This window comes from Myxocyprinus asiaticus, chromosome 5 (assembly GCF_019703515.2).
Source record: "Myxocyprinus asiaticus isolate MX2 ecotype Aquarium Trade chromosome 5, UBuf_Myxa_2, whole genome shotgun sequence".
Taxonomy (NCBI): Eukaryota; Metazoa; Chordata; class Actinopteri; order Cypriniformes; family Catostomidae; genus Myxocyprinus; species Myxocyprinus asiaticus.
Genome location: NC_059348.1, coordinates 29130681 through 29201554, shown reverse-complemented (window position 1 = coordinate 29201554; position 70874 = coordinate 29130681). Strand labels below are relative to the sequence as shown.

The 70874-nt window shown below is 41.6% G+C and overlaps 2 protein-coding genes across 3 annotated transcripts; one reads left to right on the top strand and one right to left on the bottom strand.

The window, feature by feature from the left end:
• Positions 1-10201: 10201 nt before the first annotated feature.
• LOC127441527 (claudin-11-like) lies at positions 10202-12444 on the top strand. The gene is made up of 3 exons (XM_051699061.1): positions 10202-10607; positions 11024-11188; positions 11543-12444. The coding sequence occupies exons 1-3, from the start codon at positions 10382-10384 to the stop codon at positions 11806-11808; spliced, it is 657 nt and encodes a 218-aa protein (XP_051555021.1). The 5' UTR covers positions 10202-10381; the 3' UTR covers positions 11809-12444.
• A 2120-nt stretch (positions 12445-14564) lies between these two features.
• On the bottom strand, positions 14565-65985 carry LOC127441518 (probable cationic amino acid transporter). Of its 2 annotated transcripts, XM_051699044.1 has the most exons (9): positions 65708-65985; positions 44464-44508; positions 36267-36785; positions 28172-28408; positions 25550-25767; positions 23982-24128; positions 21484-21692; positions 19883-20760; positions 14565-19003 (listed from the first exon to the last, which is right to left on the bottom strand). In XM_051699044.1, exons 3-9 carry the CDS (start codon positions 36568-36570, stop codon positions 18627-18629), a joined length of 2370 nt encoding a protein of 789 aa, XP_051555004.1. In that variant the 5' UTR covers positions 36571-36785; positions 44464-44508; positions 65708-65985; the 3' UTR covers positions 14565-18626. The 2 variants fall into 2 exon arrangements, with proteins under 2 accessions (XP_051555004.1, XP_051555003.1); XM_051699043.1 differs by lacking the exon at positions 44464-44508.
• Between the last annotated feature and the right edge of the window lie 4889 nt (positions 65986-70874).

The following is a 70874-nucleotide window of genomic DNA, read 5'->3' as shown; positions in this document are numbered from 1 at the left end:
TTTTTTTTTTTTTTTTTTGCAGCTCTGCTTTAATATTTACTTTATAATACTTTATTTTACGTAAAATATTATCAGAATTTCTCATGTTATATATTTAACATTCATCAACTGAGGTACTTCAGCTTGGGAATTAACATTACTTGCATTTGAACATCATATTTTCTGGTAAATCTGCATCATTTTTTCAGAGAAATTATGTACATTTCCAATGAAGCAGAGAATTGTGGGTTGTGAGTGCCAACGAAGGATACACCACTTGCATCCTCCGAATTTCCGTGAAAGAAGGTCGCATTTGAAGGATGCATTTGGTCCTAATTGCTTTTCTGAAATAAGACTGCCTCTGTGACGTATGTGGCCAACAAATGGCCCATTGTACAAAGGTGCCTCTGTTTGTTCCTGGCAGGCAGCAGATACCCTAACCACACTCCCACCCTAATCCTAACCATATGGAGCCTGTAAGGCTGTGTACTCCACGAGACAACACAAAGGAACAACCTGAGGCACCTTTCTTCCATCGCACGACAAATGTGACCTCCGGAGCACGCAGCCTTTGAACCGAGACACAGTCATGTACTCTTTTCACATTTCCTGGTTTTTAAATGCATAAGTAAAGTATGGCAGGGTAGCCCTGTCCCTTTTCAATGCTCTGCTCTTCCAGCTTTTGTCATCTAACTTCTTGTTTGTATTAAAGCTACTGAGAATTAATTCAATTGGATTATGTATGGGAGCACAGAGTATTTTTCACCAAGAGGTGATAGTGTGAGTCTACACCACCCCTCTGCTACGTGAAAATGCTTGTGATGTGTTTGCTGTCACTGTAAATGTTAATTTCCAAACACCCATGGAGGTATATTGAACCTTGCAGATCACATTCAGAGAGCTATGACATTTTTAAGCATTAAATTGTTATACATGTAATTCTGCTTTATTTTTACATTCCAACTTGTTAATAATTTGTGTTAAAATATGTAGCTGACATGTAATTTCAAACAGTGACAGTTTGTTTTATTTCTAATGTAAGTTTATGACATTAATGGAAATTACATTTGTTTTTATTTAATTACATACTTTTAAAAATTACTGTAATTTGTCACCCCACATTTTTAAAAGGCTTAAATGTGATTAAATTGTTGAAAAAGGAATATAAAATTAAATGTACACTTTATGTGTGGTAACACTTTATAATAATGGTTCATCATTAATAGGTAACTATGCAGGAATTAATGCAGAATTAATGAGTAGTACTACATTAACACTTTAGTTACTACTATTAACTAATATGGAAACATGATTAACCGATCAGCAAGTAATAGTGAACTGATGACTGAGGTAGTTCACTGTTAGGTAATCAACAATGATTTTCCTCATTGAGAACTATCAACTAACTATGGCTAATTTAAAATAACTACTAATTAATTACTAATCAAAACATTAACATGTGTCTAAAATGTGAATGATTATGTTTTTATTGTAAACATAATCATGAAATGCACCTTCAGAGAAACATGTGTGTTCTTTGCTGAAATTAATTTATGAACATAACAGCTCTCTAAATCATGGCTACAGTGTCTGGTAGAGTATCATAGTCAGCTTACAGACGTATGTGCTCAACCTGTGTATTCCTTGGGATATCTCTTCTGTTCATTACAAATTATTAACTTCGGCAGGTTTGATATTGCTGGAGGTCTTTTTAAAATAATTTTGGTAACCCATATGTAATGAGTCAAGTGTTACCACATAAACATGAAGACACTGAGGGGAACATGTTCGCTATTACTTATATTTAGAGAGAGAGATACTTTTGGTTTGTAACTTGTAGTGAAGCTAATTACTAAGGAATTAGCTATAGTTTCAAAGTAGCTTCCCACTATTTCACATTTAATCTGATCTGGACACATAAACAGAAAAAAGGCTTTTGGATTAGCTCAAAAAGTAATGTAGAAATTTCTACATTCTATTTCTAATTATTTTATGATTATTTTTTTATTTTTAGAGAGCATTTGCCCAAGTTTGAAAATTGTGCAGTTTATTAATAACCATGCAGTAAACCATGCATCTCAACACAGTTAATTAATTCTCTATTTATGACAGAATGTACCATTTCAAGAAGAAAATCTATATCTTGTTTAATTTTAACATAAGAGAAAAGGTGTAAACATCTTTGTAGATCAAGAAAAAGCATTTGACAGAGTCAACAGAGACAAACTATGGCAAGTATTAGAGAAATATGGAGTGAAAGGACAACTACTAGACAACATCAGAGCTTTCTACACCAACATCATGAGCAGTGTCCGTACCCCCAACAGCCTCACAGACTGGTTCCCAGTAACATCCGGGGTGAGACAGGGGTGGTCATTATCACCTCTGCTCCTCATTGTGTATATGGACAAGATCACAAAAGAAGCGAATCCCAGACCAGAAGCCCTAAATGAGATAATATACGCAGACATTCAGAGCATTATCAAGGAAGAAGAGAAGTTGCAAGAACACGAATGCGAGCCTAAATACAACATGTGCAGAGTATGATATGAAGATTAACACCAGCAAGACCGAGACGATGAAAGTGAGCAGAACACCTGGTGCTCTCAATATCAACATCAATGGCAGACAGCTTCAAATGGCCGAGTTCAAGTATCTTGGAAGCGTCTTCACTGAAGATGGAAAATTTAACACAGGGACAAGGATGCAAAAGGCAAACAATGTCAGCTACCAGCTTGCACAACTCATGAAGCACCCACACATCCCATTCTAAGATCATTAAATCCATCTTCATACCAACCTAGACATATCAATGTCAGACATGCATTCTTTAGTATGAGATCATAACATGAAAATGCGATGCCTAAGACGAACCGTCAACAAGACCAGATGTGACATGATTAGAAATGAGAAGATAAGGGAAATGGTAGGAACTCCACCAGTCCACCACAATATACTGCAACAACAGATCAGATGGTTTGGACACCTCAGCTGTATGGGCACGGATCAACTGGCCCACCAAAGTATATACTGTAACAGCAGAAAGGCTCGATACAAGGCCAGAGGATGACCAAGAAAAACCTGGATAGAGGGTATCAAAAAACAATGAGAACACATGGCATTCCACCCATCATAGCCTTCCGACTGGCTGCTGATTGTCAACTTCTTCTCCCCGTGACACCATATGAAATAAGTGGAATGATAAAGTAAATTTATTAATTTTGTTTTGTGCTTTTACTGTACTTGTATTTGTTAAAGTATACACTTGCATTGCAACTGAAACAACTGTTGGTCATGTTTTCAGGCAACTAAAGCAAAACAAGTTAGTTAATAATACAAAGCAGTACAATACAAAGCAATGTGTGAAGATAGCACTGAAAATTATTCTTACCTCAGTGTTTCCGTCCGCCTTATACAGCAAGCTCAGGAATACTGATATTAAGTCCTGTTTTCAAAACAACTTTGCACTGCGTTATTAATAGTAAACATTGATGGATCATATTTTTACATATCTAAACAACTCAAATTAGCCAAGTAGAATTTCTCCTAAGAGTAACAACGATATCAGAGCAGTGTGAAACATTTTCCAGACTGTTTGATATTCTTAAGGGAAGATGTAACTTTATTTCTTTGATCCGAGAATAACTTTAGTGTTGACAAGCGGGTAATGGTTTTAGGTTTGACTATGACAAAATGAAGTCACATCATGCTTTCATTATGTGCCAGAGGCTTTGGTATTACCCTCAGCTTCATACAAGTTACCAAAACAAGGATTACTGTCTCAGTTGTTGACAGCAAAATATTTCACCCACTATGGATACAAACCTGATACTAAAAAGATGTCACTGCAAACCTGATGCAATTGTTCGGTGAACAGAGAATCCAACCGCGATGTAACTGCTTTGTAGGATCTTCTCAGATTAGTAATTGGACAATGTCACAGCAGAGTAAGACATGAGGAAAATGAATTGCAAATAAAACCCTGGATCTAATTGTTTTTTTTTTTTACAAATGAAATTTGCTTATCCACACAGTTACTAACACCCCACTGGGACAGCAGTACAATCAGACCTGTGAAAGTAATGCAGAGCAGGATATACAGAAGGCCCCATGCAGAAGAATAACTGTTTAGTTATCCATTACAGATCCACAGCGGTTTGTTGTCTCGTGTGCTGAGCGAGACAAATCACTGCATAATATGCACTGGAGGCTCAGCCGCAGTAAATCTGAGGCTCAGTGAGAATGATGAACACACAGATGAGTACACACATAGACTCAACAGAGGAAGCTACAGAGTGTGTCCTGGGGGGCTGTCCCTAAACGCCTACTATGCCCCCCTATAGCAATGAATTGTAGTTACTGTTCATTAGGGCACAGATGCCTCACCGCAGGCTGGTGGGAGGCACTAGTCTTTTGAATTGATCATGATGTGTTTGGGAACTGCTCCCTCCAGTTCTGCCCCCTGCCTACAGTGTGTTGTGAATGTGACTGTGGGAAAATCAGCAACTCTCCAAATTATTTCTAGAATAATCCCGTGTAGGTTTTGAAAGTAAACGAAAAACTAAAGGTAAAGTGAGAATGGTGGAAGGCGGCATTTGAAGATAGTATTGTGGTCTTCTGTTTTGATTAGGGCTGGGATACAGATTTCCTTATTCAATTTCGATTCACAAGCTCTCGATTTAATTTGATTACAAATCACATGAGTGTATTTCAGTAATAATGTCCATTTTGTTCACATATGAAAGAAATTATCTCTCGGCTTATGCTGTAAATTATAAAGGGGACCTTTTTTTGGTACATTACTATTATTTTATCATTAGTTTTTCATAATTTTGGTCACATTTAGCTTTTTAAAAATGTACAAATCCATGTATTCCATCAGTAAATATTATGTCTTGAAATTGCATATATTAAATGGCACATATATATTTTTGTTACATGTTTATTGTTTATATGCAGAATTTGTACTATTTACAAGTATTTACATTCATTTTTGGAACAGGCACTGAAAAGGTCGAATGGCTTCTTTACCACACCCATGCTATGTGTGATTAGAATTAAATGTTTCTTTTTAGTTGTTTTTGATCAACATCTGACTGTAAAGAAAAGAAAGGATATTAAAAGAGACATTATTCAATGAGAAATGGATTGTGTGGATCTTGTCTTTAGACATACATTACTCGTATTGTAAAGGGTTGCCTATATCGATGTCGATTCTTGGGATTGAACAATCAATATTGAGATCACGTGGCATCAGAAACTCAATATTTTTACCCAGCCCTAGTTTTGACATAGACTAGACTGTAAAGTAAAGCAGTCAACATTTGGAAGAAAGTTGTGACATGCAGTACAGTGTGCAAGAGCAATGAGCAATCTTTGGAACCATGGGCATTCTGAAAATGTCTCTTTATGGCAGGTTCATTTGGTGGCCATTTTGGTTACACGCCCAAGCAGCTGTTTAGTAGAACACTGAATAAAGTATTAACCTGCATTTGTTACCTTAAGCAGCTATTTTTACCAGATATAACCCTTAAAATGTGTTAAAATTTTGTTTGTGTAACCTAATGTTCAGGTTGGTTCAGACATGTTGAATAAAATTTTGACTTGAATCAAACCAGTTATTTTTAGATGTTACCACATACATGGGAAAAGACCAAAATGTCGAAACCTGTTGGTCAAAATGTTTCAATAATGTATACGTAAAATCTAACAACATTGATATCAAATATTTTCTTCTTTAGCTCAAATCACGCAAAATAAATAAATAAATAAACTTGAATACATTCGATTATACAAACAAAACTAATTTAAAGGGTTTGATCAAGTAGAAATACAGTAGTTTCTTAAAGGGATAGTTCACCCCAAAATTAAAATTCTCTCATGATTTATTCACCCTCCTGGTATCCCAGATATGTGTGACTTTCTCTCTTCTGCAGAACACAAAAAAGAATTTTCAGCTCTGTAGGACCTCACAATGCAAGTGAATGGGCGACAATTCTTTGAAGCCCCAAAATCCACATAAAGGAATCATAAAAGTAATCCATATGACTCCAGTTGTTAAATCCATGTTTTCAGAAGTGGTATGATAGGTGTGGGTGAGAAATAGATCAATATGTAAGACCTTTTTTTATATATAAATTCTCCTCCCTTCTCAGTCAATCTCCACTTCACTTTCACATTGACATTCTCCTTCTTCTATCATCCCCTACTGGGCAGGGAGGAGAGTTTATGATAAAACAAATTAGTTACATTTTGATTAACAATTACAGGTTACCACTTTTTGCAGTGTAATGTGAATGCACATTCTAGAGTACACAAAGATGCAAAGTATTTTTCAAAAAGGCAGTTTGCTCTTTTAACTGACATATATTCTTACACCCATAATGACTATTACAGTCTTACCCATTCAGTTTCCTACCAGTGGTCCTTCTCCTCCCCCTTATACAGTCTCTGTTGTAGCCAACCAAAAGTCAGATAATGCAGAATAAGGAAGTCTCGCTGGGCTGAAAGACTTCACTAGTGATGAACAGTACAAAGAGGAGTCCATATACTGTAGCTATGTGTGTGTGCCAAACACAGATTTTAAGTAAGAGAGCTAAATAACCTTCAGCTGGGAGGAAAGAGGTCAGACACAATAAACAAATGCTATTGCACCATCAGTCACATGAGAGAATATCATTGGATCTAATGAGAGGCAGAGCATGAAATTACACATTTATTTATAGAGGCACTCTAAGTGTCTGAACGCCATTTCGTTTGAATAGAGCCTAAACTAATGTGTTCTGCCTGTAATATACAATGAATTACTGGTAGCATACAGTAGATCCAAGCTATGAGTGATGCTGATTATCAAATAAATCTATTCAATGACTGGTGATGTTGCTTTGGATATTGACACTTTATGGTTGACGTTTTCAAGTGCATTGAAAATCACACTTGCATACTCTTGATGAAGATGGTAAGCTCTGTCATTGAGATTTGCATCAGGTAACATTAAGAGATAAAACCCACCTTCAGTGTCTAGTCAATAACAAAAGCGTTCATGGTACAAAACTGCAAGTGAAGAAGGGTCCTAATACCTGTCAGAAGAATATTCACAACCTGCTGTTACTGACATCTCTCAGCTGCTCACAGCCTTGCTGTCCATGTATAAGACCTGATATGAGAGATGTAATTGAATGATAGAAGTAAAAGCCTCAATGATTTTATCACTTGCCTCTTCCTCAGGTGATTTAAAGATATTCACTCCTCCCAGCAATTTGCTTACACACCATGGCTCAGTTCTGTGATACATTTTGATCATCTTGCACTGTCGGACCAATGTCATGACCCATTTCATTAGCTTAATTCTCACATTCCAATGCTGCCATGCTCCTGGAGCAAATGATGAATTGCCCGAGATCTTTGTGTGGTGATTTCTAGCCCCTAGAGTATCTGCTGAATGATAGACATAGAAGAACAAGGCTGTTCTGATAGCTTATTACATTCACAAGCAGGGGTCTAATAAGAGGTAAACAAAAGAGGACCTGCATATTTATTGAACTCAGCCATGAATGTAGTATATACTAGGTGTTATCCACTTAATTCAGTCCTGATTAGAAGGAGAGTGGAAAGCTTTTTAAAAAGAATGTTAAACTCCTGTTGTTATTCAGGTTACATGGTATGTTTCTGCAACAATGAGGTTGAACTGAGAGGAATGAAGCATACACTGAAGATCAGATTAAAACATGCTCAGAATAGGAATTAGTGTCCAACATAAACAATTGTGTTGGAAGTCAAAGGAGTCCCCCTAGTGGATAAATGTAGTTTCTCACTTTATGTAGTGATACCTTGACTGAAGATATGATAATGCATTTACTAATGTTGGATGATAATTATGTGGAATGTTTGGTTATTGATCATCATGTCATGTCATGTCACATCCTTTTCAAAGAAGAGCCCCAAGAGGATGTTCTGTTCGGCTCCAAATGTCACATTAAAGAAACAATTTGTCCTACAACCCCAATGTGTAATTATATTTAGTGTTAGGAAAAGACCAAACAGACACTTCAAAGACCTGCATCATGTCTCTTGTCTTAAAATAATAATAATAATAATAATAATAATAATAATAATAATAATAATAATAATAATAATAAAATAAAGCTCTTAGACCTCAAACTTAAGGTGCATTCAGTAATTTTTAAAGTAATTAAAAAAGGTGTGCTCCTTAAGAAATGAACTGTAATTTTGAAACATATGTAAAAAAATAAAATAATAATAAATAAAAAATCATAAGCACTCACATGAGATGAAGACTCTGTCATTTCACTAACCTTATTGAAGTTAGTTTATTCTACATGGAGAGGGTCTCCTCATGGGTACACGGTGCTTCTCAATCGGAAGACTGTAGACTAGTAAGGCTGGATATCTCGTCTGCCACATCATCAAGCACCATCAAAGGCCGTCTCAATTGTGAGGACACTTAGGCAGCCTCGTTTCTTAGCCTTCGTTCAACATATTTTGGAGGATGCATCAAGTGCATCCTTCAATCACCCACAATCCTGTTTACATGTCCCAATTTATAAATTTTTGGGGGGGAAAATGAGTCCTTATGCATGCTGTTGTATGACTGTGCACTGTGCTGGTTTCTTACATTTACATTTATGCATTTGGCATGGAAAGCACCCACAATTCCACTTTCACATTCTTCTTTTGTTTTTGGCGATTCGCATTCTTCGTGCATTTTACCACCTATTGGGCAGGGAGGAGAATTTATAGTAAAAATAGACCTAAATGTTGATCTGTTCCTCACCCACACCTCTCATATATATTCTGAAGACATGGATTAAACCACTGGAGTCGTATGGATTACTTTTATGCTGCCTTTATGTCAGTTTTGGAGCTTAAAATTTCTGCCTACCATTCACTTGCATTGAATGGACCAACAGAGCTGAGATATTCTTCTAAAAATCTTTGTTTGTGTTCTGCCGAAGACAGAAAGTCATATACAGTACTGTGCAAAAGTTTTAGGCACTTGTGAAAAATGTTGCATAGTGAGGATATCTTCAAAAAATAATCACATAAATAGTTTTCATTTATCAGTTAATGTCATACAAAGTCCAGTAAACATAAAAAAGCTAAAACAATATTCGGTGTGACCACCTTTGCATTTAAAACAGCACCAATTCTCCTAGGTACACCTGGACAAGTTTTTCTTGGTTGTTGGCAGATAGGATGTTCCAAGCTTCTTGGAGAATTCGCCACAGTTCTTTTATCTATTTAGGCTGTCTCAATTGCTTCTGTCTCTTCATGTAATCTCAGACAGACCCGATGTTCAGTGGGGGGCTTTGTGGGGGCCATGACATCTGTTGCAGGGCTCCCTGTTCTTCTATTCTAATCATTTCTATTTGCAAAAGTAGTGTTTGGGAGTCTAACATTTATATTTCCTATTGACACACTAAAGCTGAAGATATAAAGAACCATCTTAAGGCAAATGCTTTTGTGAAACATCTGATGTGCCTAAGACTTTTGCACAGTACTGTACATCTGGAATGGCATGAGGGTGAGTAAATGATGATGAGAGAATTTTAATTTTGGGGTGAACTATCCCTTTGAGAATGACTAATTTCTTAGTATGCGTTGGGTATTATCAAGTACCTATTCTAGCTATTTGAAATGATTTGTGAACATTATTTATCGAGAGTCTCTTTGAAAATAAAATGTCTGCTTATACATGTTATATATATGTATATATATATATATATATATATATATATATATATATATATATATATATATATATATATACAGTACACTGTCTACACTGTATCCATTTAACAAAGAAACCGGCAGAGGGCAGCCATACATTACAAATCTAGCAATATGGCCGTTTAGAGACGCTGCACCGTTATCAAGCTACTTCACTAAGTATAATCTAACTCTTAAATTAGTTGTTCGGTTAGTTTTCGCAAAGGCTTGAAGATTTTTTTTTATTTTTTATTTCTTTTTTATTTATTTTTTTACAGATTATATACTTAAAGGCCTACTTTACTATTATATTATAGACTGTGCACAAGAGGAAAACGAGGAGAGCGAGGAATAAGAGATTAGGAGTAACCTTGGGATGCATCCCTTCTCATGTGATTGGCTGAAAGTTCTTTTTTTTTTTTTTTTTTTTTTTTGTATGTTCCCCTATAAAAGCACTGCTAACAGTTCACACATATTCGCTGAATGTGGAACGCTGTACACCGTAAGGATTTACAACTCACCATGATTTTTGCGCAATGGATTAACATATTTGGAAACTACCACACATAAATCCAAGTAACCCGTCAGGTTTCAGATTATCTGTTCATCTCAAACGAGTATTATTTTTTTCTTTTGGATATCTTTTTGGACAATTTTGCAACCATTGTACATCATGGCAAATACTTGCATGCAGTTCATGGGGTTTGTGATGAGTTTCCTTGGTTGGATCGGGCTTATTATCGCCACTGCCACTAATGACTGGGTAGTGACTTGTAAATATAACATGAACACCTGTAAGAAGATGGATGAACTTGAGGCCAAAGGTCTGTGGGCAGACTGTGTGATATCAACTGCGCTGTATCACTGCATCACACTGACTCAAATTCTCGATTTACCAGGTGGGTAAACTGATAAGCTTGCAATAGTTATTATTAAAAATAAAAAGGATAAAAAGAAAAAGAAAAAGTAATTTATTATTATTGCAATTATTGTTAATTTTAACATTTTGTGAGCCTACAGTTTCGTAAATTATCACACTTGGTTGTGGTCTTCATCTTTTTTCAGCTTTGTTGCTAGTCCATTGCTCACTGGTGAACACCTTAACATCATGAATACAAAGAAGTGTATTTATATGTGATTAACAGATATTCGATGTGAACCTCAGAGTAGACGTCTGACTGAGAAAAATATAAAATGCAATTAAAAGTGTAAATGTATATTATAAATGTAATTAATTAAATAAAAACATATGCACTGAATTATCGTGAAACCCGAGTTCAAATCATACTGTTCCCCCTTTCCTCATTCTTTCCAGCTTACATCCAGACATCTCGAGCGCTAATGGTCACCGCATCGATTTTAGGATTGCCTGCTGTCTCTCTCGTGCTCATGTCCATGTCCTGTATTAACCTCGGCAGTGAACCGGAAAGTGCCAAGAACAAACGATCCGTGCTCGGAGGAATCCTAATACTGCTGACTGGTACGCATGGAATGTGTTAAAGAAAGGTCTTATTATAGAAAATAGGAAACATTTTATTGCTCGTTGAATATGAATAACCATGTAACCTCTATAATGTGATTGTTTCTCTTAGAGCGATTATGTTTTTACCATTTTACCCTTGAATTTGTTCATATCTAATACTCAGTTCCTTTGGCCTCGATATGATGAACTGTAATTGACAATAAGAGCCAGTAAATGCATCGCTCTGTATTGCTGTTTAAACTTTTGAAATGTATTGCTATTTATATCGCCAGCACTTATATTAGAGTTTTAATGCAACATATATTTAAAAAAAAAGCATTTCATATTAATTGTGTGTCCTTGCTTCATCAGCTTTTTGTGGCATCATCTCCACTGTGTGGTTTCCCATTGGGGCCCATCATGAGAGAGGCCTGATGTCCTTTGGTTTCTCCCTGTATTCTGGCTGGGTGGGCACTGCGCTCTGTTTGCTGGGAGGCTGTATGATCACCTGCTGTTCAGTTGACACCCCTGAATCATACACTGACAACAGTCGATTCTACTACTCCAAACAGGGCCCCACCCATCCTGGCACTGCCTCAACTGCCTCCACTAACCATGCCAAAAGTGCTCACGTGTGAGCTTGGGGATTACTCTTGTGTACTACAGCTCAGCAGACCATTAGCAACTTAACCCAGCCCATCAGATTTCTGCTCTCTCTCCATCTGTTTTTTATCACTGAACTGTATCCCTTTAACTCGACAGCAGGGTTAGCTGACCCAGATGTTACATAACAAGGGACAGTCGCTGGTGAAGTGCCTGCTGTTATCAAGGGACCTGTACTGAAGGATTTATTTTCTATGTGGTCACTGATTCTGCGCAGTACAATGTGCCTTTTTTAAGTATTGTTTTTGTAGTGAGAAATCATGTTTTAAAATCATGTATTTCATATTTTTATATGAATACTAACAGTATTTGCCAATGTTGTTTCTATTCTGAATCTTTCCTGTTTTTTTTAATCTATTTGAAAAGGTATGTAAGAAGTACAAATGTCTTTTCATTTTGATTAATTTTAGAACAGTTTATGTCAAGCAGACACAGTGAAGATAATGTCTTGCTCATTGTTTTTACTCCAACTGCCCAAATGATATTCAACCAAAATTGGATCAAAACAGTAATTGACTGTTATTTATTGTAATACTTGTATGCAGTTTGTATGTTTGTTGTAATAAACAGTGTTGTCCATGTGAAAGTGCCTCCTCTTCAGCTGTAATACTGAAAGTGTTTATGATGGTAGTTTTGAAGTAATGTCTCATTTTTATATATAAAAGCCTATGCACTGGGAGACTGAACTCTAAAATTCTGTCACTAAAGGAGAGTTGCACTCCAAAGGATTGTATGCTGTATAACACATTGTGACTCAGTGAGTCTCAGCAGCTGCACAGTACACTGCATCATCATTCAATTTCATTCATTCTCGCTTTAAACCCTCGAGAGCACATGCGAATCAGGCACGATTTCGATTTTTCTTACTTCAATGAGAAGCTGGTCCCATTACGACTGTTGGGCAACTCAATGACTAGCAGACAGGACTGATTGAAGGTTAACAGTTGTAATTGGTCATAAAAGATGATTTATGCTCCAGTTGTAGCTGGTCTCCTTTGTTCTCTTGATAGGATCCATTCAGTGAATGCTTCCTCTCACTTAAGGCATAATTTAGGGACATACTGTATAGTAAAACATCTGAAGATAAAAGCAACATGTGATTTTTTTGTTTTGTTTTTGTGGCTCAACAAGGTTGAAACAAAACAGTACAAACAACAGCAATATGACATTATCCTGAGAAGGGTTCTTTAGAAAAACACCATATGGCCAAAAGTATAGACACCCAAATACCACACCCAACTCTGCTTATTGAATAATTAATATCAAAACCATTGGCATTTATTGGGAGATAAGAAAGCTTTTCACTGGATGTTTAAACAGGGCTGCTGGGGTTTACATCCATTCAGACACAAGCATCAGAGACTTCAGTCACTGATGTTGGGCATTCAGATCTGGACTTTGCAGGCCAGTCATGTCTTTCTGTCTAAGAAGATTGCATGGCTATGTGTTTATTTTTATGCTCCTGTTCACGCAAAACTGAAAATTCGGTCATCATTTACTCACCCTCATGCCATCCCAGATGTGTATGACTTTCTTTCTTCTGCAGAACACAAACGAAGATTTTTTGAAGAATTTCTCAGCTTACAAAGGGTGTGTCCACATACTTTTGGCCATGTAGCGTAATGATTAAATCTTAAACATTGCTTTTTAATGTTGTTTAGAGGTAGTTAGGAAAACAGTAAGTAAAATGAAAAATAGCTTACAGTATCTACATTACAGTAATTTTCTTTCCCAAATATGGCTTAAATTATGTCATAAATGGAGAGGGAGAGACAGACAGAGCAGAACTGACCTGAACAAGCAGGAAATAGGAGACTGGAAGGAGAAGTGCTGTTAATTCAGCCCTCTAAATGTTCACTGGAGAGTTCTTTGGAATGTTCTTTAGGATAGTGCAAGTCAGCATTTTGAAGAAACACATGACAACCTTGATCACTATTCAAAGTGCTGCTTAAGAGAATAATCATACTATGTGGAAATACAGGAACCATGACTCACTAGTTGTAGCCTGGCTGCTGGCTGTGTTTTACTTGGAAAACTGGTACTACTGTGCATAAAAATAAAAAAAAATTAAAAAAACAGAATTTTGTGTATGGTACCTAATATTCTAGTACAAAATATTCTGATAAAAATCTCACAGTATGAGACCGACCTTGATACGAACAGAAAAATCTGTTTCCAGAGAGTTTCTAGAAAATTTTTGTGAATTCTTTGTGTTGGTACCCAGTGACAGTGTTACAGTAATAACACCTTTTGCATTTCTGTAAGCGAAATCCATTAAAGGGATAGTTCATGAAAATGAAAATTCACTAAAATGAAAATTTACTAAAAACAAAAAAACAAAACAAAAACAAAAACATAAAAAATCATTCACTCACCCTCATTCCAAATGCAAATTACTTTCTTACTTCCAAGGAACAACGAAGGAGATGGGAAGAATACTTCAGTCACCGATGGACTGAATAGCTTCAGTCACCATTCACTTTCATTGCATTTTTTTTTTCATGACAATGAATGGTGTCTGAGACTAACATTCTGCCTAACATCTCCTTTTGTGTTCCACAGAAGACATACAGGTTTGAAACAACATGAGGCTGAGTAAATGATGACAGAATTTTTGTTTTTGGGTGAACTATCCCTTTAACATAAGTATTAAGTGTAGGAGTTTTTAAGAAACTGATAGAAGCAAGTAACAACGAACAAGAATTTGGTTATGTTTGTTCGATATGTTTGCATAAGCATAAAAGTGCATAATTTTTTTTTATGTATTTCTATATAAAGGTATCTTTAAGCATCTATGCAAAATATAATCATCTGCCACACACTACCAATGCATAAACTGTCTTCCTCACATCCAGGATGTCTGTTTATAATAGCACCAGGGTATTTTGCATCAGAAGAATTATGTACATTAAGGACATCACATTTGAATTTGATTTAGGTTGATGACAAATGAACACAAATGATGTCCTATGAGTGCCTCATAGGAAAAACATTTTGAAGACCCTCCCACAGATGGAGCGTGCTTCAGGAGAGCTTGTGTCGATGTCTACAACATACAGACAGACAGGTCTGAACTGTATGTATTTATCATAACAACATGCTTTGATATCTCAAAACCATATTGTACTACACCGACACAGACCACCACTATAGCAATGACAATGGAACATCGATCTGTTGTGTGTTTATCTCATTCCTTTGCATAGCTAGTGGCGCCCCTCCCAGTATGACCAGTATGTTTCCCTTGCGCTCAAGTGCTACACTCAGATCTGTGTTATTCTAGGCTCACCACTCCACCCCACAGGAAACAGAGCGAGCCTGTTTACGCAAGCCACCTATGTGAGGATATTTTTGACCTTCTGATTTTGGGTCATTTGATACTGCCTTTAAGCGAAAGGTAAATCAAGAGTCATGCTTATCTGATATGCAATAAATGATTTTCATTGTTGCATTAAAGCAATACATCTCATTACACAGTGCAACAGGAGAGCAAAACCACAAGTAGAAGAAACAATAAATAGATTCTTAAAAAAAAATAAAAAATAAAAAATAAAAACCAGAATACATCCACTTCATACCTAAATATACAGCAGAAACACGTTTCAGATTTGCAAGGGAAGCCAATCTCCAAATTTCCTGAACAAATAACGAACAAGCTATGATAGCAGGGTAGAAAGCTCACAAAGTACAAACACTGTACCTTTTCTCAGAGACAAATAAATAACAAATAGTAGCTGACTTTAACAGCAATAGTGGAAACATTTTAGATTGGGTTTTTTTTCTGACAGGTTTATAATCAAATATCTCTGTAGTTTTCAGCCTAAGCATTAGATCTAGGCATGTTCTAACATTCATTTAAAGGGATAGTTCACCCAAGAATGAAAATTCTGTCATAATTTATTCACACTCATGTGACTGTATTTCTTCAATGCCGTCTCAGTCTCTATTTACTTTCATGGCATAATTTTTCCATGCAATGAAAGTGAATGGTGACTAAGGCTAACATTTGGCCTAACATCTCCATTTGTGATGCAAGGAGGAAAAAAGGTCAACAGGGTTTTTGAAAGACATTAAAGTGAATAAGTGATGACAGAATTTTTATTTTGGGTATACTATCCCTTTAAATCAAAACTACCGCATCAAAATCCCAAAGTCTCCAGTTTTATCTGTCTAAAAAGAGGTCATTAAAAATATAAACATTCACCACTTTTCTTTAGAAGTTTCGCTGAACCCCCCCCCCCGTAAAAAAATACTTCTCTTTGATTTCTTTGTCATATATCTCCACACTGTTACATGGTGCTCTACTCTACGGAAGTAAAATGCTGTCTTTTGTCATATACAGTAAACAAAGGTTGCAGACTTTGGCTTGCTTTGTAAACAGAGGCCACTCGGAAAGAGGAGGGGTTGGAGGGAGGATACAGGCAGGCTGCTACCCTAATTTCTCAGAATGCTACATTTGAGAGTTACATCAAGCCTTTCAAAGATCACCACACATGCAAATACTCAAAAACATAGTTTGACTCTGGGCCCTGTATGTCTGAACATGCTACACTTTCAGCAAAATGCCACAGCAACAAAGTTAAAACCAATCCAGGCCCCAAATAAAGCTCTATATACTGTGCTGGTTGGAAAATATATGCAAAGATCTTGTAGAACTCAGCTTGCACGTAATTTATGGCAACTCTATCCTCTTTTTTCTTTCTTTTTTTTTCTTTTTTTTTCAGAGTTTCAAAATCATTTTCACACATATTAGAGAGGAGAAAAGTTAAAAGCATCATGGCATGATGTACTCTCACTGCATTTTTAACACATAGGGTCTCCCATGATGTAGAACTGGGTTGTGTAAATAAGGAAGTATGGATTTGAGGCCTGGCTTGGTTTTCTTTTTCTTGTTTCTTTTTTCCCCCTTTTTTGGCAGGCAGAGCTATAGCACAGAGTTGGACTGGACAAATCGGTTGAACGGCACGCAAATTATCTTGGAGAGAATAGCAGAAGAGCACAGCCACATAGAAAGTCACAACACACTTCCCTCTACATGCAAATTGCACTCCTTACTGTCTTTTCTTTTTTCTGTTTTTAAGGGACACTGGCCGGACAAGAGACAAAAATCGTATTGTGGTCACACCGTTGTTATTTACACAGAGCTGCCTGCTTGCAAGGATGAATCTGTGTCACCAACACAAAGGATGAATGGTTGGTCGATAGTGAAATATGACGGTTGACAGGCACACTAACCGTCACCAGGTAACAACCATGGATATGCCTCCTTATGTCAAAAACATTACAAAAAACATTCTGATGAAAAACATGAAAAAATGAAAAACAAACAAGCATGGACATCTTGATGGTCATATTTAAAGCACACACAGACAAATGAAGGCACTATTGCAAGCAAAGTCCATCTACTATTTGTGACAACCTACAGTCCAAACCTCACTTGGGCTAGATATTAGAGTGGAGGAGAAAGAAGCCTTTGATTCTCTGCTCATGTCAATCAAAACTGTGGGGCCACATTGGCTGTCATATATCATCTGTCAACTATCTTTGTATCTCAAAACTAGCCTTTTTAATGCAATTTTAAAATTGATTAAGAAAAGCAAGAGTAGCATCTACAGTAAGTTACTCAAATAACAAAAGTCTGTGCAAATTGCTTTAAATGTTTTAAGGTGAACTACTGCAGCAAGGGCTTCCCATGGCAATGTTTCTGCTGGTTTTATAATGACTCCACATAAAAACAGTGTTGGGGCTAATAGATATCAGCTTAAGTAAAGGAAGTGATGCAGGTTCCATGGGTCATTTTGGGGAAAGGTGTGAAACTGTGATAACTAACTGGGCTGCAGTAAACTACTCACCAGAGGGCAATAAATATCATGCTATTTAATGCAGTTTTGAGGGGAAACTGCTGCTTTCAATTGAAACAATAAGTTGTATGTATTTAAGTGCTTGGTGAGTCCAAAAAGCTCTCATGACAAGTCATAATAATAGTACGAGATGGCAAAATCATAAATTTTTTTACAAGCTGACTTTACAAGTTTAACTCCCATAGAGGAACAAATGGGAAATGAACCAATGGATGGTATTATTCAAATTTTTCCAAAGTTTAACCCCTAACCTAACTTTAATCTAACCATAAAGTCTAATCCTTTAACAAGACCCTAAACCTAACGACGTATACACAGAAAAAGAAAGAAAATCTCAGGTTTGGAATGAGACGAGGGAAGTGTAATACAGGTTTTTAACATCAGTCATTTGTATTGCATAAATAAGCCTAAATATGGAATGAGTGACCAAATTTGTGCACAGATGTTTCCTTTCTTAAAATAGTGTTAAGTAGAAGGCTAGCTAAAATTTTATGTCACCATTGTATCGATTTTAAATCGATATTGACTCTTTGTTGATTGGTTGGTCTCTATGGAAATAAAAGTCATATCTTTTCATACAAGACAAGTCGTATGGTATCTAAAGATTTCACCATCTTGTACAAATTATTACAAATTATCATGAGAATATGTTGGAGAGTATGAGGAGCTTAACATGGATACAATAAGAACCCGGGACCAAAACATTAAATAAAAAGGCTAAATAGGGATAGTTTTTTTTTTTTTTTTTTAGGTGTTATGTGATAAAAAAATTATTCATAATGTATTTTAAAAAAAACATAACCACATCCTGACCAATCTTACTATCCTATCAATAGTGAAAAAGGGCAGAGTAAATATTCATTGCAGAGAGATAACAACCTAGCCCAAGGGTTCTGCAGTTGTTGGCAGACAAGTACATTCAAATTACATTCTCATTCCAAAGGATCATCCAAATCGTCGTCGACCACCAGTGCCTCAAAACCTGGAGCAGCTTTAGCAGCTTTGCTTTTGGCCCTGCTATGTGAGGAGGAAGAGGAGGTCTTGTGGTTGTCCACACTGTCCAGGCCATCAGGCTTAGGCTCCCTCTGCTCCTGGCATTGCTGTTTCTGGTGCCCACCTCTTCGCTCATTGAAGCCCCAGCTTTGGTACTGCCCCCCGTCTCCTGAAGGGTACAGCTCATCATCCACTGCTAAATTGTCATCCACGCCCATGTCATAGCGCTGGTATGTGCTTGCATGGGCCTCTTCCTCACGGGCCGTAATCTCTAGGGTGCTGTTCCAAATGCTGTAGCCGAAGTAGATCAGAACACCTGCAGATACAAACACACACAGACACAACACACACAGTGCACACATGCATAATGTAATGCACAAATGTAATTCACAGAATAAGTAAGGGATATCGTTTTATAAAGGTTTTATGCAGACCTATTGTATGCAAGTGTTTTTTATTTGAGTTTGTCTCTCCACCATCAAAGGTTTAAAGGAATATTTTACCCCATTATGAAGTTTCTGTTATTATTTACTCACCCTCATGTTGTTCCAAAACCATATGATTCTATTTTTTTCCCATGGAACAAAAAGGAGAAATTTAAAGGTTCTTCACACACCTCTTTTCCATACAACAACAGTTCATAGTAACCACTTTTGTCAAGGTCCAAAATAAATAAATAAACAAAACACCGTAAAAGTAGTCTATACGACTTGTGTGCTATACTCTTCTGAAGCCATACAACTGACGCCTACAATGGTTTTGTTTGAGTAACAGTCCGAAATGTAAGTTGTTTTGCAATGATAATTTCCCCCTCCGATGAGCTGTTAACATACAAGTCGATGCGATCAGATCATTGAGTCATTGAACTTGAGAACCGGATCAGTCCGATTCGTAAAGGAATCGTTCAGTTCGTTTTGTGAACTGGATCAACTGGCTCTTTGAAAAGAACCAGCTCAAAATAATGATTTGTTCACAGTCATTGTATGCAAAACAGCTGCATCAAAATTCCTCAGATTTCTCCTTGTGTTCCACTGAAAAAGTAACATCAACCATGATATGGTAAATGGGTGAACTGTTTCTTTAATTCATGCAATGCATTGCAGACTGAAGAATCAGCAATAAACATTGGTTGACAGTCCTTTCATATACTTTGTAACTTTGCCACTTATCTATTTATTATAAATCAAAAACTCACCCACAAAGCACCATACACCAAAACGGATCCATGTGATGCTGGAGAGCTTGAGCATGAGGTAAATGTTTACTAGCATAGCGGAGGCTGGGACAAAGGGTACACAGGGTGCCATGTAAGGCAGGCGCTTTGGGTTCTCAGGCTGTTGAATGATGATAAAGATCAAGAGAGTGATGACCAGCATTAGCACCACCAGCAGTAGCACGGCCCACCATTGACCCTCTGTGATCTGACCTGACCCAAAGATGATGAGGGAGCAGAAGCAGAAGATGAGGATGAAGAGCAGGATGACGCAGCGGGTGACGATACGTCCGGTGGCCACAGTGGGCCTGTCCATCTTGCCCGGTAGGCCAAGCCGAATGCGCATGGTGTAGTAGCGAGGCCCCAGCAGCTTCTTTAGCTTTAACAGGTACACGCTATCCGTCTCATCCGATTCAATGCCCGAGGACATGTCCACAGTACCATAGTTGGGGTGACTGGCTGAGTAGGTGGACTTGTCAGGCTTACCGATCAGCATCTCGCTGTCGCCCAGTGATGGGAGGTTCTTTGCTCCACAGGTGTTGGTTGGAGGTCCTCCAAAATCATCGGCCTCACTGACCGGTGAGCAGGCTTCCTTCTCGCATTCAGCCAACACACCCTCTTTATGCTTGCCATTCTGCTCTGAAAGGAAATTGATAAAGCCATGGATGTCTCCTTCAGGTTGGTAACGCAGCAGTAGCACACACACTGATACTAGTGTGTAGGCTAGCAGGGTGCCGATGGACATCATCTCGATGAGATCCCTCAGACTGACCAGCAGAGCCAGCAGAGCTGAGAGGAACCCTGACACCACACAGGCCACTGCTGGAGTCTCTGTGTATGTGCTCACATTGGCCAGGAACCTGCAACATACAGCTGTCATCAGATTGTGCATAGGACATCTTCATGTGAAATGATCAGTAAATTGACAGCACATCTGGTCTAATCTGATATCTATCATCCAAACTGGACTAAATGTTAAGTTTCTATGACAGATGCAATATTTGGGCTTTGATTTAAAATGTCAGAGCACTAAATTGTAGTTCTTTTGTGACTGTATGATGGCAGGAGCTTAGTTTTCCAGCAGAGAATGATTTTTAAATGGCATGTTTAATCATTTGAAAGATAGTGGGGTCCAAAATCTGAAACCACTTGAGAAACTGCTTCTTTTTCCATGCAATACAAAATTTACATTACAAAATGTTTTGTCAGCCAGACTATTTGAGTGAAAATCAGAATTACTTAGTATTTGGAATGTTTCCTTAATGCTTTATTGACAGCATGCACACATGCTGGCATGGACTCCACAAAACCTAATGATCCATGTTGTCCCAGCAGCATGATTTGAGAATGTTCCAAATTGGAACACTGGAAAAGAAAGCAAGGAAAGCTGGTCACTGTGCAGAATCTAGTGCAGAATATTAAGTATGTCTTATTCAATTTACATCATAAGGTTTTTAATCACAGATTTTCAATATGGACTTTTGGACCCCACTGTATAATGGAAATATACTTATTACAGACCATTATGGATCATTACATGATCTTGTGGAACTCTTCTTTGTGGGTGATTATTTTTTCATTACCTGAAGAGCAAACCATCTTCTGCCATGGCATAGATGATTCTTGGCATTGGGAAGAGAGAGCCCAACAAACTGACTGTAAGTCCGGCAATGGAGCCGATGGCCACTATGTATTTGGCGGTTTGGAAGCCATGTAGAGAAAACATTTCCATCAGTGGAGCATCTGAATCAATTTCAGTGTAGGGGACCATAAGGGTGAGGATCACACTGACCTGTGAGAGAGACAGAGCCGATGTGTGTGTTTATAAATATATTACAAAATTCAACATCTTCATTCTTTAAAAATCTCTACGCAAACACAAATACAGTATACAGTACATGCACACACAGAGAACTGAAGTGACTGGACTAAAATTAGTCTATCCAATACCAAAGCAAACTGAGATATGGAGGGGTTATTTCTGCTAATTAGCAGGTTTGCTCCTAATCAGACAGTTCTGTAGCTGTGAAAATAAAGAGCCATTTTGGTAAAGACAATTCTGTTTCATCAAAACCAAAACAGAGGTGAGAAAGAGCTGAGTGTGTGGAGGATATGAAGATGATCAAACTTAAGAAAACAAAAAAATAAAGAAATTAATACAAAGAATATATAGAAAACTGTGTTGAAATGCAGACAGATGTCATGTTGGTGAGTTAGCACCCATAGCAACCTCCTACAGACAGACAGTATTGCAAGGTGATAAAGAGGAGAAATTAAAAAAAATAAATAAATTCATGGAGAATTATCAATGATTTATTAATCTCTGTGAACACTAAGACTATATTAAAGCTGATATGTGTAATTTTTTTAGATGTTAAAATTCTTTCTCATATAACACTTTAATATGTAGAATCAGCTACAAGTAAGCCAACCGGTTTAACCAATGGTGTGATTTCAGGGTAGGACTATCTGTTTCAGTGCCAATGGAAGATGGGGGGGTTTTCCGAAATCTAGTATTTTTGCAATTCCATTTTGTGACACCAGTGGTGCTGAAATGACCCACTTTAGCCTTAAAGGAATATTCCAGGTTTAATACAAGTTTAGCTCAGTCGACAGCATTTGTGACATAATTTTGATTACCACTAAAATTAATTTAGACCCATTCCTCCTTTTCTTAAAAAAAAAAAATAAATAAAAAAATAAATAAAAAGAAAAAATCAAGGTTACAGTGAGGCACATACAATGGATGTGAATGGCAGAAATGTATTTAAAGGCAGAAATGTAAAGCTTAGAATTTTTTAAAGCACTTACAATAATTCTTCTGTTAAAATTTGTGTATTATTTGAGCTGTAATGTTGTTTAAAACGTGGTTTTTATTGTTGTGACGTCATGGCAACAAAGTTGTAAAATTGCATATAATTCTACATAGAAAAGGTTAGTAAGAGCTTTTATGACACTAAAATCATGTTAGCAAGCATAATGTCTTGTGGCTATACTTTTGAAACAGTGAGCATTTTAATGTTTACAGATTGGCCCCATTCACTTCCATTGTAAGTGCCTGTAACCCAGATTTTTGCTTTTTTAAAGAAAAGAAGTGACAAGTCGAAGTTCATTTTTGTGGTAATCAACAACATTATGCCACAAATGCTGTCAATTGAGCTAAAAAAGCAAATAAGACAATTTTGCTAATCTTGTTTTAAAAATTTGAGTGGGTGTGTCTACAGGTGGCTTTTTTATTTTTTTTATTTAGTTTTTTAGTTTTTATATGGAAAGGTTTATTAAGCATAAACTGCTTGTGAATATCATAATCAATACTAAACATTGAGAACTTTATCACATTACTCAGACACATGTCTCAATCACATGAGTAGCATTATATAGTCAACCTTGGTCGATCCAAATGATCTAAAGACTCAAGTGATATTACATGTACATCTTGAAGTGAACATCACAGAAATAAACATTGACACAGTAACAAAAGCTATTAATTCAAAATCTTTAACCACACCCAAAGACTCTTACAGGAATTAAAGGAATTAAAACAATCATGGTGAGTTCTTCATAATTTTGGGATATTGTATTACATATATAGCAATGTATTATTTATAGATAACAGAACCCCAAAACTAGTGTGTAGCCGGTGGGCTGCAAATAACCACACTAGACACAAAAATATTGTTATATCTGAAAGCTATTTAAAAAAAAAAAAAAAAAAAAAAACAGTCGATGGGGCCTTATTATATATTTAAAAAAAATGTATTACAAAATTTTTAATAAGGTACAACAAAATACGGTAATGAAATACAGTAGAGGCCAGTTCTTACATGTGTGCATAGTACGTGGTCAAACTTCACACATGCAATCCATATGCATCCCAAAGAATGATCAACCGATTAACAAAACCGGGAGCTCTCCTGCACAATGTATGTTCTCACATTTTAACCAGCACGCATGCGCAACACGAGGAGTTCTTAAAGGGGCCACGTCCAATATATGACTAGAGTTAAATTACTTGAAATTTCTCCACTTGGCTACAAGTGTAATAATAGTGGTTAACAATTCACATTAGGCCTGTACTCACAGAGACATAGGCAGTGAGGCAGGTGACCAGAGAGGCAGTGATGGCGTATGGGATGGAGGTGTTTGGACTCTTGGCTTCCTCCCCGGTTGTGGCTATGATGTCAAATCCTATAAAGGCATAGAAGCAAGTGGCTGCACCCTGCATGACCTGTTGAGCAGAGTGTCTGATTATAGATACAATGCAATGTAATTTCCTCCTCAATGTTTGTACTAAGAGTCAAAGCAAAATTTATTTGCTAATCTAATAAGTGCCCATGAATTGTGAGATTTAGACTTGAGGATGATGCTAACTTTTCCTTTTTACTGTGAACTTAAAATGCATTAAGGGTTAGTTCACCCAAAAATGAAAATTCTCTCATCATTTACTCACCCTCATGCCATCCCAGATGTGTACGACTTTCTTTCATCTGCAGAACACAAATTAAGATTTTTAGAAGAATATTTCAGCTCTGTAGGTCCATACAATGCAAGTGAATGGGTGCCAAATGATATGATTGTGAATGAGAAACAGATTCATATTTAAGTCCTTTTTCCCTCACTTTCTCCTTTTTCTGTTTTTGGTGATTCACATTCTTCATGCATATCGCCCTTACTGGGCAGGGAGCAGAATTTATGATAAAAAATTACTTAAATATTGATCTGTTTCTCACCCACACCTATCATATTGTGTCTGAACACATGCATTTAACCTATGAATTATGGATTACTTTTATGCTCCCTTTATGTAAAGTTTGGTGCTTCAATATTTTGTTACCCATTCACTTGCATTGTATGGACCTACAGAGATGCAATATTCATAATCTTGACATAATCATCATCTATGTTCTGCAGAAGAAAGAAAGTCATACACATCTGGGATGCCAGGAGGGTGAGTAAATCATGAGAGAATTTTCATTGTTGGTTGAACTATCCCTTTAACAAAAACCTTACAGTGATCTGCTGGTGCATCAGTCACTGGTAGCTTTTCAAACATGTTCTAACTTAACTAAAGAGCTTTTCACACAACACCAAACTCAGGGTCTTAACATCTTTTTTAACCCAAGTTAAGGCCACTTTTAATCATAGGTTAAGCAACATTTTTTACTTGTAATTTTAAGCACTGCTTTTAATCCTTGGTTCTGAAGCCCTGCCCCAAAGCGACGCTAACCCTTAAATGCAGTGCAAGCAGTGTGAATTATTAAACCAAAGTAAAGTATGAACAGAACTAAAACACAGAATATGATTGTGACGAGGAGGAGGGTGGGTCCAGGCCGTGACTATGCATGCCCGGCCCCCAATTGGGCTAATCAGGAGAGGGATAAGTGCAGTGAAACGTGGCAGTTCGAGAGAGAGAGAGCCACATGCAGCCATAGTGTGCGTGTTTATTTTTTGGATCTTTTTGTTTTCATTAAACATTATTTTGATGGTTCGTCTGGTTCCCGCCTCCTCCTTTCCCATCCTTAACCTTTTTTACAATGATAAATCAGGTTTATGTTAACACAGGGTTAAAAATGATCCTGGATTAACAATTTCAAGTGTGAAAAGCCCATAAAGATTGCATGTTCACTTAATGATTGAAATACACTTTACCCCAGACCAGCCATAAGGCAGGAATCGTCCCTCGTCCCAGTTGCTCCCACTAACGTAGAACAGGCCTGCAATCATCATAAACACCCACACCACCAGGTTAATGATATTCAGCACGTTGTTGAAGCCCACTGAATTCTTCACACCAAGGGCAACTATCACTGTGACCAGGATGGCTATGATGAGAGCCAAGATGTCAGGATACGACTCCTCACCTTTACCTGTGAGAGGATGAAGCAGTCATTTACATGGATATCAAATGGATTCAAAACATAATTACACTACATGGCCAAAATTATGTGGACACCCGATCACCACACCCATATGTGTTTGTTGAACATTTCATTTCAAAATCATCTGCATTAAACCCTCCCTTTGCAATAATTTCCTCTCTTCTGGAAAGGCTCTCCACTAGATTTTGGAAAATGGTTGCAGAGATTTGCTCCTATTAAGACACAAGAGCATCAGTGAGGTCAAACACTGATGATGAATGATGGGGACTGGCTTGCAGTAGGCATTCCAATTCATCCCAAAGGTGTTTAATGGGGTTCAGGTCTGAGTTTTGTGCAGGCCAGTCAGGTTTTCCACAACTGACTGAGTAAACCATAGCTTTATGGACCTCACTTTGTTCACAGGGGGCATTGTCATGCTGGATCAGAGAAAGGCCCTTGCCACAAATTTGGAAGCACTATTTGAAAGCAATTCTCTGGAATATCATTAAATAGCATAGCACTAAGATTACTGGAATATCCAAACCTATTAATTAGAAGGGGTTGTCTACATACTTTTGGCCATATACAGTAGTCTATGTTTTTCAAAAGATTAGTTACTTTACAATCTAACCAGAACAATGATTCTGGTGTTAAACCTGATAGAACAGAGTGCATATTTGTAACGATGCTGGCAGCAATGTCAGGCAGACAATGATGATGTGAAGAACCCAAGTGCAGTTTAATACAAACATGCAATCCAAAAACAGTAAATCCAAACGTGAACAAAACATTAACATGAACATGACTTGAAATGACTTGAAATGACGTTACACCAACAATGTTACATTAACAATACCTGACAAGAGACAATGGCAAACATGACGGCTTAAATACACATACATGGGTAACAAGTAAACAAGACAACCAACAACAAGACTGAACTAATAATAAGACAATGAACCATGAACCAATGACATATGAACATAGAGGGGAACAGGATATCAGATGACCAGGAACACATGAGGAAACAGGAAATCACATGACTTGAAACCACATGACCTGAACAGGAACAGGAACTAAACTTAAAAATAAGACATGAAAACAAGAACAAAACACATAAACGTGATAATATTATTCTATACAGTAAGCATGAGAGATTGACACCTTACACTCTCGTGTCTTTCTGTCTTCTGTATGACAACAGTGAGCTTAGACACCTGCTTTCACAGCATCATAATAGACAGTCCTAATTTGAACCCTCAATGCTGTCATGAATAAACCATGCACTTCTTAAAATACTCTGCATACTAACCAGGCCCTAGACGGAATTGAATATCAAGCATGATGTGGCTACTTCAATTGTGGAGAGAGAGACATACGGATGGAAAGGTCATGTTGGACTCTAAGAGGAAGGGGGGCTGGTAAAATGGAAATAAGAGATACAACTGCTCATGGCAGAGTAAGATTATGTATTTATGGCAAAGATATAACATGTTTTGTTTGGGGCAGATACAACAGCCTACAGTATATGCAATATACAGTATTTCTTCTAACTGGATATTGACACGCTTGGGAGAGAGCACATATTTTTCTTTCTAGATTGCCAAATACACCTATTTCATTCCTCCATCTGTATTTTGAAGGTCTGCTTGTACTGTTTGTCTTTTGTGAGACCTCAACAAAGTTGTAGGTCATGCTGCTCTAACAGACTATTATAGAACTGCACACTGACAATTCTGCTGTGCTTGTTGGCTCATAAATCTCTGGCGGTTCCATCTCCTCACCCATTCAATTAAAGAATTAAGAAGCAATTGCATAATCATCATAAAATTTTGTAAAGCAAGAATATGTCAAGATCTAATTTGCTTCACTCCAAAATAATTCTGTCCTAATTTTAATACCAAATGCCCAACCCAAGTGCCTTTTTTCTTTTTTTTTTTTTTACTTCAATAATGGAACTGGAGTAGCTCTTTCACTGTGCAAGAGAAGCTGTAAATGAGGCTGCTCTGTTTAAACAAGCTTTCCTCACATTCATCTCATTGTTGACAGTGTCAAACTATTGACTGCTGGAGTATTTTCCACAGTGCTTAAAAAAATAACTAGTGATAAGTTAAGTGGTAAATTAAGCTCAACTTTTGTTGCAATTGCTGTGAGTGTGTGTCAAGGCTAGTGTCAATTCTACACTCTTCCCTCAAAAAAAGTGACATGACCTCAATCCCTAAACTTCACTGAAAAATAGACTGCTTTTAATAATAATAGGCTGTTGAGTCTTTTCTTGTGAATTAAACAACAGTTTGAAAGCTTTTCTTGTTGCAGTGTTAGGAATAATCTTGGTCCCAGGAGTCCCAGGGTTTGGGTTTTGGTGATTATGTATTAAAAATGTATAATAGGGTTTAATGTTGATTTCACTCACCCAGGCCATTGAGTGTTCCTATGTGGTTGATCATGAAGCCACTGATGGTGTGATTGGCCAGCGAGTCAAACATGCTGCTGAGCGCACTGGCCCCTGCTGCTGTGCCAATGAGATACTCCAAAATCAGATTCCAGCCAATGAAAAAAGCCACAAATTCTCCCACCGTCACATAGCTGTAAGTATAGGCTGAACCTGTGGTTTTAGGTACACGCACACCAAACTCAGCATAGCACACACCTGTGGAGAGATGCCAGTCATAACTGTAACAAAGTGTAGTTTATATATGCCTCAAGTCATGGATAATAACGTCCTGGTTACTTTCATAACCTCCGTTCCCTGATGGAGGGAATGAGACATTGTGTCAATGTAGTGACACTAGGGGTCACTCTTGGGAGCCCCAAACACCTCTGCTTTTTGAAAAAAGGCTAATGGGAATTGGCGAGTGGAATTTGCATGCCACTCCCCCGGACATACGGGTATAAAAGGAGCTGGTATGCAACCACTCATTCAGGTTTTGTGCTGAGGAGCCGAGACAAGGTCCCAGCCATTTCAGTGGGTAGTTCAGTGTTGTGGCAAGAGGGACACAATGTCTCGTTCCCTCCATCAGGGAACGGAGGTTATGAAAGTAACCAGGATGTTCCCTATCTGTCACTCACTCACTCAACGTTGTGTCAAAATAGTGACACTAGGGGTCCCTATACAAAACGCCACAACTAGCTCAACTGTGTTACGTGGACTGGCGGTGCGAGATGGGCAGACCGCTGTGTGCCTCGAAGCCAGCGCACCAGGCTGTTACGTAACCTCCCCCAACACTCTTATGGGCGTCAAACGGTCCTTTGGGAACAAGCCAACTGCCCAAAAAATAGGGACAGGCTAGCCCAGCCGTGGCCTCTATTCCTCTTTATTCTCCCCAAAAAGAGTGGAATTTGTTCACCGACTGAGTGCCATAAATGTCTACGTCGGGGGGGTGTCACTCCCAAGGGGAAGACACTGCAGAGACCACACCCCACCCAGAGAAAGGGGGGGGGGGGGGGTATTTTGAGTGGAAATACGTCACATGGTCATACCGAGTCTTGTCGGAAGTATGTCGTATGGAGAAGTCCCATGGTTGGTCCTTCCCGAGGGGGGAGGAGTTTCTCTACAAACATGGTGACCGGGGGCAGAGGGGCCTCTGCCCAAGGAAGATGCAATTTACCAACAGGGAAATTATTTAGCGGAAGATATCACATGGGGTCACCTACAGGGAACCAGCACATGTGGAGCACCTACCTCAGTACAGGGCCTAATTAACACATGTACTGGGCCGGCAGCGAGTTTCTCCGCAAACTCGTCTGCCACAGGGCAAAGGAGGAAAGTCATCCAGGGATCACAGCTTGTGAACACGACTGGGAGTCAAAAGCACACGTCTTCACCTCATGGGAGGGGAAAGGCACTATGCGCAAGCGGTACACCCAGCCAGATATCCCGGAACTTACCTGCTCATACCTGACAACACACGGGACGAAACCGGCTCAACCTGGAGATTATAGAACCTCGCAAAGGTGTTGGGTGTTGCCCAGTCCGCTGCTCTGCAGATGTCTGCCAAAGAGGTGCCACTTGGTCAGGGCCCAGGAGGCCGCTACACTCCAAGTAGAGTGTGCTCAAAGCCCCACGGGGGGCGGCATGTCCTGAGCGTGATATGCCCTCACGATGGTGTCAATGACCCAGTGGGTGATCCTCTGTTTGGAGACAGCGCTTCCTTTCCACTGTCCACCAAAGCAGACAAAGAGCTGCTCGGAGCTTCTAAAGCTCTGCTTGCGATCCAAATAGATGCGTAAAGCACGCACCAGACACAGCAACGCCAAGGCTGGGTCTGCCTCCTCCTGGGGCAGCGCTTGCAGGTTCATCACCTGATCCCTAAAAGGGGTCATGGGAACCTTGGGCATATAGCCCAGTCGGGGTCTCAGGATCACGTGAGAGTAACCCGGACTGAACACCAGGCACGATTAGCTGACAGAGAACGCCTGCAGGTCCCCAAACCTCTTGATGGAAGTGAACGCAGTCGAGGACAGTCTTCAAAGAGAGTGTCTTAAGCCCAACTGACTCCAGGGGCTCAAAGGGAGCTCCCCGTAGACCCCAAAGGACTACAGAGAGGTCCCACGAGGGGATGATGTGTGGTCTGGAGGGATTCAACCTCCTAGCACCTCTCAGGAATCTGATGATCAAGTCGTGCTTCCCCAAATACATCCACTGCATCGTGATGTGCCGAAATGGTGGCTACATACACCTTCAAGGTGGAGGGGGACAGCCGCCCCTCCAGCCTCTCCTGCAGGAAGGAAAGCACCAATCCGACTGCGCATCTCTGGGGGTCTTTGTGTCGGGAAGATCACCACTTAGCGAACAGACGCCATTTCAAGGCATACAGGCACCTCGTAGAGGGAGCCCTAGCCTGAGTGATCGTGTCTACCACTGCGGGTGGTTGGCCACTTAGGTCTTCCACGTCATGGACATGGAAATTCCAGAGGTCTGGTCGCAGGTGCCAGATGGTGCCCCGTCCCTGAGAAAGAAGGTCCTTCCTCAGGAGAATTTGCCAGTAGGGGGCTGTCGCAAGGACCGTGAGGTCTGAGAACCTCATCTGGGTGGGCCAGTAGGGTGCTACTAGGACGAACTGCTCCCCGTCCTCCCTGACCTTGCACAGGGTCTGTGCAAGTAGGCTCACTGGGGTAAACACGTATTTGCATAATCCCGGGGGCCAGCTGTGTGCCAGCGTGTCTATACCGAGGGGTGTCTCAGTCAGGGCGTACCAAAAGTGGGCAGTGAGAGGATTCCCGGGAAGCAAACAGGTCTACCTGTGCTTGACCAAATCGACTCCAAATCAGCTGGACCACCTGGAGGTGGAGTCTCCACCCTCCCCTGAGCGTAACCTGTCATGACAGCGTGTCTGCTGCGGTGTTGAGGTCGCCCGGGATGTGAGTGGCTCGTAGCGACTTGAGGCGCTGGTGAATCCAGAAGAGGAGACTGCGGACGAGTTGTGACATGCAACAGGAGCATAGACCACCTTGATGGTTGATGTACGCTACCGTCGCCATGTTGTCCGTCCGGACCAACACATGCTTGCTGTGGATCAATGGCCGGAACCTCCGCAGGGCGAGCAGTACTTCCAACAACTCGAAGCAGTTGATGTACCAACGCAGACGTGGGCCAGTCCAGGAGCCGGTGGCTGTGTGCCTGGAGACCTGCTCTAGGGGAACCCCTGCCCTTAGAAATGCAAGGTCGGTCCAAGGGCTGAAGAGGCAGCGACAGATCAGCATGATGACCACGCGATGTGTCCCGTGGCACCATGCCCATCTCGGGACTTGAGTCTGAAGCCAGTGCTGAAGCGTTCTCATATGCATCAACCCGAGCGGTGTGGCCACCGCTGAGGATGTCATATGCCCCAGCAGCCTCTGAAAAAGTTTCAGTGGAACCACTGTCTTCTGTCTGAACGCCTTCAAGCAGTTCAGCACCGACTGTGCACGGTCATTCGTGAAGTGCGCCTTCATCAAGACTGAGTCCAACTCCAAGCCGAGAAAAGAGATGCTCTGAACCAGGGAGAGCTTGCTCTTTTCCCAGTTGACCCGAAGCCCCAGTCGGCTGAGGTGCGTGAGCACCAGGTCCCTGTGCGCACACAATACATCCTGAGAGTGAGCTAGGATTAGCCAGTTGTCGATATAATTGAGGATGCGGATGCCCAATTCCCTTAGTGGGGCAAGGGCTGCCTCTGCGACCTTCGTGAAGATGCGAGGGGACAAGGACAGGCCGAAGGGGAGGACCCTGTACTGGTACGCCCGGCCCTCGAAAGCAAACCGCAGCATGGGTCTGTGTCGAGGTAAGACCGAGATGTGGAAGTATACGTCCTTCAGGTCTACCGCCGCAAACCAATCTTGATGCCGGATGCTCGCTAAAATGCATTTTTGCATCAGCATCTTGAACGGGAGTCTGTGCAAGGCCCAGTTCAGTACTCACAGGTCTTCAACTAGCCTCAACCACCGCCTTTCTTCGGTACGATGAAGTAGGGGCTGTAAAACGAAGGGTAGCGATCTCCGCATGCAAGGTAGCGGCGTTCTCGCCCTTCACCGAGGTAAATCGCATAGCCAAGTCGGACGGGCCGGATCAGCCATCGTGACGAGTTGGAAAGCGCGAGCCACGCATCCAAGCTCCGGGTGATGGGGACCAAGGGGATAATCACGTCGGACGTACCAGCAGGTGGGGCCTCGCAATGGGGCGGAGCCTAAGGCGCCACGTCAAGGGGGCTCGAACCCCGTGGCCGTGCTGAGTCCAGAGACATCGAAGCACTTACCTGGCTCCTGACGCCCACAATAAGATTGGTTGAGGAGGGGGGAGGAGGAACATCTTCCCGCAGGCCGTCGTAACCAACCCGGTGTGGACATGTTTGTGCCACAGCTGGGTGCGCAGGGGTGGGGGGGTCCACCACTGGAGCGCCAAACCTGCCAAAATGGGAAGGTGGACGGCGGTCGTGACGACAGCCATTCACACCTGACATGTGACCCAGAGAACAAGGAAACCACTCTTTTGTTTAAGTTTTGGGTACTGCAGCCTCTTGGGCATGCGGTGAAAAATGAAACAAAAGATTCACCTCGAGCCTTATCGTGGGTAGTGAGAGCGGGGGAGCTGAAAGATCGGGACCGGGTAGTAAAAGGTGCCCCCCATGATCTTGTCAGCTCCTCATGCACTTCCAGGAAGAAAGGAACCGGGGCGGGGCGCGGCCGTGAGCGGCGCTCTGGACCTAGGAACCAATCATCGAGCCGCGAGGGTTCAGTGGAGAGTGGAGGGTTCCACTCTAGCCTGACACTCGTGGCTGCCCGGGAAAGCATGTCCGTCATTTCCGTGTCGGCCTGAAACTGGGCGACCACACCCGAAGGGGGAAGCCCAGCCGAAGACTCCACGTCAGAGTGGACGAGCCTGCTCTCTGATGCTGCGCTCGATAGCTCATCGTCTTCCTGGGCCCTGAATAAGAGGTCGAACTCACCCTGAGATGAGCCGGCAGTCTCATCCGAGTGCCCAACCAGGGCAAGCGAGCGTGCTGAGGAATGGGAGGTCTGTGGGGGGTTACCCGGCGGAGGTGGTCCCATTGGTGTCCCCAAATCACCCCTAGTCCTAACCGACGTGGCCTCATACCCGTAGGTAGAAGGACTGAGGCGGGGATCGAGCACTCATCCCGCTCCGGAGCTCTGAAAGGGACACTAAGCTGGCCCTGGGGTGAGCTGGTCTCCTCTCGGAACTGGCCGGGGACAAACGAGCGTGCTGGGGAATGGGAGGTCCGTGGGGATTTACCTGGCGGAGCCGCGCCCCAAATCGCCTCCAGCGCCAGCTGGACCGGCCTCATACCCGGAGGTAGATGGCACGGCGCGGGGGGGTGGCTAGAGTGGCTTTCCCCCGGAAGAAGGAAAGCCGCGACCGCAACGTTGCCATGGTCATGTTCTCGCAATGAGGACAAGACCCATCCACGAACGAAGTTACCGCATGGGCAGCGCCCAGACACATAAGACAACGATCGTGGCCATCAGAAGCGGAGAGATAACGACCGCAACCAGGAATAACACACAAACGGAAAGATATCTTTAAAAAGACATTCCGTGTGTGCCGCTCTTTTAGAATTGAAAATATACTCTTTTTTAGAATATACTCTTTTTGTTGTTCTGCCGAAGCGCTCAGGGGCGTTCTAAAATGTGCTAAAATGAGCCGTAAATCCAGTAGATGAGGTGAATGAACTCGGCGGATTAATTCAGCTCAATGGATAGAACCGCTCAGCTCCAAAGAGAAAATCTGAATGAGTGGTTGCATACCAGCTCCTTTTATACCCGTATGTCTGGGGGAGTGGCATGCAAATTCCACTCGCCAATTCCCATTGGCCTTTTTTCAAAAAGCAGAGGTGTTTGGGGCTTCCAAGAGTGACCCCTAGTGTCACTACATTGACACAACGTTGAGTGAGTGACAGACAGGGAACTCAATACAAGCATGCAAGTTTGCAACAAGTTGCCGAGATGGGATTATTGATTTTATTTTGCCTTTAGTGTCAGATCAATTCTCTAATGTCACACCCAGAGAACCCCAGAGGCCTAGATAACAGGAGGAAAATCCCTCTTTACAGGTTGCATCCTTATATCCCCACTAAACAGGGAATGGAAGAGCATGATCAGTTTCTACACTCAAAGCACTATTTACTCTCTTATATAATATAATATAATATAATATAATATAATATAATATAATATAATATAATAATTGTAAACATTTTATGTGATTTTAATCATGTGATATGTTTTTTTATTTTATTTTATAATTATTATTATTTATCTTTTTATTTTATTTTTTATCTCCAAACACATACCCACCAACCTGTACAAATCTGAATCATCTGTTCCATAGATGACATATATTTCAAATGCCATTGTCAGGAGGGATCAGACAACCAAGGACATTGTCCCAGGCACTGTGTCAGGGACTTAGGAATCTTTTGGTTTTGTTTTTGTCTGTCTTTTATTTTCTAGTGTCATGTCCCTGTCATGTCTTTGTTCTGTACCGCACCCTGACTGTGTCCAGGTGTGTCTCTTTTAAACATTAGTTCTTTGTCTAGTATTGTTAAATAGTGCATAATGGTATAGCTTGTGTAAATTTGAACCTCAGTCTGCAGAATTATTGTCCTAATGTTGTTTTCAATTAAATAAACAATAATAATTTAAAACAAAAATGCAATTGGGTCTTTCAACTCTCATGAGGTGTTTGTTATGTCCTGACAAGAGAGGTCCACCAAGGCCTGTAAAAATCTTATATCTTATAATTTTATAGCCCACTCATTGGACCCAATGGAGCTTGTAGCAGCCAATAATGTAATAACTACCGTTAATGTAATAACTGCCAATAATGTAATACATTTTCCATTCTTAATGTAATAAAAGTTAATAATGTAATAACTGCCAATAGCATAATACATTTTCCATTCTTAATGTAATAAAAGTCGATAATGTAATAACTTACAAATAATAAAATAAATAACATTTCTGAACCAGTAACATAATAACTTTTTGCCCATAATGTAATAAGTTATTACATTATTGACTTTTATTACATTAAGAATGGAAAATGTATTATGCTATTGGCAGTTATTACATTATCAACTTTTATTACATTATTGGCTGCTACAGAGCTCAAGCATTAAAAATGTTGTTCTGGATCCCGTATATTTAAGCAACTGCCCATTTCTAATGACTACGTCAATGACTTAGAATGACAATAGCAAAAGACTGTTTCGTCTGAACACTGCTTCTGTTTCCATGGGTGGAAAGTTTAACAGCTTACAGGGAAAAATATCCCTTTCATTTACTTTTCCCCCTTCATTTTAGGCCTTTTATGCTGGTGTCCACAGGGACATTTTAATGGATTTTCCTCTAATTCTATTTTGGGTGCTGCATGCTGTTCACAGCTCCAACCTGTAAATCTAATGAGCATGTTCACTGTAGGTCAGACTCATTACTATAAGAAAGGATGTATAAAGCTATACACTTTAACTCAGTTAAAGCTCTCACTATACTGACACAAATGTTATCCACAGCGCCATTAGGGGCTGTTCACACATGACCCATTCTGCACTGTTTTTAGGTATGTTTTGCAGTTTTTAACAAAAGCAATAACAAAGCAAAACAAAAGGGAACACCAAAAAAGGGCAGGGCAGATATGACATTTAACAATGTAGCTTACACACTGAGGTAGCAAAAAGATCCATACACAGCAAGATAAACCCTGCATTGTTCGAGCTAAACAGACATCTTTGACTGCTGCACCGCATCTCTGTGTTTTTTTAATGCCTTGTGCATGAGCACTGCTTTTTTTATGTCCTGTCAACTTTTTAAAACATATCTCAAGACGCCTACATTCTGTTCCATTCTGTTGCGCTACATCTAGCTTTTCTTGAACGCAACACTAACACTAAGTAGATAATCTCCAATAGTGACACTTGACTGGAGGCAGGTTTACTGGAACATGACAGATTGTTTTTCTGTGTATTTTCCTTTTTTGTGTCACATTGACTGTAAAAGGAAGTCAGGGCTGCACTCACCTGACAGGATGGAGGCCACGGCAGCAATGATGAAAGACACAATGACACCAGGACCTGCCATTTCCTTAGCCACTAGTCCAGATACCACATACATCCCCGTACCTACACAGCTTCCCACTCCCAGAGACACAAGGTCCACAGTGGACAGTACTCGAGCGAGTTTGGTTCCATGAGCCCCAGTGCCACCTGTGCTCTCCAGCATGGACTCCACCGGCTTCGTGCGCAAGACACGGGACTGGAAGGCATACCAGGTGGTCCCCCACTGAATCCGCCGAGGGTCCAGTTTGCCGATTAGCCCACTCATCCTGGAGCCTGGTGGTCAGTCAAAGGGCTTCCAGAGATGGGGCAGTAGGGAAGAGACTGTGATGAGAATGGAGAGCCTGAAGAAAGGTGGAGCTTTGGGTGATGGTCTAGCAATCACACGGAAAGCAGCTGAGATGTCCTAATCTCGCTGCCCTTCACTGGAGCATCATTACCAGAGGGTTCCACATGACCAGTGAGGGTGAACACAAAGCAATACTGTGAACAAAATGAGATGACACCAACAGTGTGATAAATAATCATTCTTGTCATTCACCTTAGGATTCATTTAAGATGCCTCAAACCCCATTAAGTGACTCTAGTTTAGTGTCAGAAATGAACAGGGGCTCAGGGCATGAATGCCACTGAAAGTGACAAAAAATACCCCCAACATTTTAAATGTAGGGGTTAAAAATCCCCCCTTAATGAATTCGTTAACACTTTACAACAAGGTTCCATTCATTAACATTAGTTAATGCATAGGTATCATGAATAAACAATTAACTATAATTTTTTTTACAGCATTTATTAATCTTTGTTGATGTTAGTTTACAAAAATACAATTGTCCATTGTTAGTTCATGTTAGTTCATATTGTATTAACTAATGTTATCAAATACAACTTTTGATTTAAAAAACGTATTACTATATGTCAAAATTAACATTAAGATTAATGAATGCTATAAAGGTATTGTTTATTGATTGTTCATGTAAACTAATGTTGTTAACCAATGTTAACAAAATGGAACCTTATTGTAAAGTGTTACCGAATTTATTAAGGTGGAATTTCTAACCCCCACATTTTAAATTTGGGGGTATTTTTGTCACTTTCAGTGGCACTTTTACGTTCATCTCTAGGAGACAGAACGTGTCTCCTTCCTGAGCGGTATGATGTCTACGTGGTCCCATGGTGTTTATATTTGCATACTATTGTTTGTACAGATGAACGTGGTACCTTCAGGCATTTGGAAATTGCTCCCAAGACTTGTGGAATTGTGGAGGTCCACAGTTTTAGTTTTTTAGGTCTTGGCTGATTTTATTTGATTTTCCCATGATGTCAAGCAAAGAGGCACTGAGTTTGAAGGTAGGCCTTAAAATACATCCACAGGTACACCTCCAATTCAGTACACCTCCTATCAGAAGCTAATTGGCTAATTGTCTAAAGGATTGACATAATTTTCTGGAATTTTCCAAGCTGCTTAAAGGCACAGTTAACTTAGTACATGTAAACTTCTGACCCACTGGAATTGTGATATAGTCAATTAAAAGTGCAACAATCTGTCTGTAAACAATTGTTGGAAAAATTACTTGTGTCATGCACAAAGTAGATGTCCTAAACGACTTGCCAAAACTATAGTTTGCTAATATTAAATCTGTGGAGTGGTTAAAAAATTAGTTTGAATGACTTCAACCTAAGTGTATGTAAACTTCTGACTTCAACTGTATATATATATATATGAGAGAGAGAGAGAGAGAGAGAGAGAGAGAGTGTATACTGTATATAGTATATATAAAGCTTTGGGAGGTGGAACTAATTTTAATGGCTTTTTGTAAGAGTTTGTTGATTTGTCATCTTGAGGGCATCTTGATAGGAATGAACTGGAGATTAGCCCTGGTCTGCAGCCAAATAGGAACAGACGAATACAAACCCCAGCCTGTTCTCTTTGGGCTTCATTTCCTTATCTAACAGCCTTTCTGCTATAATCTACTCTCTCACTATTTCTCTCAAACCTCTTTCACTTGGCACATGATTTTTAACACTTACCAGTATTTTTATAGCTGTTTCCCCTCCTCTTCTCACCACTAACCCAGTTCCTTCCCTCGCTTCTTTGAACTCATCAATCCTGTCACTTTAAACAATTCTGACCGTCTCTCTGCTGCAGGGTCAGAAATGAATCAGGGCTCAGGACATAAATGCCACTGAAAGTGACAAAAATGCCCCAGATATTTCAAATGAATACCTTATGACATTTAAAACATATGTGACAACATCTCCTGACCTGACTTTCAAGAAGAATACCTTTGTCCTAAGAACACATTAAACCTTTTGGTACAAATCAGCCTTTATAAAATTGACCATTGTCTTAATGTATTCCAGTGTGGTTTGATTATGTTTGCCTATTTACCCTACATCTATGACAAAAAATATGGTGGTGAAAATTTACTTTGGATGTAAAGAATTAAAGAACTAAGATGAAGAACTTCTCTATTTCACAACTAGCCCCATATTCCACATATATGTGTGCGTGTGTGTGTGTGTGTGTGTGTGTGTGTGCGTGCGTGCGTGCGTGCGTGTGTGTGTGTGTGTATGTGTAAATAACTAATATGGAGTGGGTTTTAATGACAAAAACTAAAATCAGTTCTGAAAATTCCCCCAACAACACCAAAACTTGAAACAGCACACCAAAACCTACCATGATGTTAGCTGGCATAGAGGTTTAAAATTTAACACAGGGACTAGCCAGTTTTTAAAGGAATTCTAGCAGAGCATTGTTGTATTGTGCTGTAATATCTTTTAATATCATTATTTACATACTTTTGCATTTGATTGATATTGATATCATAATTAACAGCCACAACTGTTCAGTTTAAGAATATATTTCAGTTTCAAGTGACACTGAAATATGAATTTAAATTCCTTCAATTTACATTTTTGACATAAATGGACAACTAGTTTTGTTTTAATATAGTTAGGAGGGTAAATGCTGTCATAAAGGTTAAAAAAATGCCTGCCAAATATTGCCCCTTTTTTGCCATTTCTGACACTGCTCCACTGTAACCATACTCACTTTCTCTCTCTCTCTCTCTCTCTCTCTCTCTCTCTCTCTCTCTCTCTCTCTCTCTCTCTGTCTGTCTAACTGTGTGCAGCAGAACAGTAACAGATCATTGAGAAGTATTACCCTCACTGGGCAAAGTGGCTCAGGCACATAGCTGCCGAGCCCAATAATGACTTCTATAGGTTTAAACCACACAACTGGCACACAAATGGGAGAGTCCTCTCCCATTATAACAGTCTGAGTAAACAGCCAGTGAAAAAGAAGTCTCACCCAAAAAATAACCATGTCTCTTATGTCTGTGCATGTTCCCATTAACTGAAGATGTCAGAGCCAAACACAATACCACACAGAATTTTTAATGAGGACCAGCACACAATTTTACTGCAAGTTAAAAGGAATTTTCTAAAATGGATAGTTCTGTTGCTAAATTCTGATTGAATGAGCTGCGTAGTGAAATTACTATAAAAACACACCAGTCACCACACATTCTATAGTAATGCACCAATTTGTTTGCAACATTAAACAGCATACAGAAAAGAAAGAAGAAAAAAAAATGACAACATTAGACTTATTACTTGGTGGAGAAATTGTTTATTCCACTATTTGCTAATAATAAATCTAACTGTTCATTGAACATTGGAATCTTTATCAGATTGCTGTTGCAACTTGCAACCATTTCATAAAACTTTTACATCACATTGTGCTTACTAATTCCCCTTAACAATTGTAAATTCACTATAGTGCATGTATTGTACAATTGTAAATTCAATAAGCTCTTGTAGCTTATTGCTTTGATTTGAATAATCACATTTATTGATTGGCAATGTGAGATGGGTACATGCAGCAACAGTAATTTCTAAAGTGTTTTCAAAAGAAACTAATAGGCCTACTGAAAAACTCACAAATGATAAATCACAGAACAATGCATTGCGTTTGCATTGAGATTACTAGAGAAACCATGTCCTCTCTGTTTTTCTGTAAATGTAACAGTAAAGTAAAGCTGCAAAGTTCATATGCCAGCCCTCAAATGCCTGCAGTGTCAGCAATTTCCAGCTCCTGAAATCAAAATTTGACTCAGCATCAGATCTGAACCTGTCACAATACATTGATGCAGTTTATCCCTCTAGAGTGCTCGAGGGAGTATGTGTTCAAACCAATATGAGTTCCTTTCCTACAACCTTATGACACATGTATAAACAGTGGCCAATGGTGCAACACAGTGCATGGGTATAACTCAAACAGGCAAGATTAAGCCATAAAGAATCAACATACAGGTTCACAGTTCTGCCTATATAGCAAGGTAAAAAATAAAAAAATACAATAAAAAGCTTAAACCAAGCAAACATTAAAAAAAAAAATAAAAAAAAAATGACTATTTGCACTAGGTGTAAATAGCACCTGCCACACAGTGTTACTATTTGCACTCAAATAGACATGTGGAAACAAAGAAATTGAAGACAAAATGCACACCTAGTTTCACTATACTGGCGTGGGGTTTAACAATGATGTGAATGTGCTTTTTTTGTGCGGACGACCAGGGATCTAATTTGCCTCCTGTCTGCACTCTTAATATTTCCTATACTAATAATAATAAATATAAATGAATATACATTTTGATTTCCTCACAGTGATTTGGTTACGGTGAAGGTCGGGGTGTTGAGAGAAATGTTTGATCCAAGTAAAATTAACCAAGGTTTTGCTGTAGTTATATTGTAGTAACCATGTTTTTTGGCAGAAGCCATAGTTTTAAAGAGGCCCTATTATGCTTTTTGGGATTTTACCTTTCCTTTATTGTGTAACATAGCTCTTTGTGCATGTAAAAGGTCTGCAAAGTTACAAAGCACAAAGTCCACGCAAAAGGGAGTTATTCTCTCCCACAGACAACACTGCTCAAGAACTACAAGAAACGGCTAGTTTGTAGCCAGCCATTTCATCCATAAAGTATCTATGTCACTATGTAACACATTTGCATAATACCCGCCTAAGGGCTACTTTGGCCCACCCTCAAACAAACTTAGTTTTAGCTGAGGCCCAGATGAGTTGGGTTAGTGTTGTCACCATGTCGAGAAGACACTGTTTTCTTCACTGCAAAAGCAAAACCTCTTTGTTTTGACTTCCAAAAAGGCAGATGAATTGAAGAATCAGTGGTTAAAATTTATTTTAATTATTTAGCAGTACAACCACAACCAATGCTGATTTTTCAAGATGGTTACTCCTGAAAGATGGTGCAGTTCCCACTTTGTTGGGATAATCTGGCGCTTCAGAATCACAACCTGTAAGTATGCTTGATTATTTGTGTTGTAGCTACGGTGTACACCCAGTGCACAGCTGTAGGCCTCTGCTAACCTAGTTAGCTAATGTTATTGTGTTGAAATAATTTTGCTAATCAGCTGCGGGCCCACTTTTACCTACAGTCAGGGCTGGATTGGTAATCTGGCATACCGGGCATTTTCCCGGTGGGCCGACGCACTTTGGGGCCGATCAGGGGCGGACTGGCCATCGGGAGAACTGGCCAGTGGGCCGGCCGCAAAATGGCCGAATGGGCCACTATAAGCTGAAATGAGCCACCGCGTTATGCAGTATGGGCCACAAAACTGCGCCGCGATATGCCGAAGGGCATACCCCCCCAACAACTTTTGGGCCAGTTTCTATGTAAAATCCCGGGCCAATTTCTCTTCCCAGTCCACTCATGCCTACAGTTGTGTAGAATTATGCAGACTGTTTGTCATTCTTACTATCATGAATAGTGATCAAGTGTGGAGATGGATTTATTTTTACAAATAACATTTTACATTTTATGTCTGTAATCCACAGTAGTGCTCGATTAACCTGCTATGTAATGTTATTGTTTTGGTAAGGGCTTACTATTTAGCTGTGGGCCGGCTTTTACTAAACTGTGTAGCAAAATGGTCGATCTCAAGAGTCATATATAATTATATAATTACAAGCTGTAATGTTATGGCCTCCATAATTAGTCCACAGATAACTTGCTCACTAACTCTCTAATACACCCGGTAATGAGGGAGTAAGCCTCTGTTCTCTGTTCATAGCTCGGGCGAAAAAAGTTCGGTTACACCCATTCCAGCAAAAGATGACTAACTTAGATGCACTACGCGTCTTTTACTTGAAGCTTTGTTAGATTCACAGTAATCAACAGTGTACTTGTAAGAAAGCTACAAAATTAAAACTTACCACTGTGAAACATCCTGCTCAAGTCGTGCTTGCGAAGATGGTTAGGGTCAATCAGCTTGTTCTTCCAAACTTTTATTATCGGACTACAGCTGGTATGGCAAAAACCGACACCACTGTTACCATAGTTACAATAATGCTTACACGAAGCTTCATGAGCTGAAACTCAGTTGTGGTTTGGGGCATTACATTTCCGACACACGCTCTACACGGTTGACCAGTCACAACAGATAGGGCCAGCTGACCAACCAGAGCACACTGGGCTGTTCTGAAAGGGGGGCTTTAAAGAGACAGGAGGTAAATCAGAGCATTTCAGCCGGAGTATGAAGAATGGGGAAAATAAATGTACAGTATGAGAAAAACAATGTGTTTTTTGAACATTAAAGCATGTAAACCTATTCTAGTAGACCCCCAAAATAAAATTATGAACCTGTAAATTTGCATAATATGGGCTCTTTAATGCAATTAACCATGGTGTTCCAGTAATATGGTGTTTATATAGTAATCATGTTTAATTCTGTGGTTACTATGATTTTATTGCTAAATACCATGATGATACTATGGGGGTACTAGTCATACTGGTCAAGCTAAATTACTAAAAAAGAAATTCGGATGTCCATTCAGTTAAATGGGAAACATCAGGGTGGACATTCAGTGAATAAATTAGCCACTACATGGTCTGTGATTGATATCTAGGAAACATTTTTGTAAACTAATCTTTACAATTTTATTTCTGTTAACATAAATACTGTATATTGAAATTGTAATTTATATTAATTTCCCATATATCTTCCCATTACAGGGTGGACATGTTATGCTTGACCACATATGACTAACACCACAAAATAAAGGAAAACATAAATAAAAGTTATAAACTTCAGATAACTCAAAGTAATTTTGCAGAATGTAACACTAAACTCTTAAATGCATGTGGGGAAAAAAGTAGAAATCCAATGATTTAGCATTTATTTTTGTCAAAGATTTTTGACGTGCAGTTTTTGGGATATGAGAAAATGACATAGTGCAATAGAAAATTATTTCAGTTATTTAAAATGTAACTTTTAAACCCACAGAAGTGTGTAACAGTATAAAAAGGCTTTATTCTTTTTAACAAGCCTATCAAAATTGTAATTGGGTGAAATTAAACAATATAAATACCACACACACTTGTAATGGGGACTTAAATGACACAGAATTGTAGGAATGACCTCTATTTACAGGCGTTCCTGCACAAGACACTGCTTTACATTGAAAAACAGCTCGGACGACGCAAAAACGCGTTCAGTGCGAACATCCCCTACTAAACTTAAAATGAAAAAAACTTTAATACAACGACCAGGAAGAAGAGAGAAAGGGAGAGAAAAGGCTTAACATGAAAATAGTGTATTTCTCCTTGGATTAGTGTTGATGTTTTGGCAGTAAATAATGTTTATCATAAGGGAAATGTAAGAAAATCATGTTAAGTGTTTTAACTACACCTGTACTACTGTACTTTTATTTTGAATTAATACAGTAATGCAGTTTTTCTTACCTCTCTCTCTCTCTCTCTCTCTCTCTCTCTCTCTCTCTCTATCAGAAAGAGCTCTGACATATGCAAAACAATTTAATGGCATGTCATGAATAGGTGTGTTTACTGGTGTTTTTAAAGCCCAATGGTGGGAAACAATTAACATGCACTCGAATACTATATGATTTTGACAAAATTATCTTGCTTCTTACAGAAAACACGCGCAGCCGATATCTCACACAACTCACGTTTCAGGTCAATTTCTCTATTTGTGAAACATTCTCAGCATTTTGGGTGTGTGATGCTAAAATACAGGACAAATGGCATTGCGTATGGATTTCATACGGAACACAATTTTTTCCCTTAATTACGGGACGATTCCTTACTTTACAAGACGTTTGGCATATTTTGTTAATTAATTTTACCTGATACTGCTTCAGCGTGAAGGTGACTCTCTCTCTCTCCACTCACTGTCATAAATTCCCTCAGTCGATGATGGTGGCGACAACAGTTGTCAGGGGTGGAGAATGGCAGAATTCAAGTTATAATGCACCAATTACAACAAAGAATCTCCTGTTTCACAAAACAGCATCCAATACAGTTAAAGGGAAACTAATGACAGTAGATGATGGACTTCTGAAGCAGCAAAACAAGTGGGTATACAGAGGGTATATGTAAATATTGATCCTTAGAAGTCGTTACATGCAAACAGCCCTGGGAAAAACATAAGCATACGGTGTATACGTGTGTATGGCCCCAGCTACACCACTGGTTCCCTATCTGTCACTCACTCGACGTTGGTGTCGATGTAGTGACACTAGGGGTCACTCTTGGGAGCCCGAGACACCTCTGGTCTTTGATAAAAGGCCAGTGAAAATTGGCGAGTGGTATTTGTATGCCACTCCCCCGAACATACGGGTATAAAAGGAGCTGGTATGCAACCACTCATTCAGATTTTCTCTTCGGAGCCGAACGGTCATGCTCATTGAGCTGAATAGCACTGTTCATTCACCTCTGCTGGATCTGACGGCGCATTTCAGTGGCTTCTCCCTCCTCTGCACTGGTGCACTGCAGAGAATGCCCCTGGGCGCTTCGGCAGAAAAACTAGAGAGTATATTTTCTAAAAGAGCGTTTTTCCCCTCTAAAAGAGTATATTTCTCTAAAAGAGCGCACACACGGAACGTCTTTTTAAAATCGCGTCTTTCTAAAGATGCCTTTCCGTTCGTGTGTTATTCCTGGTTGCGGTCGTTTTCTCTCAACTTCGGATGGTCATGATCGCTGTCTTTCGTGTCTGGGCGCGACCCACACGGAGGCAGCGTTTATGAATGGTTCATGTTCTCACTGCGAGAACATGACCATGGCAACGTTGCGGTCGCGGCTTGCTTTCGTAAGGAAGCAAGCCACCCCAGCGGCTCCCCGCCTTGGTCCTCCTACCTACGGGTTTGAGGTCAGCGCGGATGGCGCTGGGGGCGATTTGGGGATCTCAATGGGATCGCCTCCGCCGGGTATCCCCCGCGGACCTCCCATTCCCCAGCATGCTTGTCTGCCCCAATCGGGCTTCCAGATGAGTTCGCCAGCTCATCGCACGGCGAGTCTGGCTTCTTGTTCGAGGCCCGCGAAGATGATGAGCTCTCGAGCGCAGCATCGGAGAGCGGGCTTGTCCAGTCGGACGCAGAAGCCTCAGCTGGGCTTCCCCCTTCGGGGACGGTCGACCAGTTACAGGCCGATGCCGAAATGACGGACATGCTTTCCCGGGCGGCCATGAGCGTCGGGCTAGAGTGGAACCCTCCGCTCTCCCCTGAACCCTCGCGTCTTGATGATTGGTTTCTGGGCTCGCGGCGCCGCTCAGACCAGCCGCGCCCCGCTCCAGTGCCATTCTTCCCGGAAGTGCATGAGGAGCTGACGAAGTCGTGGGAGGCACCTTTTACTGCCCGACCCCGACTCCACAGTTCCCCCGCTCTCACTACCCTCGATGGCGGGGTGGCCAGGGGCTATATACGGCGATTCCCCCGGTGGATAAGGGCTCGCGGTGCACTTATGTCCGCAGAGCGCCGCCACCTGGTGTGGACGCCCTAAGCTCCCCTCCAAGTCCTGTAGGCTCACGTCGTCCCTGACGGCCAAGGCCTACAGCGCTGCTGGACAAGCCACCTCTGCCCTGCACGCCATGGCTCTCCTGCAGGTCCACCAAGCCAAGGCACTGAAAGAAATGCACGAGGGTAGTTCCGCCCCAGATTTGATGCAGGAACTGTGCTCGGCGACCGACCTCGCCCTCCGGGCGACGAAGGTCACAGCGCGGTCTCTCGGGCGGACGATGGCCACACTAGTGGTCCAGGAGCGCCACCTGTGGCTCAACCTGGTCGAGATGGGCGAGGCCGACAAGACACGGTTCCTTGCTGCCCCCATTTCCCAGGTGGGCCTATTCGGCGACACCGTTGAGGACTTTGCCCAGCAGTTCTCGACGGTAAAGCAGCAGACAGAGGCAATCCGGCACATCCTGCCCCGGCGCACCCCATCTGCTCGTTGCCAAGGGCGTCTCCCTGCGGTGACTGCACCGGCTCCGCCGCAGTCCACCCCTCCGGCCTGGCCGCGGCGTGGAGCCCACCACAGGAAGCTGACACTATCCGTCTCACAGCCGGCACCGAAGAACCCATGGAGGTCTTCGAAGTGCCCCTGAGACGGGCAACCCAGGGACGAGGGAACCCACTCACCTGGAGCTGTAGAAAGACCACTCCATCCCCCGGTGGAGGGCCGGGTGGAAAATCTTTTGTTGCCTTTTTGTTTGATTTCGCTGCATGCCCAAGTGGCTGCAGTACCCAACAGTTCAACAAAAGAGCGGCTTCCTTCCTCCCTGGGTCACATACCCGGTGTGTACGGTCGTCACCACGACTACCATCCACGGGCTTTATCTTGCAGGATTGGCGCTCCAGCGGTGCCCTTTCTGCCCCTGAGCTCACAGCTGTGGCACAAATCGACCCCCGATGTGACAGCCTCCACGGGTCGTGAGGACAGGCCTCTTCCTCCCCCATCCAAGGCTGTTCCTGGGGTGGTCACAAGGAGCCAGATAAGTGCTTCGATGTCCCTAGACTCAGCACGGCACGACGTGCTGTGGCACCTTGCGCTCCGCCCCGCCGCGAGGCCCCACCTGCCGGTACGTCCGACGATGTTGTCCCCTTGGTCCCCCTCGCACGGAATTTGGACGCATGGCTTGCGCTTCCCAATCCATCGCGGTGGTTGATCCAGACCGTCCGACTCGGCTACGCGATTCAGTTCGCCAGGCGCCCGCCCAGGTTCAGCGGTATTCACTTCACCTTCGTCAAGGGTGAAAATACTGTTACCTTGCGCGTGGAAATCGCTACCCTCCTACAGAAGGGCACGATAGAACCTGTCCCTCCAGCCGAGATGAAGAAAGGGTTTTACAGCCCCTACTTCATCGTACCAAAGAAAGGCAGTGGGTTGCGGCCAATCTTGGACCTGCGAGTACTGAACCGGGCTTTACACAGACTCCCGTTCAAGATGCTGACGCAAAGACGTATTTTAGCGAGCGTCCAGCATCAAGATTGGTTTGCGGCGGTAGACCTGAAGGACGCGTACTTTCACGTCTCGATCCTTCCTCGACACAGACCCTTCCTGCGGTTCGCATTCGAGGGTCGGGCGTATCAGTACAAAGTCCTCCCTTTCAGCCTGTCCCTGTCTCCTCGCGTCTTTACAAAGATCGCAGAGGCTGCCCTTGCCCCGTTAAGGGAGGTGGGCATTCGCATTCTCAACTATCTCAACGACTGGCTAATCTTAGCTCACTCTCGAGACGTGTTATGCGCACACAGGGACCTGGTGCTCTCGCACCTCAGCCGACTAGGGCTTTGGGTCAACTGGGAAAAGAGCAAACTCCTCCCAGTTCAGAGCATCTCTTTTCTCGGTTTGGAGTTGGACTCAGTCTCCCTGATGGCACGCCTTACGAACGAGCGCACCCAGTCGGTGCTGACCTGTTTGAAGGCGTTCAAACAGAAAACAGTGGTTCCACTGAAACTTTTTCAGAGGCTCCTGGGGCATATGGCATCCTCGGCGGTGGCCACCCCACTCGGGTTGATGCATATGAGGCCGCTTCAGCACTGGCTCCAGACTCGAGTCCCAAGACAGGCATGGCACCACGGGACACACCGCGTGGCCATTACGTCGGTCTGTCACCGTCTTTTCAGCCCTTGGACCGACCTCTCGTTTCTACGAGCAGGTGTTCCCCTAGAACTGGTCTCCAGGCGCGTCATGGTCACGACAGATGCCTCCAAAATGGGCTGGGGTGCTGTTTGCAATGGGCACGCAGCCACCGGCCTCTGGACGGGTCCGTGGCTGCGTTGGCAAATCAACTGCCTCGAGTTACTGGCAATTCTGCTCGCCCTGCGGAGGTTCCGGCCGTTGATCCAGGGCAAGCACGTGCTAGTTTGGACAGACAGCATGGCAGTGGTAGCATATGTCAACCACCAAGGCGGTCTGCGCTCCCGCTGTATGTCACAACTCGCCCGCCGTCTCCTCCTCCAGAGTCAGCAGCACCTCAAGTCGCTGCAAGCCACTCATATCCCGGGAAACCTCAAAGCTACAGCGGATGCGCTGTCACGGCAGGTTTCCCGCAGGGGAGAGTGGAGACTCCACCCCCAGGTGGTCCAGCTGATTTGGAGTCGATTCGGTCAGGCACAGGTGGACCTGTTCACCTCTCAAGAATCCTCCCACTGCCCGCTCTGGTACGCCCTCACCGAGGCTCCCCTCGGCATAGACGCGCTGGCACACAACTGGCCCCCTGGCATTCGCAAATACGCATTTCCCCCAGTGAGCCTACTTGCACAGACTCTGTGCAAGGTCAGGGAGGATGAGGAGCAGGTCGTCCTGGTAGCACCCTACTGGCCCACCCAGATATGGTTCTCGTACCTCACGCTCCTCGCGACAGCTCCCCCCTGGCAAATTCCCCTGAGGAAGGACCTTCTTTCTCAGGGATGGGGCACCCTCTGGCACCCGCGCCCAGACCTCTGGAATCTCCATGTCTGATCCCTGGACGGGACGCAGAAGACCTAGGTGGCCTACCACCCGTGGTGGTAGACACAATCACTCAGGCTAGGGTCCCCTCTACGAGGTGCCTGTATGCCTTGAAGTGGCGTCTGTTCACTAAGTGGTGTTCTTCTCGACACGAAGACCCCCAGAGATGCGCAGTCAGATCAGTGCTTTCCTTCCTGCAGGAGAGGTTGGAAGGGAGGCTGTCCCCTTCCACCTTGAAGGTGTACGTTGCTGCCATAGCAGCACACCACGACGCAGTTGACGGTAAGTCCTTAGGGAAGCACGACCTGATCATCAGGTTCCTAAGAGGCGCTAGGAGGCTGAATCCCTCCAGACCGCCCCTCGTTCCCTCATGGGATCTCTCCGTAGTTCTTCAGGGCCTACAGAGAGCCCCCTTTGAGCCTTTGCAGTCAGTCGAGCTTAAGGCACTCTCCCTGAAGACTGCCCTCCTGACTGCGCTCGCTTCCATCAAGAGGGTAGGTGACCTGCAAGCGTTCTCTGTCAGCGAGACGTGCCTGGTGTTCGGTCCGGGCTATTCTCACGTGATCCTGAGACCCCGACCGGGCTATGTGCCCAAGGTTCCCACCACTCCTTTTAGGGACCAGGTGGTGAACCTGCAAGCGCTGCCCCAGGAGGAGGCAGACCCAGCCCTGGCGTTGCTGTGTCCGGTGCACGCTTTGCACATCTATTTTGATCGCACGCAGAGCTTTAGACTCTCTGAGCAGCTCCTTGTCTGCTTTGGTGCACAGCGGAAAAGAAGCGCTGTCTCCAAGCAGAGGATCGCCCACTGGCTTGTTGATGCCATATCTATGGCATATCTTGCCCAAGACATGCCGCCCCCGGTAGGGCTACGAGCCCATTCTACCCGTGGTGTAGCAGCTTCTTGGGCCCTGGCCAGAGGTGCCTCTCTAACAGACATTTGTAGAGCAGCGGGCTGGGAAACACCCAACACCTTTGCAAGGTTCTACAACCTCCGGGTGGAACCGGTTTTGTCCCAGGTAGTGGCACGCAACCTAAGCGGATAAGCCCGGGATAGCCGGCTGGGTGTATCACTTGCACATAGCACCTTCCACCTCCTTTTGAGCTGAAGATGTGCGCTGTTAATTCCCAGTAGTGTTCACAAAAGTTGTTCCCTGGTTGACTTCCTCTGAGCCCTGTGGCAGTCGAGTTTTCGGAGAGACTCACTGCCGGCCCAGTACACGCGCTAACTAAGAGCCCGGTTCTGGGGTAGGTGCTCCGCATGTGGCGGTTCCCTGTAAGGCTAACCCCATTCGATCTATATCTTCCGCTAATTTGTTTCCCTGCTGGCAAACTGCGTCTTCCTTGGGCAGAGCCCCTCTGCCCCAGTCTCCATGTTGTAGTACCTCCTCCCCCATTGGGCAGGATCTACCTTGAAGGCTCTCCACATGGTTGGAAAGACTATGTGACGTATTTTTCCACTTAAATATCCCCTCTCTGGGGTGAGGTGTGGTCTCCGCGGTGTCCTCCCCTTGGGAGGGACACCCCCCGACTAGAGAGGGGTGACCCGGCCCAGTCGGATAATCCCCCTTCTTTTTTTAGGGAGTGGAAAAAGAGAAGGGGAAAAGAGGCCACAACTGGGTTAAGCCCGTCTCTATCTTTGGGTAGTCGACTTGTCCCCAAAAAGGGCCGTTCGACACTCATAACTGTGTTGGGGGAGGTTACGTGTCGACCTGGTGTGCTGGCTATGAGGCACACAGCAAGTCTGCCCACCACACACCGCCAGTTCACGTAACACAGTTCAGCCTTGTGGCGTTTTGTATAGGGACCCCTAGTGTCACTACATCAACACCAACATCGAGTGAGTGACAGATAGGGAACGTCATGGTTACTGGTGTAACCTCCGTTCCCTGATGGAGGGAACGAGACGTTGGTCCCTCCTGCCACAACGCTGAACTACCCGCTGAAATGGCCGGACCTTATATCGGCTCCTCAGCATAAAACCTGAATGAGTGGTTGCATACCTGCTCCTTTTATACCCGTATGTTCGGGGGAGTGGCATGCAAATACCACTTGCCAATTTTTATTGGCCTTTTATCAAAGACCAGAGGTGTCTCGGGCTCCCAAGAGTGACCCCTAGTGTCACTACATCGACACCAACGTCTCGTTCCCTCCATCAGGGAACAGAGGTTACACCAGTAACCATGACGTTACTGTAGTAATACCATGGTTAAGTTTTTTTAATGTTAGAGTTAGGTTTAGGGGTTGCTGTAGGGTGTCTGTGGAACTAAATAAATACAATAAACATTGTACAGTGATACCCCTATACTGTATGTTAGTATTGAATTAGGGGTGGAAATAGTATCTGTCACAATTTGCACCGGGTTGCAAATAGCATCTAACACTATTTGCACTTAATGCAAGGAGATGCTTTTTGTTGCTATTTACACTAAGTGAAAATAGCCACTGCCAAAAAACAAAAAAACAAAACAAAAAACACATTCAACATATAGATTGCAAGTCACTGGTAAAGAGATAATATGAGGTTTCTAACATTCCTGAGATGCTTAACTTACTATTATTTTTTAGATATGTGTTTAAGAAAAAACTTTTTTTATGCTGTTAGGCCTCCTTTTCCTTCTTTCAAGGAAGTCTTGTTTATGTTTTGGATTAACTCCAACTTCAACTGTTTTGGTTGAAACTGGTTCTGTGAGCAACCAACCAAGAAATTATATATTGTTTATTCTTAAAATCGCAACCTGGTCTCATAGAATGAACGTTACTATAACTACATTTTTGCAAACTGACATTTATGTGCCATGTTCCACATTTTGCTGCAGTTTCCTGGTGAAATGAACACTAGAGTTGCTACAACAACTGTGCGTTTTATTCATTTTCACACAAATCACGATTACAACAGCTGATAATGACTTTATAAACACATATTTTTCGAACTACTATTCACAAACTGCTATGATATGATATTGAAACACTTTTACTCTAAGGCATCATTTGAAAAACAATAAATTTTAATGCTTGCATTACAGATTCACCTATACTTAGACACTTATTTCTAAGTGATTAGCTTCTGCGGTAGCTCAACTCATAGAGGGTTGGACTTGGAAGCCCGTGGTTCGAAACCAGTTGCTTTAGAAAATGAGTTTTTCACTTCTCATGTTGTTTTTGGACACTATTGGTTATGTTCAGGCATTGGTTTAAGGGTAAGGATGTCTTTTGTGTAACTCTCATTTTATTTCAGATCACTATTGGCTAGGTTTAGGTTAAAGTTTTAGGCTAAGGAGGTACATTTTACTCATTAAAACATCCATCTTATATTCATCTTAAAAACCTAGTCTGATTACGACATCATTTCACTGGCTTTTGGAGCCCCCCACTGGACAATTCACTGGGAAAATGCAGCCAAACGTGTAATGAAGCACATAATTTCATTTTTGATAAAATGTTGCCACGGTCATGTAATGTTCAAGAGACCTGTAAAAACAAAACTGAAGGTTGGGTATATAAGTATCTTTGCATTGTGTATGTGTGCAGATAATACAGAACTGCATTCAGTTCTCAACTAAAACCATCTGCTAGTTTTGTTGTCTCAACTATTTTACATGTTACACTTACATCAGAATTAACAGGAAACTGTAAAAATCTAATACTGGCAAAGAGCAGTAGTGCAGCCAAGGGCATAAGCATACGCCATATGTTCACCTACTTCTTTAAGGATTTTGCATATGTTGACCTTAAAACAATATACACAGTAACAGTAACATTACACAACTACACCTGAATCAGTAAATGTCATGTGAGAACAAATCTTTCATTTTGGACAAATAATTGTTCTTCATGTGTTCACGTCAAGGGCGTAGCAGCCGTGGGGAACATGGGAGACACGTCCCTGCACTCTTTAAAAAGGTGATTTTTGAGAGGAGGAGTGTGAGAGAGCCTGAGTGGGAAAGATGGGGAGAGAGACTGAATGAGGAGAGAAAAGATCGCTGTAAAGAGAGATTGAGGTTTTAATGGTGTTTTAGGCCATGCAACACCTGTGCTTGTTATTTAACGCATGTTGACATAATTGTACAACCCATGCTTTTATTAGCAATGAGTGTTGAGTGTGGCGATGTATATTAAGACTTGGTGAAGAGAGTGAGAGACCATTTGAAGTGGAAGAGTTTGCTGAGTATTTGAGAGACTTTAACTTGTGACAGTTGGTGTTCACATCTGTGCTAAGAATCAACAATACATTTTAATCAACTCGATTGGAGCGAGACTTATCAAATTTTCATGGACCACGGATCTGAACAACACCAGATGTTGAGCACCGTGAGCTCAGTCGGTCCTCTGGCAGCGAGGGAGTTAAATCAACGGCAATTTCACCACTGTTCACTGGACATTCCTGTTCCTGTTGCACAATCGTATTTTATCAAACTACACAATGATGACTCTAAGACATTATAGATATTACAGTTTCATTTTCTGTTAATGCATGATCTTCTGTTAAGCTGCTTTGGAGACTGGGTGCTTATCAAAAACTTGGGCTTTCAGGGTAAACATTAGCTTCCTAATTTGCCTGTGTATCAGTTGAAACCAGAAAGTGGAACAGGCAGGGAGCGAAACTTACATAGAGATAATTTATTACCAATTGGTGAGTTTGTCACGCTTTTGAACTTTGAAGAGACCCCAAGAGCACCTCACAAGCTGGTTATGTGGTCTGAGCACTTTGCGAGGAGACAGCAAGGAGGGTGGAGAGATGAGTTGGAGGTTCAACCTGGTGAAAGGGGTGATATAATTGAAGAATCTTCTGGGTTACTGTTGTAACCCTCGTTCACTGATGGAGGGAACGAGACGTTGTGTCGATGTAGTGACACTAGGGGTCACCCTTGGGAGCCCCAAACACCTCTGATGTTTGAGAAAAGGCCAATGAAAATTAGCGAGTGGAATGTGCATGCCACTCCCATGGACATACAGGTATAAAAGGAGCTGGTGTACAACCACTCATTCAGGTTTATGCTGAGGAGCCGAGGCAGAGTCCCGGCGATCACAGCGGGTAGTTCAGTGTTGTGGCAGGAGGGACACAACGTCTCGTTCCCTCCATCAGGGAATGGGGATTACAATAGTAATCATTGTAATCCCCATCGGCGGTGCAGGTGCAGGCAGGCCGCTGCATGCCAAGAAACAAGTGCACCGGCCCCATCGTAAACTTCCCAACACCCCGTGCACGTCATATGGACCCTCACCCCCCGAAAGCATAAAAGGAGGGGGGGGGTCAGACGTGCCCACAATGGGAACAGGCTACACCAGCTGGTTTGGCCTTTTCTCTTCTTTCTTCTCCCAGAGAAAGAACTTGCTTGATTCCAGCTGGGGCCAAAATGTATACGTGTCGGTGTAGGTGTCCTTGGAAAAAGACACCGCAGAGGCCACCCCCTGCCCAAAGGGGAGGTAATCATGTGGAAATACGTCACATGGGCTTACCGATTCTTTATCAGCAGTATTGCATGTGGAGGAAGTCCCCATGGTAGGTCCTACCCGGAGGGGACGGAGATCTACAAACATGGTGACCGGTGGCAGAAGGGACTCTGCCCAAGGGGAGACACAGGTCTACCATTAGAGAGACCGTACCATGGAAGATTACGTCATATTCGGTTACCGACAGGGAACCAACGCATATGGAGCACCTATCCCAGTACAGGGTCTGATCTGAACAGGGCATACTGACACAAGTACTAGACCTGGCGTTGAATTCCTCCACCGAATTTGCTTGCCGCAGGTGCTGAGGGAGGAATCCAGGGTTCACCGATCCCGGGAACTCACGTGGCTGAAAGACCGCACGTCTTCCCCTCGGAAGGGGAAAGGCGCTTGAGTGCCAGTGGTACACCCGGCCAGCTGCCCGCACCCTTACCTGTTTGTACCTACCAACACACGGGACGAAACTTGCTCAACCCGAAGATTATAAAATCTCGCGAAGATATTGGGTGTTGCCCAGCCCGCTGCCCTATATATGTCTGTTAGAGAGGCGCCATTGGCCAAGGCCCAGGAGGAGGCTACGCTCCTGGAAGAGTGCGCTCGTAGTGGCATTAACCTATACCATGCAGAGATGTCCCATGAGGGATCGAGGTGCGGCTTAGGAGGATTCAACCTCTAAGGAACCTGATGATCAGGTCGTGCTTCCCTAAATACTTACCGTCCACTGCATCGTGGTGTGCCGCAATAATGGCTACATACACCTTCAAGGTGGAGGGGGACAACCACCCTTCCAACCTCTCCTGCAGGAAGGAAAGCACCGACCCGACTGCACAACTCTGTGGGTCTTTTCCTTGGGAAGAACACCAATTCATGAACAGGCACCACTTCAAGGTGTACAGTCACCTGGTAGAGGGGGCCCTGGCCTGAGTGATAGTGTCTACCACCGTGGGTATTAGGCCACTCAGATCTTCCATGTCCTGTCCAAGGGCCAGACATGGAGGTTCCAGAGGTCTGGTCATGGGTGCCAGATCGTGGACTCATCACTGAGAAAGAAGGTACTTCCACAGGGGAATTTGCCAGGGTGGGGCTGTCACGAGGAGTGTAAGTTCCGAGAACCAAGCCTGGGTGGGCCAGTAGGGCACTACCAACAGAACCTGTTCCTCATCCTCCCTGACCTTGCACAATGTCTGTGCATGTAGGCTCACTGGGGGAAACACATATTTGCGCAGACCTTTGGGTCAGCTGTGTGCCAGTGCATCCATGCCGAGAAAGGCCTCTGTCAGGGAATACCACAGCGGGCAATGGGAGGATTCCCGGGAGGCAAACAGGTCTACCTGTGCCTCGCTGACTCAACTCTAAATCAGCAAGACCACCTGGGGGTGGAGCCTCCACTCTCCCCTGAGCATCTCTTGCTGTGACAGGGCATCTGCTGTGTGATTGAGTTCGCCGGGGATGTGAGTGGCCCGCAACGGCTTGAGCCGCTGCTGGCTCCAGAGGAGACGGCGGGTGAGTTGCAACATGCGGGGTGAGCGTAAATCGCCTTGGCGGTTTATGTATGCTACCATCACTGTGTTGTCCGTCCGGACCAACACATGCTTGCCCTGGATCAATGGCTGAAGCCTCCACAGGGCTAGCAAAACCAAAAGCAACTCGAGGCAGTTGATGTGCCAATGCAGATGAGGGCTTGTCCAGGAACTTGCGGCTGTGTGCCCATTGCAAACGGCACACCAGCCCGACTTGGAGGTGTCTGTCATGACGACGACTCACCTGGAGACCAGCTCTAGGTGAACCCCTTCCCATAGAAATGCCATGTCCGTCCAAGGGCTGAACAAGCGGCGGCAGATCGGCGTGATAGCCATGCGATGCGTGCCGCGGCGTCATGCCTATCTCGGGACTCGAGTCTGAAGCCAGTGCTGAAGCGGTCTCATATGCATCAAACCAAAGGGGCGTGACCACCGCCGAGGATGCCATATGCCCCAGGAGCCTCTGAAATTGTTTCAGTGGGACCGCTGTTCTCCCCCTGAATTCCCTCAGGCAATTCAGCACCGACTGAGCGCACTGACTCAGCACCGAACCTGGGCGGGTGCCTGGTGAACTGAATCGCGTAGCCGAGTTGGATCGTCCTGGCCAGCCATTGCAACGGGTTGGAGAGCGTTAACCACACCTCTAAACTCTGGGCAAGGGGCACCAAAGGGACGACTGCTGTTGACGTACCCGCGGAATGGGTCTCGCAGCGGAGTGGGGCGGGGAGTGCAATGTCGGGGGGCCTTGTGTCCCAATCTCGCTGTATAGGGAGAGACGTTAAGGCACTTAACTTTCTCCACATACCCAACGTAGTACTGGTCAGTGATGGAGGAGGAGACTGAGCATCCTCGTAGCCAGCGACAACCGCCTGAGCGTGGGTGTGTGTCGCGGCTGGTTGCGTGGAGGCTGGAAACCTACACCTTCAACGCCCTGGCTGTGAATGCTCGATGCATGGCTGTCATAACAACGTTATGAGGAAAAGTGAGGAAAGCGCTCTTTTTTTTATGTGGGTACCGCAGCCCTTCGGGCACGTGGCGAACTCAAAAAAGGGAACCAAGGATTCTCCCTCCGGCCCTCAGCCGGGGGATGGAGTGGTCTGTCTACCACCTCCAAATATGGTGCAAGTCTCCTCACCTCTGTGTCGTCCATCTCAGGGGTGCAGAGAAGCCATCCTAGGGTTCTTGGTCGCAGACCGTGAGACGGGGCGTCAACTTCTTGCGGGGAGCTTTATGCCAGGGCCGAGCCATTGGCTCAGGCCACAGTGGAGCCGATGTTGCCGCGGAGATGGGCAGACGGGGTGCGCGATCTTGAACCACGCTGGGGCAAGATGTGCTGAATGGCCTCGGTCTGCTGCTTTACCGTCGAAAACTGCTGCGATAGTTCGATGAATATATTTAGGGAATATATACACTTTTAGGGAGAAATATACTCTTTTAGCGCTCAGTGCACACTGTCGAAGTGCCCAGGGGCGTTCTCAGAACTTATCTGTGCGAGATGGGGAGAAACCACTGTGATGCGCCGTGAAATCCAACAGCCGTGGAGGTCGCTTGCTTTCTACAGAGGCGAATGGATTGGCAGTGGAATACATCAACACTGCTTGGCTGAGTGGTTGCACACCAGCTCCTTTTATACCCGTATGTCCGGGGGAGTGGCATGCAAATTCCATTCGCCAATTTTCATTGGCCTTTTCTCAAACATCAGAGGTGTTTTGGGCTCCCAAGGGCGACCCCTAGTGTCACTACATCGACACAACGTCGAGTGAGTGACAGATAGGGGTATTATTTCTACCTCGAGAATAGGAGGGATGGTGAGCGTCCTGTGGGTAGTCGGTCAGATTTGAACGAGTTTGTGCACTGTAGTAGAGAGGGGGAGGATTTACCCAGCGGGGGGGGACTTAAACCCTGTCACTGAGGAAGGAGAAGCGGAGCAGGTGGAGATAATTCAGTCTGAGCATGGGGAATCAGAAATTTAATGGGGAGAAAATCCTTCTTCAAATGGTTTTGACAAGGAAGCTCTAACTTTCAGTCCACGTAGGCTTAGGTGAAAAGTGAAGCCCGTTCTTAGGCTAAGATAAGATGAACCAGGGAGATCCATGGCCCACCCCATTACAGTAGAACATCATGGTTTGATCATTCAGATTAGATCCGGAACTCAGTGGAGTGAAAAACCTGTATCTGGTGGTAGGGGCAGAACAGTTCGTGATATGGTCAGTAAAGAGACTCAGGGACTGCCTGAGGGTAGGTATCATGGGGACATGAAGACCAATAGAAGGGGGAGAGTGTAACCCCTATAAATTATTTTGAGTATATATATATATATATATATATATATATATATATATATATATATATATATATATTTATAATAAAGAGTTTAAGTTGTTAGGAGGGTCATTAGGAAACAGGTGTTATATCTCTTTAAAAAATTCCTCTTCCCGAGGTGTTTGGTGGATATGTACAGGGGAAAAATATGGTTTATGCCTAGCAAGTTAGGTTAGGAACGTCCATGTGTGTACTATCCCAAAACTCACAATGGCTGATGTAGTGATAACCATAGCAACATTTTGGCTTTTCAAGGTTTCTGATGCAAAAATATTTTCCTTAAGCATTTAATGCAGTGCAGTGGAACTTTATACAGTGTATATGACATTAACTTTTTCCCACCACACATTTGGGTGGGGTCTTGATTAATTCATAGTATGCCCACCACTTCAGTCAACACTACACCATTTACACAAAATATCTGTAACAATGCTGGCAAAGACAGTGATGAAGACGATGACGATGAAGTGACAAACCCGAGTGCAGTTTATTTCCAAACGTGATAACTAGTAACCCTAACTATAAATGTGAACAAAACAAAACATAAACATGAACGACTTAACTAAACTTAACTTGACAGGACTATGGACTATGGACTATGTTACATTAACAATACTTGACACTAGACAATGGCAAACATGAGGGCTTCAATACAAGGACATGGGTAACAGGTAAACAAGACAACCAATCACAAGACTAAACTATAAACAAGATAACAAGACTAAATGAACTTAAACCAATGAAAAAACAAGACTAATAACAAAATAATCAAACAATGAACCAATGAAAACAAGACACATGAACAGGGGAAACACATGACAAGATCACATGAGGGAACAGGAAATCACATGACAGGAACAGGAACTAAACTTGAAAATAAAACACATGAAAACAAGAACAAAACACATAAACATGACAGCATCACCTTATATCTGGATTATGATCAAAAAGGATATACAGAGTTTAAACCAATTATTTTATTTCATTAAAGAGCCAGTCAGTGCCGATTGTTCATAACACAATTTAAACAAAACGAGAGCAAACAGATGGACCCTGAGTTTGACATCAAGTTAACCTAAACCAGCCATGGCTGTCATGTAGGAGTCCGAATCAACAGTATAATTGTGATGGCCGATTTTACATCTGCAGGTAATGTGAGAGGGATTGATTTCCACTGTGAGATCCATGTGCGTAAAGAGAGTGGGAATATTTTATGTCTTTTGTTAAGGAGGTCTGATTGATTGAACTGTTGCCAGTGTGCATCTGCTATAAATAAACTGCAGTATCTGATACAGACCTGTCTGCATACTTGAAGCAAACAGGGGTGCTCATATCAAATTGATGTCATCAATGTACTCACATGTTCAAGACTGGGGTGACCAAATTTAATAATTTAAGAATCAATCATTGAAAATGATTGACACATATCAGTCAACCATTAATCCGAAAATTGTCCACCTCAATGTCTATGGTGATTATTGATCTGTTTACTCATTATTTGTATCTGGCTGTGCATGTGAAGCCTTGAACGGCCAACAGGAACAAAAACGTAATCATCCATCCATCCATCCATCCATCCATCCATCCATCTATCTATCTATCTTTAAAATTCAGGCAGTTTTTTCAGGCAACTTTGCTTTTCTAGTTTTAATGTAAATTTCTAAGACATGAAATACCTTCATGCAAGTAAACACACATTGATAGAAAGTAGAAAATAAGGCTTTTTTTTTCGTTGTGGCATTTGCACCCACAATTCCAAATGAGAAACAGATATCCCAATTAGTTGCCCACAGTTCACACTGCATAATTCTACCCTATAATCTCCCTATATAAAAGGGTACTGAAGTCAATAAAAGCCTTCTCACCTGCATGATTTCTCCTTGTGTGGTGACAGAATAAGAGATAGAGATCTTCTATCCCACAGTTTTGTTGCTTTTTATTTTAATGAGAGACTGTAAGATGTCGAAAAATACACCAGAGCTACAGCCACAGCAGATGGTGTTTAGAAATGGTAAGTAGAACTGCGTGCACTGCTCCAGTAATATGGAGGTACTCAGACTGTATAAGACTTTCTTTAATTTCACAACACTGCCAACATAAACCCTGGCAGAGGGAGGCTGAGCCTCTGGTAAAAGAGAGAACAGACTGTTCAACAGGCTGTCCTCAAAACACATTTTTTTTGCTGATTTAAAATATCAGGATGAGGATAGTCATAATTGCCTTCTTAGCAACAGCCCTCGGCACCAGAATTAAACATTATCTTAAATGTAACTGATTTATGTATATTTTTGTAATGTTTAAGTAAGGTTATAGAATACTCTCCTGTCATATTACAAATAATAAATTCTCAGTTGGTTTAACTGCAAGTGGCAAACCAAAATTGCTTATCGTACACAAGCAAACAAAAATGTCCTTAATATCAAACACTGAAATGTATTATTATTATTGATTTAATATATTTATCAAGCCAATAATTCACTGCACAAGACAAATTGTGCTTGGCACAAACCATATTTATTCTTGCTGCAAGTGAACCCTTATTTAAAGGAATAGTTTTCCCAAAAAATTTAAATTCTCCCATCATTTAATCACACTACATCCCAGATGTACATGACAGTTTTATTTCTGCAATACACAAAAGAAGATTTTCAGAGGTATATCTTAGCTCTGTAGGTCCTCACAATGCAAGTGAATGGTGGCCAGAACTCTGAAGGTCCAAATATCACAAAAAGGCAACATAAAAGTAATCCATTTGATTCCGGTGGTTTAATCAATGTCTTCTGAAGCGATCCAATCGGTTTTAGGTAAGAACAAACCAAAATATAACTCCTTTTCACTGTTCAACTTGCCATTGCAGTCTCTAGGCACAATCAAGATTTCAAGCTCGATAACACTTCCTAGTGCTTGACTTATGTTGGTGCTATAGGAAGTGTAAGTGAGCTTAAAATCACGATCGCCAAGAAGACTTCTGATATCAAGGTGCACTGTAAAAAATTGGCAGGATTTTTCAAGATCGTAATTTCTTACAATAAAATATTGTATCAGTACTTTACAATAAAATCAATGCAGGCAAGGTCATTTTCCGTCACAACACAAGTCACCATTAGCGTGTTTAGTGTTCCTTTTGGATGGGACCTTAACTTGTTAATTTCTAATAAATTTTCTCCCAGTTGTTGCAGTTGTATTTAAGAACACAATTTATTGTACTGTGTATGTATGATGAAAATAAGTCAATTATTGGTGGACTTTATGTCAGACCACAATGTAAAGCCAACACTATATGATGCATTGGAAGTAAAGAAATAGAACAATTTTAAAGGAACAATGAGAAAAGGATGTTTGCAAAGCTAGGCTATAATATGGTTGGTTTTATCGCTCATTAACTTTTTATCATAAGTTGTCAAACAGGCAAGCACAGAAATCAACACTCAGCATACAAATCTCAATGATGGTGACAATTAACAAACACTGTAGATAAAAAAAAATACAGAAGATCATTGTTATTCTACAGCACAGCACTGCTAAATGACAGTCATTTCTTGGTCCTGTTCACTGTGAAGTCACAGTATACAGTTGTCTTTTAATTTTAATAAATTGTCAAAATACTTCTGTTAATTATACTGTGAAAGTCATGCAAATAGTGGCCAGGAATTTACTGTAAACTCACACTATTTTTTTTTACAGTGTGAAAAAGGAGTTATATCTTGGTCTGTTCTCATCAAAAAATGTTTGGATCGTTTCAGATGACATTGATAAATCTTGACATCAGTAGTCTCCTTGGCGATTGTGATTTTAAGCTCACTTACACTTCCTATAGCACCATCTGGCGCTCTGCACATACGTCAAGCACTAGGAAGTGTAATCGAGCTTCAAATCTTGATTGTGCCTAGAGACTGCAATGGCAAGATGAACAGCGAAAAGGGGAGTTATATTTTGGTTTGTTCTCACCTAAAACCGATTGGATCGCTTCAGAAGACATTGATTAAACCACTGTAGTTGTATGGATTACTTTTATACTGCCTTTATGTGATATTTAGACCTTTAGAGTTCTGGACACCATTCACTTGCATTTTATGGACCTACAGAGCTGAGATATTCCTCTAAAAATCTTTGTTTGTGTTCAACAGAAGAAAAAATGTCATGCACATCTGGGATGGCATGAGGGTGAGTAAATGATGAGAGATGTTTCATTATTGGGTGAACTATCCCTTTAACGTAGCCTGGGTTGAATTTTCTTTTACCTTGCATAATTTGTCCATGTTGGCATCTGCCTCATTTGGTGAGCTTCCCTCCCAAGTGACAAATACATTTGCATCAAAATGTGTAGAGTTTGACCAGACACATGGCCTTTGACATCAACAACAAAAGACACAGGAAACATTTTCTCCTCCCTTTAAAAAACTGATAAACCTATTTATTTTGCAATCCTATATTTTCCTAATGTACACCTAGTTTAGCATTTATCGTTGTTTTTTCCTGTTCCATGTTATCCAAGAACAGACTTGCGACCCACCAGACCCACTAATTCACAGATTAAAATGTGGATTGACATTAAATTTGCAATGATCGCAACATCTCATGCCTCAGGCAAGTAAGACGTGTCTGTATCATGTTCACATAACTTTGCCATGCAGTTGTCACACTTTTGTGACCTGTTTAAAGTTCTTTGAAAGCAGAGCCTTCACTTTTGATAAAACTTGTCTGCAACCACACACAGCAGGATCCTTGCCCAGGGCTTTAGTGCAATTCCTTACTGCTCTCCTGTCCTTCTCTCTTCTCCCCTCCTCCTCTGGGTGCTGCACTGTTATATAAAGTGGAGTGAATCTGCCTGGCACAAAGGCTAACACCATTTCAGCCCATCAGATTTATTGCTCATTCTCCAGTAGGATTCACATCTCTATGTAAGTCTCAGGACACAAAGATCAAATGAAAACCAAATAAAGTATTTCACTACAGCACTCAGTTTGGGGGGTTTTGCAGCATGATATAGCTATCTGTTAGTAACAGCAACAATATGATTTTCAGGCAACAATGACAATGGCTATGCATGGTCAGCTGTCATTAACTAACAATAAGGTACCCTCTTCTTCTTCTTCTTTCGGCTGCTCCCGTTAGGGGTCGCCACAGCAGACCATCTGTGATCTGAATATTTGACTTGGCACAGGTTTTATGCCAGATGCCCTTCCTGATAAAACCCCTAGTGGCTGGGGGACTCTCACTCACACCTATGGGGCAATTTAGAGTCTCCAATTCACTTAACCTGCATGTTTTTGGACTTGTGGGGGAAACCGGAGCACCTGGAGGAAACCCACGCGAACACTGGGAGAACATGCAAACTCCACACAGAAAGGCCCAGTTAAACCGGGACTTGAACCCTGGACCTTCTTGCTGTGAGTCGACAGTGCTAACCACCCTATTCTCCTTATATTATCAGCCTTACATATAATTAACTTAATGACTTAATACTGCTTGGCAATAGAAAATGGTTCATAAATTGTAACATACTGCATGTTGTCACGCAATTTACTCTACAAATACTGTGTTTTAAAGACTCTATATTCAGACAGTCATTTTTCATGTTGGGTCTGCCTAATGAGATTATATTATGACACAGATCACCACAGGCAGGATTTTATGAGTAATTTCTCCTCAGTTGCCCAGATTGTGTTGCGTCTCACTACCATTAACCACGCAGTGCTGTAGGTAGTCCTAACTGACGGAAGGTCTTTAATTGTATTACAGTGTGTGCTCAAACAGAATGAGTGACATCACAATGGTGGCGAGGGGGAGCATGTAGAGAGCAGCCCATTGAGAAAACAAGTGAGTCACACTCATGTACAACTCATGAGTCAGAGTTCAAAAGGCAAATTGCAGGCATGCACCTTTTCAGTTGCCTACAACTTTGAACTGATGCATTCACAGGTGCATCCATTTAAATTTATTGAGACATGTTTTAACAAGCACTTTAATTCCCCACCAATTAATCTGCCTGCATTCAATTTTCTGTTCTGTTTCATTTGCATGTATTTTAATTCAGTTAATTGCAATGGTTATATTTATCTATGCAGTTTGAAGACATGGTAGCAACCAACAATAAATAATCATTGTTTAATTAAGACCTTGTTTTACAGAGATGCAGTCTAATGAACTGTTTAAAGATCAGTCAGATGCACAATTACCAAATATCAGACCACTCCTAAGGAGGTTACTACAACTAATTCCTACAAAGGAAGAGAAACAAAAGGTTCAGTAGCATATTATAACCTACTTTTCTTTCGATCAAGTATATACAGACAACTATTTTTAAATGTTAGCCTAATATTATAGTAACAACAACTTCACAATACACAAATAAGGATGTGTATATTTCAGCACCATGGTCAGCGCTAGTAGAAAATAAGACGGCAATAGCAGGACTCACCGCTGCATTTTCTACGCCCGATTATAAACAAAGCTGCATCCATGAGTAACTGCCATCATGTCACTGGAGATTAACCCCGATTCAATGCCTACAGCTCCCACTATACGTCTGCGCTTTGCAACAGATATATTTACAGGCGATGTGATCAAAATATGGCATTGCATATCTAAAAACCCAGTCATAAATCATTTAAATACGCCATTTTTCCATCTGTTGAGGAAATGGGAATAGAGGGGCTTGTTGTTGAAATGTACACACTCATTTGATAGCCATCTCGTTCTGCCCCTCCCGTGAAAACGAGCCGGTTTATATAAAAATTCGATCGTGTTTCTTTTTCAAGCGTCAATGTGGAATGGCAGAGATTGTCCTGAAAATCACTTTTTCATCCAACATTGAGAATCTGAATCAGTTAAAATAAATAAATAAATAAATAAATAAATAAAAAATAAGTTAAACAGCATAACACAGGCTGTTCTTTTAAAAAGACCAAGTAGCCTATTTTTATTTTTTTATTTTTTTTATTGCTGGCCTATTAAAATAATCTTGCGCCTTTACATTGTTTCTTTGTGGCTGATAACAACAATCATTAGTTCGTGTAAGGTTCTGCGGCCGTTTAAATCGAACGCGTTAAAAGTCACAACGCAATAAACAGAACAGAACGCAGGTGTCTCGCGACGCATTTTTGAAATCTGAAGTTCTTTTTAACTTGGCACGGCGTTTAAAAACGCGCAATTCTGGAAAAAAATAAATAAATAAATAGCAAGACGTCGCATAAGGGGTCAAAGACGTCCGTCAAGTACATGTTTACCTTTGAAACAATTGAAAAAACGCGCGCACGAGCGCGTTCGGTGTGAACTGCCCCTAACTCCTGCTGAAATATTCAAGGTGTAGGCTGCACTTTGGCTGCCCCAGTATCTGGCTTCGGTCATCTCTTACCTTCAAGGGTGCCCGCTGTCCAGATGTGCCGATGCTGATGTGCTGGGATACGTTTCAGAGCTGAGTAATACGGTGGCGTACTCCAAAGGCAGGTGGTACCCAAGCAGGAGGCATTTCCGTTTGCGTATCATAAAATGCACATGTACACTAACGATGATTTTTCAAGAGCCAGAAGCAAAGAAACCATCATTCTACGGATTAAGGTCGTGGTAGGGAGGGATGCTACATCACTGATGCTGCATTGCACGCTTCGTCCTCGGGCACGCACGCACAGAGAGGAAAATACACTCGTGTAGTAACGTAGGGGTTAAATTATTCAGACGCTTTCTCCACGTGATGAGGGACAAAATTCATTATTTATTATCACTGTCTACGTCAATGAGGTTATGATATCGTTGTGCGAGAAGATTTCGCCCCTTTTATGACTGCAAAAATGAACGATCCTTCAACATACATCCATCATAAAGATGGGCAGGAAATAGGAAGCATGCATGCTGCATATATTGTCAAGGTGCAAAATCCGGGATATGAAAAGTGACGTACATAGTGAACATGCAGTGATAAATGTTGCACATCAGACTCGACCAACATCAAAATAAAGGCCTGCTGTTACCACCATTACAGATAAAAGGATTTATTGCTTATGATGATGATATATTGAGAACATCTAGCCTACCATCCACTGTTTATGAAATCCATTCACTATTAATAACAACGATTTCAATTTACAAGCATATGAGTCATGCACTCTGACACACTAAATTACATTCAGTGGCTGGGTACATTTTCAATTGATCATTAACAGACATGAGTTCCCCCTAAGCAGGATTTTAAATACACTGCCTCATGCAATGAGCTAAATGTGATGGGTCACAGTTTCAAATCTTTTTTTAGATGTTGCTCATTTTCTTCTAGTGAAAATGTCAAATCCCCTGCAGGTCTCAAGCCACGTGTGTGTGATGAGTCTTTCTCTGCAAAGAATTGCTACCAAATCTGTGCTCTCAAACAGGCTAAAGAGCCAGAGGACTCTGCCCTTGGCTCAGTGCTTTCTATCTATCTCTGTCTCTGTCTTGATTGCACTGTTGCATGCAGTCACATAAGATTTTAAAAGATCTCAAAATGGTTTGGGGCGAAGCATTCCTGAAAAAAAACAAAAAGTTTTATCAGATAACCTAAAAAGTTCATATAGTAACATAAAAGTCAAAATTATGATTTAACCCTATGCATATGTGAGCCAAAAATTGCATGCTCATCTACTTTTGACTATAACTTTTACATGAAGTGTTCTTTTGATCTGCCACTCCAGGTATTATTTGAATAATTTTTCTTTGACCATGTGAACTGACTTTTTTTTTTTTTTTTAAATGTAAGAGTTTGTATCATAACCCTTAGAATGCATACAGTACTGTACTGTATGTAGATCTCTTTTGACCCATATGTGTTTACCATGGTATTGCATTTAATATGAGTATAACCCTTGTAATACATTGATTGTTTTCAGTTTCTATTTGTTATGTAATTATCATGCTCATATTTATGTGGCATATGCAAGTTGTAACATTGCTTGCAATGACAATGACAGGCTGATGAAGACAATGATGAAGTGAGAACCCAAGTGCAGTTTATTTACAACATGAAATATATTCCAGAATGTGAAATCCAAATTGTGAAACCAAAACTGGACTGGACTGGACTGGACTGGACTGGAACAACATTACACCAAACAATACCTGTTAAGGACTATGGCAAACATGAGGGCTTAAATACAAGGACATGGGCAAACACATGACAATGACAACCAATCAACAGACAGAACTGTAAACAAGATAACAAGACTAATAAACATAAACCAATGAAAAGACAAGACTGTTAACAAGATACTTAAACAATGAACCAATGAAAACAAGACACATGAACAGGGGAAACACATGACAAGATCACATGAGGGAACAGGAAATCACATGACAATAAAACAGGAACTAACTTCCAAAATAAAAGACATGAACACAAAACATGAACAAAAACACATTTAAACGTGACACAAGTATTGAAAGTTGTCATTCAGCCTATGCTTTTTTACAAAGTGCATGCATTATACCCATTACAGGCACAGTCCCCATGTAGCAACCTAAGGTTACATTTCTAGTTCACAATAAGAGCACAATATTAATAGCTCCTGGACCACTTCTAAGTGTGTTTAAACCTGCAACATTTCTTTAATCAGTAAGCCTCACCACTCCAAGCAACAAATACATGTAATATAGAAATGTAGTGTCCTACTGCAAAATAGAGTACATAAGGTTGTCATTTTACAAGTTCAGAACTACATTTTTAGGGATACAAATACTCCTAATGCATTGTATTTATACTCCACACCACATATTGAAATTGCTCATATTTCTGTTATATAGCCTTTATTACTCTGTCACCATGTGGAACTCTTCAGAATGTAATAAAATATATATCAACCATTTAAATATGTAAAATATTAGTACAATTATCATTAGAGTTCATTTTCCTTGAAAAAAAATAAAGATTTTAATAAAGAATAAGCATCTAGCATAAGCACACATGGTTCTTTTTCAACCTACATTTGCATTTAAGGGGGGTAAGGTTGCATATGCATTCTAGGGTTAATATGTATGGGGTTATACAGTATAATAGGGTTATATTTTTAAAAAAAGCTAATTTTTTATGTTATGTGAGGTAGAAATAGCTCCTTAAGCCAAGGTAACACTTGCAGGCCACCACTTTTTACAGTCTACAATAATGCATTACCCTAGAATTTAGCTTAATTCAGCTCTACACTGTAAAAACATTTTGTCAGATAACTTAAAATACAGGATGTTCTTCATGTGGTAACATCTAAATTAATTGGTTTTATTCAAATATACTGTGTGTGTGTGTGTGTGTGTGTGTGTGTGTGTGTGTGTATATATATATATATATATATATATATATATATATATATATATATATATATATATATATGTATATATGTATGTATGTATATATACTGCATGTTACTACTTTGCACACAATGTGAAGATAGATTTTATCAGATTAGCAGATTCATTGATTGGGAATCTTTCATCCCTCAGTCTTTCTATCTCTCTGTTCAGCTCTGATTTCATCTGCCTCTTCGAATCCCACCCTATTCTCACAAATATCAGAGCACACTAAAATCTATCACCTCCAAATCTACTCAAATGAACAGTCAGTTTCTCTCCTGTCAAACCATGTTCACTCATACAGACATGACAGTTCCCAAGCCCATAAGACAGACACCTGTTTCAGAACATTTATCTTTCAGACTCTCCCTCCTGTTATTATGAGGAAGCTAAACCGATCATTATGATCTTGCTGCTAATTGGCAACATTCAGATGTCACATGTGGACTGCTTCTCTTTGAGGTACCTCAGGAGTGCCACCTCTTAGCCTGCTTGTTATCATTAGCCCTGATTGCTCAGATGGTGCATGGCATGCTTGCACTGAGGGCTTTTAATACCAAGCCTCCTGCAATGCAGAACAAAAAGAACTCTGGCTATGTATGCAAGCGGGAGATATGCAAACCAGGAGAAATGACAGACCTTTTAAAAGGGTGATGGAACCATAGAGGGCAGATCCTTCCCTAGCTCAAAGTATGATGGTGGGGTCATTACTGGGAGAAACCAGAATGGACAAGTTGCATGTCTAAGGAATTGCTTGGCTTACTTTGTCTGAAATAAGAAAGACACAGTGTTTTGCTGCTCTTGACTCCTTTTGTATTCTGCCTAGTTTGTCTTTTATGATTTTGAAATACAGTTTTCTATCCCACTGGGCATGCTGGCTTGGCAGTTATAGCAGGCTCCACTGCATTACCAAAGAATCTATGTTTGGTTGGAACAGCAGTATAGTCATGCACATTTGATTGCACAGCACCTGCAGCCTATGTTGCTGCTGGAAACATTTAATGCCTGTCCATAATGCTCAGGAATGGAACACTAATGAGGTTCTTTGTAATTATGGGTTATTCTACAAATTGCAGTTTTTCGTTGCAGTCAGTGCCCAAATTTATTCCAGTCTTATGGTGGTCCCAACCCCTTGAGTTTTTACATTTTTTTTTTTTTTATTATTTTGTTTTTTATTATTATTATTATTTCTTAAATTAACCTTACAGGCAGCACCAAATTACATCAGTCCTGACGGATCTCCTTAAGCTACTAATAAACTAATAATATATTGATGACACTATATACTTCCATTTGCCATTAACAAACATATACTGTAGGTAAGCCTAATTCTTAACAGATTAGTATCTAGTTCTTCAACATTTAAATCTTTCAAATCAAACTTTCATGACATTCATAACTACATTAATGTATTTTCAGTTTTAATCGTCCATAATATAATAATGCTTAATTTGTTATTCATGAAAGTTATACAATGTAAATATATTTTATATGACATAAACTACACAAAGAAGCAATTCTGCATCTGTATATGCTGTTTTTTTTTATTGTTTTTTTATAAAAATATGTGCCAAACCAGTGGTTCCCAACCTTTTTACCTTTAAGACCCCTCTACTTATATACACCGATCAGCCACAACATTAAAACCACCTGCCTAATAGTAGGTCCCCCATATGCCGCCAAAACAGTGCCAACCCACATCTCAGAATAGCATTCTGAGATGCGATTCTTCTCAATACAATTGTACAGAGAGGTTATTTGATTGACCGTAGACTTTGTCAGTTTGAACCAGTCTGGCCATTCTCTGTTGACCTCTCTCATCAACAAGGCATTTCTGGTGCCTGGGTAGCTCAGCAAGCAAAGACGCTGACTACCAAACCTGGAGTCACAAGTTCAAATCCAGGGTGTGCTGTGTGACTCCAGTCAGGCTTCCTAAGCAACCAGTTGTCCCAGTTGCTAGGGTCATGTTGGGTTAACCTCCTCGTGGTCGCTATAATGTGGTTCTCGCTCTCGGTGAGGCACGTGGTGAGTTGTGCGTGGATGCCGAGGAGAATAGCGTGAGCCTCCACACGCACTAGGTCTCCACGGTAACGCGCTCAACAAGCCATGTGATAAGATGCGTGGAGGCAACTAAGATTCGTCCTCCGCCACCCGGATTGAGGCGAGTCACTACGCCACCACGAGGACCTAGAAAGCATTGGGAATTGGGTATACCA

Excerpts from the sequence above, each read along its gene's own strand:
- LOC127441527 (XM_051699061.1), top strand. The coding sequence starts at position 10,382 with ATGGCAAATACTTGCATGCAGTTCATGGGGTTTGTGATGAGTTTCCTT. Across the intron at positions 10,608-11,023 it reads TCAAATTCTCGATTTACCAG|CTTACATCCAGACATCTCGA; the intron begins GTGGGTAAACTG and ends CATTCTTTCCAG. Across the intron at positions 11,189-11,542 it reads AATCCTAATACTGCTGACTG|CTTTTTGTGGCATCATCTCC; the intron begins GTACGCATGGAA and ends TTGCTTCATCAG.
- LOC127441518 (XM_051699044.1), bottom strand. The coding sequence starts at position 36,570 with ATGAGTGGGCTAATCGGCAAACTGGACCCTCGGCGGATTCAGTGGGGG. Across the intron at positions 24,129-25,549 it reads TGCCTTATGGCTGGTCTGGG|GTCATGCAGGGTGCAGCCAC; the intron begins GTAAAGTGTATT and ends TCTGCTCAACAG. Across the intron at positions 19,004-19,882 it reads TGGTGTATGGTGCTTTGTGG|GTGTTCTGATCTACTTCGGC; the intron begins GTGAGTTTTTGA and ends TTGTATCTGCAG.